Source organism: Mycetomoellerius zeteki, unplaced genomic scaffold, assembly GCF_001594055.1.
Source record: "Mycetomoellerius zeteki isolate Tzet28-1 unplaced genomic scaffold, Tzet1.0 scaffold471, whole genome shotgun sequence".
Classification (NCBI taxonomy): domain Eukaryota; kingdom Metazoa; phylum Arthropoda; class Insecta; order Hymenoptera; family Formicidae; genus Mycetomoellerius; species Mycetomoellerius zeteki.
In genome coordinates this window covers 1,453,059-1,521,793 of record NW_017257470.1, presented here as the reverse complement: position 1 = coordinate 1,521,793, position 68,735 = coordinate 1,453,059, and the positions used below count along the sequence as shown (strand labels likewise).

The window sequence follows — 68,735 nt, the reverse complement described above, 5'->3', positions numbered from 1 at the left end:
TTACTTTTGATATACAAAAACGAAAAAGCTTACGTATTTGGCTGTTGATAGTCAGACACAGATTATTGTATTAAGGTACAATAATCTCTGTCTTTGTGCTACATTACGCAAGCATAGACGTATCTATATATATTTTAGTTATTTAGATATTTGCATTTGACCAACTTGCCCCTATGCTCAAATAGCCCCGCTCTACCCTAATTGATGTTAATTATACGAAATCGATGAAATATATAATAATAAAAATTGTTTATTGATTTAATAAGTTTGGTTAATATTTATCTTTGAAACTATTTTAATTTTTTGGATTTTATTTTGAATATCAAAAAGTCATTAATAATTTTAAATAATTTCTAATTAAAAATTTGATATTGAGAATAATCATTAATTTTTATTTGTATTTAATATACAAATTTATTAAATTTGTATTGCTTGTTTTTGACAGTCACATTTTTAACATTACGGAATTACAAGTATAGTTTAGTGATCAATTATTATATGCAAAGACCTCATCGCTGTCCCTCGTGTTAGATGGATGCCTGTGATTGCATGTTTGTACCGATGGAAAATCAAAATTATTTTCATCGTTGAGAGTTATTCTTCGTCGTTTTTCGTAAAGTCCATTCGCGAAGTCTAGTTTGGTGTTTTTTTGGAGATTCTTATACAGAATCTGAATTAATCCCGGATTTTCTCGTCTGTAATTACTGGAAATACCTAATAATTTGGTCAATGACAATTACTATATATATTTTGAAGTTAAGTTGTGAAATTTATTCAGTGATATATTTTAGCATACAATTTTCATTGCTTTTTTTGTTTTATTAAATGTTCTCTCACTAATAATGATAATGTTAGTAATAGTATTGTCTTAATAACAATAGAAATTTATTACTATGTGATTAATATGTATGTACATATAATATGATTATCTGTTTAAGTCCAAATTATTAAGTAAATAAATTTAAATTTTCTACAAATAGTTTGCTCAATTTTCAATGATTCCTCTAACAAAAATATGATTACGAATGTATGTATTTAATTTTCTAACTGCTATTTTAAAATCACTTTTAGGTATTGGACATCCCGCCATTCCAGGATATGAATCACAATTATTAATTTATATGTATATACTTACATACTTTTCTATGATAAAATACGTGCAGATATTATGAGATTATATTTAATAAATTTTGATTTTTGTCGATGAATTTAATTATAAATGTGTGGCTACAAAAAATTTGAGATAAGTCGAATGGGTACCTTCATATTAGCGGGATAGTAATAAATTAAATTTTTGGAAAATGCAGAAAAATAAGGAACTGTTAAATTTTATATAATAAATTTTTTAATATAATTGTTTTTTAAATCCCATTATTATCGGGTTCGTCTTATCTCGAACAGTTGGTACTCGTGAAACTTTGTACCCACATATAAAAAATTACAATAACGCATGTATTTTATTATTATTAAATATATTCCTTCGTAATCACTATTCCATAAGGAAATCATTCTATCCGTTTATTTTAGAGATGATTTTTAGTGATGTGTGACAGAACATATTTTCTCGCCAATTTTAATATTATATTAAAAATGATAATTGTAATTGACATGCTACCAAAATTATTACTATCTTAAGTAGTCTGAAAGATTCGGGATTCACATCCTCTTGTAACAAGATCACTGGTATTTGATGGATTGCTTAACTTTTCTTTGCAAATGGATCTTGTGAATTTGATGTAGAATCACAATACATTAAGTTCGCTTTCCATTATGAAGATTGTTCTTCTTTGTATCGGATACTCACCAGCGTACCACAAGGCGGAGGAACTTTGATATAATGAAATTATTGAGATAGTTACCTTGAACGCGATGAAAGTGATGTTATAAATATATTAATGACTTTTTATTGCGATATTATTAAGTTTTATATTCGCAAATTAATAATTAATATTAAATACGATCTAATTGTTGTTAATATTTCATTCCGCTTTTCTCAATATTTCATTAAATATTGGGTTAGAAAAATTTATGTTATCGTATATATTTTCAACGTTTTCGTATAATTCCGCATTAATAAATTTTGTTAATTATGCTCCTATAATATAATTTTTATTATATTTCGAACAGCATTTATAATTGTACATTGTATTATAAACAATTATTATTGTACTGAATGTATAAAGGATTTCAATAAAAGATAGTATTAAAAATGTTATGCAATATGATTTTATCGAATTTCGCTAATCATAATGCAATATAATTATTTTATCGTATTTCGTTAATTATAATGTAATATAATTACCGAAAAATACAATAAAATAATTTAACATAAAAATAAAAAATAAAATTTAAATATTCTTACCTGCAAAAACGGACTACTAAATTTATTAGTAGCCCGTTCTTTTACAGGTGAGTATATTTACAAAGAATAGAGGACTGCCGATAAAATCAGCGGGGGTGGTGGAGGGCCTCTAGCCCGTTTTTACTAAATTAAACCTTAAATTGACAATATATGTTTAGAAAAGTTTGAATTTATTAAAGTCTGTAATTACTAGTAATTATAAAGACTTTGATACATACTAGTAATTATGTTTGGTAAAAACAGACTGAAAATTTGCATAAAGAAACATAATTTCGTAATTTTATGAGATATTATAACATAAATATTATAAAACAAAGTTCACTAAATTAACTCGTTTGAATATTCAATTTCGTCTATTAAAATTCAACATGTTTTATTTACATACGTAGGAGATGCGAAAATTTTCGTTCAAGGACCCATTAAATTATTTTTAATTCTTATAGATAGTCAGCGCGAGTCTATCCTCAGGATTTAGTACAGACACGAACTACATCTACTTTCGACGATACGATTTTATCGATAGTGTTTATCAGAAAATGTATGTAGTGTCACGTAGTTCCCAAACTGAAAATGGATGTACTGGCGGTAGTGTAAAGACGATTTAAAGTCACTAGATCTATAAAGTAGCGCAATTGATTTCAGAAAGTTACGTCAAAATGGCCGAAGTGTATGTACATAGTATACGATTCTAAGCATGATGGTTGATGATTCATTTTTTTAAACTGAACATGTCCCTTCGTGCACTTTCATGCACTAAACTTTTATAGCAAATAAATTCGTATTTAACTAAAGAACACATAAATTAAGCTTTCGTACATATTCTTTTGGTCATAAATAAACTAATTACAATTAAAAAACATTGATTTACATATTTGACGGCTTCATTTTCTCAAATAAAATACGTATATACAAATGCATAATTTCGAAATGGCTGTGTTTTGCGTCAAAATGGATGCGAGTTTGCTTTATAGATCTAGTGACTTTAGACGATTTCGACGGTAACAAGAAAAAAGCTGGCCTGGCTTCTCTCAGATTTCTCTCTGTATGATATTATAAATCTACTCTGCTTTGATATAAATCTAAAGTTAAGTTTTATATTATGTATAAAATTTTACATTAATCATTTCACTTTCTATTTATGATATTTTTTTTTTTCAGTATTATATACTATTATAATTACTTATGGTATTTACATATTATTATAATGCACAGTTTTTTATATTTATGTACAAATTAAACAAAAATTTCTCAGAATTTAGTTTTATCAAATATATGTGTATGTACGAACAACATACATTGCATTTGTAAATAATATAATAAACTGTTATATAATTAAATAGTACAATATACTAATACAATTTATATGAAATCGTATTCAATGAATAAATGTTAATAAAGGATATCGCGTTTATATTTAATAAAAGGGGATATTTGGCTATATAATAAATAAACGACAACTCCAGTGGACAGGATTTTCCTGCATATTTATATCAGATCATACATTATTTCCAAGATAATCCTTGGAAGCTGCGCACCGCGCGATCGAGCCGTTTCGCGAGCTCCCATATGTTTTCTGTTGTGTGAAAAAGCGTCAAAAAAACTGAATCTACGCGAAATCAGAATAGAAATTCGAATATTGGCTGGTCTTTCTTACAAGACCTTGATATGTTCAATTGGAACCACCATCTTTATTCTCGGTTTTGAGCAGGGAAAATTAACATTTAACTCCTTGCGCCTCTCTTTTATTTTTCTTAGATATTTTCCTTAATAAAATATCAGATAATCGAAAATTAATCTCTTGTATAAGTATAAAATTATAGTGTGGTCGATACTTATGTCCAACACAATAATTATTAATTAATACTACAAGGAATATACAAAAAAGACGTAATATACGGTTACTTTATATGATAAATCGATCAATTGATTTTATAATCTAATTTACCTTGATAATAATTTTTAACGTTATGTAATTTAAAATAAATTAGGTATATAATGACGCAAGGAATTAATTAATTTAATAATATAATTAATTAACTAATAATCAAATAGCAATTGCAATTTCGGCGATTCACTCATCTTTTTGTCTTATTTGTCACAAAATGTTTCGGAACTATGACTGACATAATCGATTCCGCGAGTCTTCGTACTTCGCAATGGTCTAATAACTAAATTAATTAATACAATATCTTAGTAAGATTCTAATATTAATCGTATATTATTGCTACGCGAATCTTGAAGCACGAGGCTGGAAGAGACTGACGGATCGTTGGATACGACATAATTGACGGTTACAGATTGTTCTATTCATTCGTTTTATAAAGTTGCAGAACTTTAAGCCTTCATGCATCCAATATACAGATATCATTATTGTAGAAAGTTAAGTAAAATTTTTCAATAAAATATTAATAAATAATTGTTAATTTTAAATGTTTTGTGATATTGGAAGAAATGTCTTCCAAGAAGTTTAAATATCATTCTTTATTAAAATACAGGTAATTCTTCATTAATTTTTCAATAAAAAATTTTATTTAATTAGATAAAAATATGTATAGCTAAAAATATAACATTATATTATATTTTAATTAAATTTATATTTTTTATACTGCCTAAAATATAAATGAAAATAATGTTGCATCCGCTTACCTCTCTCTTGAGCGATAACAGATTTTTGTTGCGTGCGCGCATTCGTTACTTTTTATCGTACGTCGCCTAAGAAACTTTGACTACTCTCAAAAATTTAATCCATTTCATTTTAGAATAAGAAAAGTTAATATCGGATAAAAAAATGTAGTCTGGAGACAAGCGTTTGGACGCACAATTTCATAATTTCTTAGGCGGCATACGATAAGAAGTAGCGAATGCATTCGCGCAGAGAAAATCTATTACCGCTCAAGACAGGGGAGAGAGAGAGAGAGAGAGAGAGAGATATGGGTAATATTATTTTTATATTATGATCATTTTAAAGTACAAGGTTCAAGCTTTAATTCAATCCCTATTAAAAGTCTTTAGCGCGTCAGGTTTACCTATAACGTTGTTTAAAAAATGATAAAAAAGCGTGTTTTTTGTTATTTTGACCTCAATTTTTTTGAAAAACCTGACATAATATAAAAGTTTCATTGTCGAATTTGGATTTAGCAATGAAAAATTTATAGGAAAAGATACACCTCATCCATGTTGCACGTTTAATGTCTACCTATATAATTGATATCGATGCATATGGCTTAAAGACGCACGAGGTAAAAGTTCTGTAATTTAGTAATACTTGTAGTAATATATTTAGTAATACTTATTTTGTAAATTATTTTACATGTATTACATTTATGTATGTGACGTATCCTTTTTTCACTTTTTAAGTTGTACAATATTTTTGTCTTAATAGCGCTACATCAAAAGTAACAAAGTTGTTCTATGAAAGTATCTTTAACAAACAACGCCACTTTTAGAGCGTTGTAACAATAAACGATAAACATTTGATTTTACGTATTAAAAGAATTTGAGGCGTTTCTTTTTTATCTTCGATACAGAACTCACACGATGCTTTTTCAATTATCTTAACAAATTCATCATCAATTACTATAATTACTAAGCCTCGAAAAACTCGCGTAATTGTGTGTGTAGAGTTGTTAAGTTCTTAAATTTTAAAATCACTTTGTGATATCATAACAATTTTCTAAAACTCGGCTCCAAAAATTTCGCTATTTTAAGCGAATGGAGAAAAATTTCTATTTAATTAAGGACGTTTCTTCATTAACCTAATGGTAAATATGTGCAGTATACAAATACTTAAAAAAACATGTATCTCGAACGTAGTCGAGCGTAGCTCCGTATCGTATTTGATTTCAAAATCAATTTGTGTGTTTTGAACGTTTTCAATTGTATTTGCGCTCGGATCGATTTTTCACTCTCTACATATTTTTGTAAATAACTCATCAAATTGCGACGACTGATATGAAATTGTAGAGAATACTGTAAAAGAGCGCAAATTCTTATGAAAAGTTTGTTGAGCTGTTGAATCAGTTCGATCAATCGGTAATCGCGCGGGTCACAATAGTTCATGTACAATATGATACGCGAGGAAGTTAGAATTCATACGAGTCGTACGAAGACCCACGTTTGCGGTTTGTTTGGAAGAATTAATACTGTAAAGAAAAGTTACTTTACAATCACGATATTATTTTGTTAAGAAGTTTGCTTGAGAGAATAATCACACTTTGGCGCAAATTAAACATTAATCAATATTCACTGTGTGCAATTGAAATGTTAGAGAAATTGTTATAAAACAATTTATGATGAATCAATATAAAATAAAATAGTATCAAGTATGAATGTATCCATTAATAATTTTAGTTAGCAATATTCATTTCTAGGGAGTTAAAGCTTCTTTGCATTTAATAAAAATTTAAAGTTTCAATTTTGTAATTTACATTATATACCACTACTTTTTAAATTTGATATGCGGTAAGTTAATCAGCAAATTTATTTAATTGAATAAAATAAGATTAAAAACAGCGACTAGATCTTAATTCCTTAAAAAATTAAACGTGTCGTATCATCTTGTAAGCTTAGTAATCAAGCAAAATGCAATATAAACTTTATGCGAAAGCAAGAGGCGGCTAAGTTTGAGGAATATGAGGAAGTTTACCAACTCTTTCTCAAGTGAGATCGTTGCATCGTCACAAAATAACATCGCGGTTACAAAGCAAGCTCTTTACAGTAACGCCATGCCCTCCGACGCATTGGCTACACACACTCATACACACACGTGCGCAATCTCGCATGCATGCGTAATTATTGCATTGCCCTCGCGTCGCTTTTTACAGTTAAGCAGTCACCCCTCACGCGCGCGCGTTCGCACGAAGCACGGAATTATTAAGAACAATGTGGAAAAAATGTTAAGATGTAATAGCTAAACCATTATTTGAGATCAAATTGAGAAAAATTATTTTGTGATAAAAGTGTTAACGACAGCTATTGTTGTGTTTTAATTGAAAGAAAAAATTTGTATTCAGAAAATTATATTAACAAAATTCTCGATGCTTAATCATTATTTTTCTACTAACTGAGCTGTTTCTCAAAATCCAATTATTACACGATAAAATGTAGTACAACAACTCTCTGATGCGTATCTCGTTGTGTTTGAGATTTATAGAAATGATTCTTCAGCAAGGTGGATATCATTATCGTTGACCGTAGAAATCACGATTTCTCGACGTATACGTGTATCTAATGCGCAGTACGTTACGGAGAGTAATTAGGCCGCGTGCAGTCTCGACTTTGGCGTTGGATATTTGATTATCTGATTCAACTGGACCATATGAGATGGCCACGAATAGATACAGGCGCAGCGCTTAATGTACATTAATGATGATTACGCTCGCGTATGCTCTGTACCATCCAAATGTTCGTTCATAAAAAAGAATAAAAGGAATCGTGAGATATTACTCTTAACAAGACGTCTGCAAAAGATTGCAACGTGTGTAGCACGATCTATTTTGCAGAGTATATATAAAAAAAGATAAAATTAAAAGAGAAAGAAGGACATAAAGAGAATTTATCCGTTGTACATAATATATAAAACATAACTTATCAGTATAACATTTGATATATAGTATAATCAAACATATATGTATAATAATAATAATTTTACAAAAGTATATCTCGTAGTAAAATAGAATTTGTTGTTAAATATGTGATCAAAGTATCGACATAATATCGTTCTACCCGTGCTTCGTGGAGGAAAGTTGCATTCGTTGAATGCAGCAGTATTAAAGCTACTCGCCTCTTAGCGAACAGTGCGTCAAAAGTACCTTGCCAGTGAGTAGTAATTGAGCGTAATGGTTCTTACCGGCTGATATCCGTGCGTCTATAATCGACGATCTAGGATCGTCTAGGGGCATTATTTCCGCGCTTATTTACAATCCGATGCAGCGAGTACAAACTACGAGCAAACCTCATCGTTACACCACTTTCGGAACATCCCGTGTCGATCAAGATTGAATGTAGGACTTTCAAAGAATAATGAACGCAATGTCCAAATGAAAATACCGGCACAATTTTGAAATGCATATTTAATTAATAATTAATTAAAATATAGATACGATTAAATGTGCAGAATTAATTGATGTGACATTTCCATAGAATATAATTAGTGAAAATATACAATTAAAATGCAACGAATTAATACGGGCATTAAATTAACGAAATCACAATTCAGAGCAATAAAATATGCAATTTGCATTTCTACCAAATGTTATATTAAACTAATTGAACCGAGTTTCCGTTAAATTCTTTATGCGCGCATTATAATCGCGCATGCATCTTAATTATAGGTTTAAATCTATAATATCAAAATTAATGATTGAAGTACGAGACACTTCACGTATCTATTTGATATAGATAATTCGTATATTTGCGCTGTGACTCAAAAAAAGACCTTTCAACCTTGATTTACGCTTCTTGCGAAATTTTCCTGTTTGGTCCACGTCTTCGAGATAGATCGAATTTATTAAAATCCATACAGCACAGATCTCCAGAGATGATCTAATAACGTCCAAAGGATGTTCTACGTTCTAAGGACGTTTAGAGGACGTCCCTCGGATAAAGTGTGCTGTATAAAGAGAGCTGCTTCGCTTTTCAATCGATCGTCCCCGAAGAGCCAATCTCGCAGCCACTGAAACGATTAACCTCGCCGCTTTCTAACTAATCAACATATATTATATCCTGACTACATGCGCGTATGTATAACGTGACATTAACATCTTCCATTCTTTTGAGCGACATGCCCGCGATTCATAAATTTTATACATTATTGCTTTTCCACGTCACGCACGCACAATCCGCCTCGCGCTTTTTCTCATTTCTGATTTTATTCAACAGTTTTAATTTAATTAAATTGTTACTATTTAATAGGATCTTCTTTCTAGTTCATTAAATAATACTTACTAATTAAAATTAACCAACGTGTCGAGAAAGGACATGTTAGTGTTGCATTAAACCACAATAAATCTGATTCCATTCTCATTTCTTCTTGTACCATAATTTTGTTATATGTATATTGGATATCAGTTTTTATCTGTGCTATGTGTTTTAAGCGGAAAATAAAGTTTATGATTAGCATAAAGGTATGGTTATTAAAAGATAACATAATTTTTAGATAAAAGTTTAAAATACTGCTATTGCAAAGATAAATATAGATAATTAGGCACAGTTTGGTCAACAATTAAGTAAAATTAATTTTAAAAAGTACTTGATTATAATTGTACTTGATTCTAATTTTTTTGTGCAATGAGATCGGGAATAATAAAATTACGATGTATATAATAGCGTGAATTAAATTATAACGCAAAGTAATTACTGCTAAAGAGGAATACGAAAGAACGAAATGGTATTCACACCGGCATTTGCGCGTTTATAATCGCTTTACAATCTGCACAGTAATAGTATAATTTATATTATTATTTAATGTAATATAATTCAGGGAAGAGCGCGGGGAACGATTGGCACGCATAAACGCACTCTTGTATTTTGCACGCAGAATTCACACGCACACAAGGCGATAGTTACACTCGCGCTTAGATCGAATGTCACCTAATTGAATTACCGTATTACAACTTGTCGTCTAATTCGCACTTGTCCATGTACAAACAATATGCAGCCAGAACGAGCTGGCTGTCTGCATTTATCTTGTATTACTTATATTTATATATATATATATATGCTTACATAACGTATATTTATAGAGTATATCGTATGCATAGAAGGGCTCTATTTATTTGCCGTATTGTTCCTGCCGCTACATTATCTAGCAAGTTTTCGTTAGTTAACTCCGACGGCTCCCGGATTCGCCTGAAGCTTTAGCGCAATTATAATCCTCAAGATTCTGTCTAACGGATCTCGTCACTTTATTCGGCTAGCAAGAATCAAAGGGATAAAAAAGTTTTCGAAGTAACCGTTATTTTTACGTATTTATTAATGGCTGTTTGTCTAACCTGTATCTATTTTTCAGGGATTAGCCTTCCCGTTTATATTGATTGTTACTTTTTTAATTATTTTCGATAAATGGAAACAAACGGGCAACTAAAAAATGAATTATTCAGAGTTTAAAGTAATAAAAAGTTATAAATATTTATAAATATAATTTAAAAGTATAATTTAAAAAATAATTAAAGGTTTAATTGATAATATGCTTTTACTTTTTTGTCTCATTTTTGCGACAAGTTGAGCGTATCGTTATAAATAAAAAATAAATAATAAAAGATTTCTCATGGAAGTGTGATTAGTGTAAGTATTTAAATTTCAAGCTATATATATATATATATACATAGACGTAACTATGATGATATTGTATTGAAAAGTAATGAAGAAGGAAAGAATTAAATTATGATTGACATTTTTGCATCAAATTTTGTATTCAGCTATTCTACATTTGTCGTCCATGACAATTAAATGCATTTGGAATTTTATTAGATAAAATGTAATTAAGACACTTCCGTTTGAAACAAATTATTGATGGAACGTTATCGAGATTCGATGCTGGAAAAATAAGATTGTCTTTGATCCTTGAAACACTAAACTAATCATCTTTAAAAGAGATGGTGTAGTAGTGACGAGTCTGTAGCAGCAAGGGATAATTATAGGAATCCCGAGGGTTATTAATCGCCGGTATCGAGATTATGATCGAGCCAGCGGGAGGACTTCTCCGGCTGCTGAATAATTCCAGCTCGTGAATTTCTGAATAATTTGTAAATGTCAAGCGCTCGGTCGCCGTTTACAAGTTTTCCGCTTCGTATCCCCCTCTCGTCGTCCGAGTTGACAAATCGACCGTTTATACAGGGTGCCTCCCACAGTCACGAACTATTGACATTGCGCGCCATAATTACGGAGACGCGATGCGAGGTGCCGCGCCGTTTCGCATTGATATGCGCCACCTTTATCGGCGCCATCGGCTAATAAAATAATCGAGGACACAAATATATAAAAGAAACGATCGAGGAGAGCAAAAGTACATTTACACTGTCAGCAATTAATGTCTAACGAGAAGACATATTGCTTCTTTTTTGTAAATATAAATAAAAAAGGTTATCTCATGTCTAAAAGAATTATCTCATGTCTCTATGTTTGATTAATGATATACTTCCTGCATAATGAGTTGAAAATTCGATTGTCGGATTTATATTGGCTTCTCTAAATCTATATGTGTGATATTAAGGCGATATTATCTAGCAAGTTTTGAGGCCATTTTTTTATTTAGCAAAAATTTGATTGGACGTCTTGCCTCTTTAGGACTTAGATTTTCTAAGGCACCCCGTACACTTCTAAGATAATTGAATATTTACAACTTGAATGTGTGCGATTTGAAAATGAGGAAAATGACAAAGAGAAAGAAAAGAATTCGGGGACCATTTGTCGAGATCGACTCGGGATACTTCGTATACATCGGTGCGATTTGAAACTTGAAAACGAGCGAACCACGATCGACTTTTTCGCTCGACCGCATTTTCAGGCTACCTCTATTACACACCTTTTCTTCTGTTTACATCGCTATTAACAATCTACATTTATCTATACACTCGAGTCTCTCGCGACACATCGTATAGACGCATGTGCTTCAGGTTTAGATTTCAACTTTAACAAACACCTAATGGTCCAGTATGGGAGGAAGTTTGCGTTGCTTGGCCATTAATTATACAGTAGATTAGTGCTTAGCCATTTATACAGACTGCCTCTCGCGTTACGATCGATTTATTATACACGTGTTATACTCTCGTCTCGAACGATCGCGAATCGCGCCCACCGCATTCTGCCCTTCTATCATGATCTGTTATGATCGATTTTATGTTTTTATTTTAATTTTACGGGATGTCTCTTGAGGCCAACTTCGAAAAAGTGCGAAAAGGGCTTTTATATAATGTCTTTACTTTTATTTTTCTTTGATTAATTTGTCAAGATTGCCCCTCTGTCGCATCAAAAGCGCAAATTAATTCGAATTATTAATTTATTTTCCATCCGGATTAACATTGTAATATAATATTAACGATAATATAATTGTGTGAAGAGTTTCAACGTTTAAAAATAAAATACTTCGAGTGTATATACATATGTAATAATTTTATTCAACAATTTGCAACAAAATGTTTCTATCTATTCGTGGACTTTGCGTTAATCATCCGTTTTTCTAAGTAATGATTGCAATCTTGTCTGCCAATCAAGATTGGACATTGAAAATTTATTTTATATGTACAGGGTGTTTCCAAATTAAATCGCAAAACTTCGGGAGCGTGTAGAGGAGTAAAAAACTAAGAAAAAAAGTCCTATAGACATATGCTCGTTTTTGCTCCGTTTCAGAGAAATCGAAAAAAAATGTTTACATTTCTTGCCATATCTAGCACCGACATATTTGATTACATTTTCCACTTTCTGTTATGAATTTGTCAGTCGCTCTTTGAAAGCCTTTAACAGTAGATGAATTTTGTCTTTTGCAATATGCCGCGTACGTATTCTAATAGTGAATATGCTGATTGCATATGTCTATAGGACTTTTTTTCTTAGTTTTTTACTCCTCTACACGCTCCCGAAGTTTTGCCATTTAATTTGGAAACACCCTGTATATATACATTATATATAGAATATATATATAATTTATATATGTATATATTTAATCTCATTACAGAACGCAAAAATCTTGATTTTTCTCATTATTTAACATTTCTCAGGTTTTACATGTCATTAATATTATTCTCTATCAATCACTCGCCCGTAAATCATCTTGTAATCAAACATCATTAGTACCGCGTACAATTGTTAATGATTAACTCGCAATGCAACTCATGTCCAAGTTACGTCGGTTGCATGTCGATCGCGCAATAGTCTCATCGCAAAACACTTTTGACGGCGGAATTATCGTGAAAAATGAAAACACAATTGTCCGATGATTTCTACTTGATTTCGCGCATTTGACAAATGTATTCCGTGTCAATCTCGTTTCCAAAACTCATCAAACCGACCTCAAAGCGGCGTCGATCGTCCAGGGCATCATCGATCATCTGTCATTAATCCTTCAAGTACCGCGTAGCGCAATAGCACTATTTTGTAGGTGTTGTTACAGTATTATTATAGTATAACGCAGGATCTTCAGTCAGGTATACTTGTCGCGTTCGTGGCATACATTAGCATCTACAGTAAATGCTTTCAAATTGTTGAACATGCAATGAATATTTTGTGTGTAAAAGAATATGTAAATTCGCTATTTTCTCCAATATGTATGTATGTGTATGTGTGTTTGAAAAATAAAATCTGAATAATCTCAAAATAGATAGTTTTAATGCAGTTTAAACACATGTCACAATTTTTATTGGTGCCTTAATAACTTTTGTAATTTCTGTAAAAAGTAAATGATAAAATAAAATGTTAAAACAAAAAAAAATATGTATACATAGAAGACATATAATAATGTGCAAAAATAATAGCGCATTCTTTAGAATTTTGTCTGTGAAAAATAATTTTGTTTATTATACAGTATTGATTTAATGTTAATTACGTAACCATTGCATGCTTCCAAGATCCGGAATTATATGATAGTCAAAGAATTAAGACTAAGGTTCGAGGACGCCCTGTCGAGATGTAGTATGTAACAAAAATACCATTAAATATCAATATATATTTAATAATATCTTCAATGGCGCGGTGAGCGATCCGCGATCGGCGGGAATGTGTGGGGATCTCTGTGCGGATCCGCCGATCGATCCCTGCGATCTGTTGATCCGCACGGCGATCGAGGGCTAGGCGGGGTTTCTTCCCTTCGTGGATCTGCGCCCTTCAAGGCCACGAGTTCTCTCTCATCAGGGTGGAACCGCCTATTGTCGGAACCGCCGCTACCACATGAACGCGACATGTGGCGATCCTCCACAAGGAGGACACTCGATACAGATTCTTAGTGATATCTTGATGTCCCTGTCACGAACCAAAGGAGCAAGTTGACCCAAAGAAGCTGATTGCAAACAGAACAACAAGGAGCACCGACGACGACCTGGAAATCGCCGCTTCGTTGCTGTACGGCATCTTCACCTCAACCTCGGCCATTTTGAAGATCGAGAGTAGCGGATGCGTGCGTACCTCGTGATGCTTATTGTTGATCTTGTCGCTGAGATCTTGCATCATCGATGCGCACTCCTCCTGTAAATCGAACATGTTGATTAGCGCATTTTCAAATTCAGTTCAATTCACACATACAATTCACATTTTTGCACAAAGGCAGCTTTTTTATTTCAACGTGAACTTAATGTGATATTAGATTAATTATCAAATCTTTTACATCTATTATAATTGATCAAATAATAATCATACTATAAGAAAACATTCTTGTCTGATTTTTTAATGTTCCAGCGTCATTTTGAGTTGATTCTTGTTTGAATTTACAGATATATTATTTTGAGTTTTTAATAAACAGAATGTGAGCTTGCGCGCGATAGGCAAATATATGAGCAAAATTATTAACAATAAAGTGATTTTTATTCATAAAAATGCAAAACGAATAATAATTGCAAACAAACAAATAATAATCACAGGATATTTCGCACCCCATTCAATCTTTTTCTCTATATTCATTCGCTGAGGATAGCTCGAAGCTGAGCAGAATGTTCACCTTTCATGGTATCAATTTGTACCCATGAATTTTAATTAAACGTTTAATTTGGAGTAACGTGCGAACTGCATTTCGACTCTTATTTACCTTAGATTATTATTAAAAAAAAGTTCTTTTTGTCAACTATTTCGGTTCTTTTACTTTACTAACTGAACATATTCTCACTTGAGAACAAAGAATTTATTATTTAAAATTTGCAAAACAATTTTTCATCTTTATTTCTTAACACAATGACGTACAAAGATGTGTTCGTTGATACTTTTATATATTTTTGTATTTTCTAATTCTCGATATATGTGCGTTTAGCTTTAAATATGATCCTTTAGATGACTTTTTGTTAAATTTTATTGCATAACAATTGTTATCATAGTCGATCCCTATTAGGTTTAATTACGTTCGTCCTATTATTATTTAATTACATTTTGATATATTTTTAATGTTTTAACTTTTTATTTATTTAAGTGAAGAAAACTCCGTGGATATAAACATCTAGCAATTACTATATTTGTTTGCGATTATTACTCGTTTTGAATTTTTATGAATAAGCCATCTTGTCAAACATTTTGAACTTTGCTCGTTCATTTGGCCAATGATCTTACATTTTGTTCATTGTTTTGCATAACGAGCTTGTATCTTTTCTTTTATTTTCGAGTTTTTAATTATTTTTAATCTTGTTTTATATAACTTTATTTCAAAAGCAATAAACAAAAAAATTATGTACTATTAAGCCAAAGAAAAGATTATAAGTAGAAATTATCTTTTCCAATAGCCTTATTATATTTATGATTAACTAAATATTATATTAGTGTACACTAATATTAAAACGTTATAACATCGTGAAAAAAATGAATCGATTAGAACTTATGAAATTTTCATTTAAGAAAACGCATTTATTTTGATCAAAGAATTCGTGAAGCGACGATAGATCGTTTATAACGACCGGAATAAATTCTTCCTCAAAGTATAATCTTCCCGAAAGCAAGCGGATTTTTCGTTTTACTATCAATAGTTGTCCTACCAGAATTCAAGTTTTCTCTCGAATACGACTTAACGACGTCGAATGTAACCCCTCTCCCTTTATCGTGTACCTCTTTCCAGACAGAATCCAGCATCGATTTCCATTTTCAATCCTCTCCCGCTACCCATCCGCTACGCGCAGTCCTTGTTCCTCGTCCCCAAAATTACCTTCGGCTCGTTGAATCTTTAATTTCCGGCGTAGGAGTCCGCGAAGCTGGAAGCGATTTTTGGTGATATCTTTCTGGTGCGCCACGTGGCCCGACCAGATTTCTCAACGCCGGCGTTTCATTCGCTCGTTTCGTGCCGAGCGAGGGTTTTCAATGAGATTAAATTCCGCGTAGAAGCTGGAATCTTGCGCGAATAACTTTGCTGTGACGAGCCGGTGTAGCTTCCAGCGTGGAATGAAACTTTCGACGAATTCGACCATGATATCTTTGGTGCTCGGAAAAACGACACGAGTCGTCTAATTTGAGATATGTCTTCGATGCATTAAAAATCTACATCGTAAAATGAAGTTTTTATTATACTTCGCTATCATAACATAATCTATACTTTTAAGGGCAATTTTGTGACGCAAAGGTACTACAAAATTTTTGCTTCTTTTTTATGAAGAGTTTTTTACTTAGGTTTTTTTATAATTGCGATGATCCGATACTAATATGCATTAAATGATAAATTTGCTTTTTTGACATTTATTACTTCCATTTTTGTCAAGATACGTATTTAACGTAATACTTGATATACCTACAAAATAGTAAAGATATCTAACCGCGAAACAACGTTGTGGTATATCCATGCATTCAATAATTAACTCGCGCCACGTGTGAGAAACTCGGGTTTACAATTAGCACCAGCCAATACGTAAAATGAATTATCGTACTGGGCTTTTGTCAGGCCATGCTTGGATCATTACTGCTTCGCGCAGTTTCATTTAATTAGCCTAAAAACCCGAACAGGCTCATCTAGCATGTTTCGCGTCTTCATTTATTTATGGGTTGTGTCCATTTTACAGTCAAGTATCATTATTGAATTTAGATATCTAAAATAGCAGATGCATCACACAGAATTAAAAAGAATTAAATAAATTCGTATGTAACTCGGATTTAAAAAATCGCACAAGCTGCTTTTATGACTATTTTCTGCAAATCGAGCTATCAGTCACATTAAAAAACAATATCATAATTTAAAATAAATAAGATAAAAAATAAATTTTTTATAAATATAAAAAAAGTATATTTTTCTAAAACAAATTAAAAAATTTACATTTTAAAATGACATTTAGCTTTATTTTTTCAACTCCAAATCGACAAATTTATTGTTTAAAAGTTCGATTGTATATAATTCGTGCATTAAATTAAATAAAGTAACCGAGTATGTGAAAGTCGCCAGTTACTTACTATACTTTTTACCATTATCATTATTTTGCTTTTATCAATTTTGTTACATGGAGAAGTCGACGAGGCTTTTAATTGCCATGTGTGTTTCCATGTACTAGGTTTTCAGAATAATCCGACTTTGAATGGAAATGTGCGGCGTGACTTTTTTTTCCATCGGGATTATCTGACAGATTCGCAACAGTATTGTGTGCTGCGGATATGTAACTCCTACTTTTTTACCCCACGGATTGCTGCTTATCTCCCGTCGTGCTTCAACATCAGCGGACACGCGTTTAATTTTTCCCTGGATAATATTTTATTTAATCCGGCTTCGCCGTGAAATAATACATGTATGGTAGATGGTCTTCCGCGAGAATCTCGTTTACTTCTGCAGTAAAACATCAGTCCCATACACAGTAGAATCGTCAAATAATTCAACAAAAGGCTTTAATGAAGTTAAGTAAAACTAAACTGCTTTTCAGCTTCATCACAAAATTTAAATTTAATAATTTCACAGACTTTATCTGAATTATTTTCCATTAAGTCAATTATTGAAGACGTTTTAGCAAAGGATATTTTTGCGTACACTGAAAAAATGTATTAAATTTTAATAAATATTTTTTCAATAGTACTAATTAAACATTCACTTACATTAAATAAATATTTACTTAATAAAAAAATTATACTTGAATGAAATTAACAGTTCTTGTATCAAATAAATATGTATATGTTTACATTCAGTAAATATTTAGTACTATTCAAACAAATATTTATTAAAAATTGGTTTTCTCAATATAGTAACAATAATAATTATATTCTGATGTTCTTTTTATATATTAAATTATGGCATATTTAGACGTGCTTAATTTCAAATAAGATCTGTCAGATTTGTCTATTAAATATGGAGAACAGTTATATGTACATATATGTTATCCCAATAACGTTTTTAATCATACTGCCTAATAACTCTCGACTGTTTAATTCTTCTTGCAATTGTTAGTTATTGCTCATTAATTCTTTTCAAAGGAGTATTATCAACATAATAATTGTATTGCCCTACTAAAATAATTAATGGCGATCGAAGTAATCAAATCAATCGCGAATTACCCCGATTTCGTGCCGAACATAACATTCTGCTGTTTACGCCGGTTGTTTAACGTTATGCTTTAATTAATATCGTGCCGTGCCACATGACGAAACTCACTGGCAGCTCGATGGTTGTTCTAATTTACGCTCTCTTGTATTATGCGGTACGTGCCTCTTCTACCATATTAATCCAGGGTTAGAAGTACATCCGTGTTACATTGCGTTTCGCCAAAATAATTTCGCTTTACAGGTAGATACGTGCTAATACAATTATTCGGAAATTGGCGAATGCATAAGTGAATATACACATGGAAAGCTAATAAATTATTTGCATAAACATCTAATGATAGAAAAGCTGCAATGAATAATGTTGAGCTTATCCGCAAAAGGTTGTGTAGTGTAAGCGATCCTAAGTAGTTTAGAAATGAAAATTGTTAAGACGGCGCTTAACGATCGTAGGTGGAAGTAATTTCCAGAATAACTATTAAAATTATCTTGCTTAATAATTTGCGTACAACGCCGAGAAAGATGTTAAAGGAAATAGAATTAGTCAATGTAAAATAAGTCTCAGAATATAATAAATTTTAATAAAAATGTGTGTAAACTACTGTGGTGGATCACATTTTCTAATTTAGAAGTAGTTACTCAATTTTTTTTACATAATCATCTGTGTGATATTTTACGCCCTAATTAAAACCTTTATTATTAACAACATATTATACTGATATTGTATATTACTGATTGTTTTCTGATTTATTAGTATTTGAAAACATTATATGGACATGGATTTGATCACAGCTTTTTGATGAAAGTAAGTAGAAACTAAACAAATATATTATATATTATGTAAGAAACTAAACAAATATATTATATTATATAAATGGAATAAGCATGTTAAGAAGCTTATTATGACAGTATTTCTAAAAGAAAAAATTAAGGATTTAATTAATACAACGTTTTTCATTGCGAGTTTTCGATAGAATTTCATATTTAAAAATTTGTAAAAAATAGTTATTAAAAAAAAAAGAAAATATGTAAAACAATATCTGCAAGAAACAATATGTCATAGTTTACATTTTTTTCGCTGCTACGCACTGGGATAAATGTCTCTCATGACTATTCCCGAGTTAACAAGAAATTGTATTTATGTAATTTGCAAAATATCAAAGTTATTGTTATATACTGCGCTCGCAGCGTGAAACATTACACTCCCGGAGGCGAACGCGCTCTCGCGATACTTTCGCACGTGCACGAAATGAACAAACACGGTTAATATTCTTTAGAAAGAACTTTATTCGCGAACGGCATAATCTGTCAACTTGCTGTCACGACCATTCCAGCCGGTCAAAACCGTCATCAAGGATTGATCTTCTTTTTTGCTATCTTCATCGATTTTTCTCACCCTATACAAGAGCATGGAGGCGTAGAGAACAACACTATTTTTAAACAGATGAGTACGATAAGATGCGCTACAAATATTAATAATAATAATTAAACATGTTACAAATATTAATAATAATTAAAAATAAAATTCAGAATTATTCATGTTAGTAGTGCGATCTAAATTGATCAGTCCTTTTTCCAGTAGTATAAACGAAGATTAAGCAGTAATCGTGCTTATCTAAGCAGAAATCAGAAACTTGTTCAATTGGCTTAAAGAAGTGTTACAAGCTAAAATGTGATGACACTAAACCTTGAACATGATCGTGCTATTCTCTTCGAAAGACGATCTCAATTGGCGATCACCGGAAACTAATGGTTCTCTTTACAGCATCGTCACGGGATCGGCCATTTATCCCCGCGTGAATGAAGACAGGTGCAAGACGCAGCGTACCTGCAGGTGCAACTGCATCTGGTGATGAGGCAGGTACCATTATCTTCTCCGTCAGGACGAATCGTTTATTAATGGTCGACTAATTGGATTTCTGGACGGAGGAGTGATTACGTCCGAACGTGACCTCGTGTATGTTGACAGGAAAGGGAGCAAGAGGTATGAGGCATACAGGGTGTCCCAGGTCTCTCTCTTTCTGTATCTTTCCTTATAATTATGAAATTTTTAATTTAAAAGTAACTTTTTTTTAAACGAACAAATCTTTAAATCAAAACAGTTGAAAATTTAATTATAATTTAAAAGATGTAAGAAAAATATTTTATTATGTTTAATCTCACATAGTTTATATTTTGAACAGTATTTTATCTTCTAAAGAAATCCATTGAAAGTTATGTTACACCAAACAATTAATAATTAATGTTCATGCAAATTGTCATTAGAAATAATCGGTATGTTATTGCAACAATATATATACAACTTTTGAGACACTCCGTATGCAGCTATTGGAAGATAGATTCATTCTACAATGGCGATCTCTCCATTGGCCGTTGCATCTCGCTCAATATCTTCCCTTTCAATCGGGTATATATCTGATATCAGAGAACGATTGTCGCTGTCGTCGCTCGAAGACAACTTGTAATTGCAGCTCGCAATGATGAAACAATGGCGCCTCTATAATAGTGCGCACACAGAGTCCGTATGTGAATAACGCGATGATATTGTTATTGGTAAAAGGATGAGAAATGATTATGACCGAATAACTGCGACAGAGTAAATTGTATAAGATGAAGAATCGATTTCTTACAAAATAATCTTTGTTCTTTTAAAAATATTTTCCTTATTTGTTATTCACATAATACATATAAACTCTAATTAATCTTTTAATACTTCTATTCATATTATATTTAAAACTTTTTTATAAATAATGCTCTCTACATAATTATATTATTGAATTCTAATTAATTATAATTTACCTGTATAGAACAATGAGAGAAATTGTGGTTTTTATAAAATTGGTTGTAATAAAATGGTTGTAATAAAATTTCTGTAACAAAAAAGTCTTTTTACATTTACAATATCGTGCGTCGCATAATTATGCGGTGCGGCATTTCGTGTCTCGTAGTTTTTCAACCCTCTTCTCGCCGAGAGAAGAGGAAAATTGTCGTCGCGAGGTAGCCGCCAATAAAATTTCGTCGTTGAAGAATCCGGGCGCACTTTCGCGTGGCCACTTAATCAATAACGACGTTGAGAAGCTCGCTCGACGTTGCTCATTAAGACACGAGGGGAGAGGAGTGTATGAAAGACGAAGAACGGTACGAGTAAAAGCTACCGGGATAAGGCCAAATGAGGGTAGAGTCACCGAGGAGAGCCTAAAGGGTAGAACGCGCAAAAAAAGAACTTAAAAAGAAGGAATAACGACATGCAGCAACGCACACCGGCTTTGTAACACGTAAAGGCTTACGGGAAGCGGTCTCGTCACGCAATGCAAATGAGCATAACATTCGCGAAAAACGATAGCAGGCCCTTCCTTCGGTAGGCAACATCGGGATCCTTTAAGAATATCAAGTTTTCTGTTGGTTGCACACCGGAAAGTTATGAAACAAAAGTAGTTTGTGAAAGAAAACTTTGTGTTCCAATTGTATCATTTAATATTTATAAATATATTTAACAATTATTATTTATTAATTCTCGAACTAATTCTACGCGGCTTATCGCAGCACAGGGATAACCATTGTCTATATAATTTAACATTATCTCTCATTGCGTACATTTACTGTACCATTAATTGTTTTCTGCAATTTTGCGTGACTATAAATCGTATTTTCTAAATATGCATGGAGTTCCGAGAGACCTTTAGCCCGAGAAAATATATTCTGTTCACTTCACTTTAACGTCTAATGCTAGTGTGCGAAAAAACCCGCCGACGCTCTCGCGTTAAGGAGTCCGTCCCCTTTTCTTGCCGAAGGATGCATCGTTAACGGGATCCCCGTTCATATTTCATCCCTGGTGTATCTCATCGAAGCAAGCGGAGCCTTCCGACTATCCAACGATCTCGCCATTTTTCCGTGTCTGTCCTTACTCGAGGGTGCAAATCTCGACTTGAATTCTCCCGGGTGGCCTGCCCTTTCTTCACGCTTCATCTTACTTTCTCTCTTTCTACGAGCGAGCGGTCTTAGATTGTCGGAGTAATCGCTAGATTTGGAGGATCTTAAATCTCGCGCGTCGACGCTAATCGTCATCCGATTTAGAGGTCCTTTTACTCACATAGCAAGAAGCTGAAACAGCTATAAGGTAAGAGGATTTGTAGTGGCTTGTGAGTGGTCAACTTGTCGACAACTTCGTAATTCATCGCACTATTTCTGGCAACTTACAGTAACACAAATAAAGAAAGTTGTCGTTCTCTCGACTTCGAAGCAATGTGCGATCAATATAAGTAATTTTATTACTGAGAGTTACTTCTTTTTTTTTCTTTTTTATACTTCTCAATTCCGAGTATATGCTGAATTTGTGAATTATTAAAAATATTTAGTAAATAAGTACAAGATTACATAAACTGGAAATTGTAAAAAAATTCATGTAGAAATACCATTAGGTACCAAGATTCGCTTTAAACAAATATAATTCTCTTATTTGTTTATTTATGTTATTTATTAATTATTAAATATTTGATCCCTTTTTTTGATAAATTAATAAAGTAGGGATTAATTCTATTAATTTTATATTTTTAATTATTTTAATTCATAAATTTAATATTTTCAAAGGCGGTATAACTTAGGAGAGTTGCAGATACGATTTATGCCACCGGCGCTGCCTAAATTATATCTTTTGCAGTATATGTTGCAAAAAGATTTAGTGTATATTAATTTATTATTGACAAAAAATTAAATATGTAATTATAAGTACCTAAAGCATCAAGTTATATCTTTCGACGTTTATTTCCATAAAAATCAGTATAAAATGTGAAAATAATAAAAAAATAACTTAAATGGTACGCAACTCTCTTTTAAGACTTGCTTGATTAAAAATTGTCAAAAGATGTGGAATAACGCTCAAGAAGAGAATATATGTCACACATAGTTTTTAGTTAGATACGTTTTTGTTTAAAAAAAAAATCGAATGTTGCAAAGTTGTATGTAAGTATACGAGCAAGCGGCATTGCATATGGTGCATCATTTGATTAATTCACCACCGTATTAAGAGCATTAAACAAGCTGTCGTGGTCGCTGTGTCTGCAACATATTAACGTTGATGGTCGAATATTCGGATTACACCACAAAACTCAGGAGGTAACGTTCAATTATGAGCTACATGGCGTATGTTGCGCCACGGAACCGCGTAAATTTTGTATAAACCTGCATAATGAGCGTTATCAGCTTTGCTGTTTGGCTTTCAGTTGAAGAAAGCGTCCACGAATAAGAGGCTTAACCGAGGATCGTGGCCGAACGATCAAGGTCAACGCAAGTTATGCCACTATACTCCAGTGTAACTTATTGCCTCTCTCTTCGTTCACAAATGATCGTGCATTTACTTGATAAATATCTTTGTAAAATGACTAATTGACGAAATGTTAAAAGACAGAGTCAAATAAAAACAAAAAGTAATATTTTAGAAATAAGACGTAATATTATAAGATAAATAAGTAGTATAAAAAGAAATAAAAGATGATAAAGAAAGAAAAATGATATTAAAGGAAGAAAAAGAAATAGAGAGAACTATAATATTTCTATTTGATTTGAAAATTATGTATTATTTATAAAAGTTTTTGTATTTAAAAACTTTCTGTCTTTCTCTCTCTCTCTCTCTCTCTCTCTCTCTCTTTCTCTTCTCTCTCTTTAGGCCTGTTTTTTAGCTGAACTTCTTGCACGGTTCATTTTTTCTCTTTTTCTCTCCAACGTGGGAAGAAAAGGAAAAAAGATGAATCGTGCAAGAAGTTTGGCTGAAAAGAACAGACTTTTTCTTTCAACTCTCAATCTCTATAACATTACATATGTACATATAAAAATATTATTTTTAATATTCTGGTACATGCTCCGCAAACACGCAAACAATGCTTCCGAAGAGAAATAAAAAAATCATGCTGGCAAATTGCTTCGCGTCTTGTTCCAATTTACTACTTGAAAAGGCATAATGAAGCCGCAGCTGAAATCGCGTTAATCCCAAAAAACAATCGGCACGAAAGCGGTCCGCATCGTTGTTGAGCGTGTTACAAGCGATAGATAGATAAGTACGTGTGAACACACTGTGGCGATAGTTTGCACAAACTTTAAAGTAAACGAAACGAGCCGAAAAAATAATCGCTGCAGAAAGAAGGTAATATAACATAGTCTATCTGGTAAATTCTTCTAAAAGGAGAAAAACTGTTGTTATGACTGGGCTTTCTTTATACACATTTAATACGTGTGTGTACACACACACATACATTATATTTACTATTAATACATATATAATATATATGTATACACATTAAATACATGTACAAAATATACGTAATGTCGGAAGATTTTGATTATTGCAATGATAATGAGAAATTAAATATGAAATAAAGTTATGTTTTAAAAGTTTGTATAATATATCTGTATAATATATTCTACGTGTGCGGGAATATATTATAAACAGTATCTCCCTAATATTTTAGCATACATTTTATGATTATTTGTATTTTAAAAAAATTAAAAATCAAAGATATATTTAAAATGTCAGCAATTTATGTTTATTTATATTTGTGGCACTCTTATATAATATTAAGAATGTCAATATACATTTATTATATCATGTACAAGAAAAAATTATATATGACTTTAATACTAATACTTTTAATACTTTAAGTATATACATGTATATAATTAAATGTTTTTCCGAAAGAGTGAAATAATAGGATGTCAAGCATAGGGATCCGAAGATTATGAGAATAGTCCTGCCAGTTACACTCTGTCTGCTTCCCTTTAAATCGGTGAAAATAAGGAGTTTGCGTGTTAAAGGGTCTTTCACGTTGTTCTGCGTGTTCGTTCTTAAACTCTAAAGCGCCCTCGAGGCGTCAGCGTTCCGTTGGACTGTTCTAACAATGCAAGAGAAATTTCATACTCCCATGAAGATCGACTGTTCGGAACGTAAAAGTTATCTGGCACTTAACATTCATAAGTGATATTGAACATAAAGTAAAATAAAGCGATTAGTCTTGTGATTTACTACGCTCCTTTTTTTTTACATCAAATTGCTGATGTAAAGAAAATTTTATTTTCAATGCTTCAGAATAGCTCCAAAATGTAGAAAATATAAATATTTCGCTTGATTAGATATTTCGTTGAAATAACAGCGAACGCTGGTAATATAATAATTTTTCTTCTCTTTCGATCTTTCAAAGCCAAAAGAAGAAACAATAGGAATAAAAATTAAAACAAAATGTATAAGTAAAATTGCAATAATTATAATCAGATGATAGAAAATGCAATAATATATTTATTCATTGTCCATTATGATAGAAATAATTGTAAAATTTAAAAATGTTTTGTGTAATTTGAAAAAATTCTTAAATAGAATAAATCTAAAATAGTTTACTATTATTTTATTCCCAATAGAATAGAATATCGGTACATAAAGGAAAGAAAGAGGGAATGAAGAAGAAAAAGATTGAGTTGAAATGTATATACCCATATTTCCTAACATCTCTCTTTCGTATTGAAGTATATGTTAGTATTCCATCGTATTCAAGTATTAAAGTTTGATTAAAATTGACGAGTTGACTGTCAAAGAGACGACCTTTCTCTTCTCTGATCTTACATATGATCTTAAAATGCCCGAAGCATTGGAGCCATGTTAAAAATGAAAGATCGCTCTTTTCCGACTTACGCTTTGTAGTCGCCCCTGCGGCGCCGCTGTCTTAACATCGAACTTCAGACTGCAAGCTTTTGCGTATATCAAGTTCGTAGCTTCCGTTGAAATGAAATTAAATTGAAAATCCAGGACGCGGAATCTACGGATATGCTTCTAGATGCGGCAAAAGTGAAATCGTTAGTTGCTTGTTAGTTATATTAATTATTCCGCCAACTTTTGCAGCAGTTATAACAATCTGTTGAAAAGAGAAATCTTGAAAATTGTATTGCATGTAATTTTCACTTAAGATTCGAATTAACTCGCGCGTTAAAGAATTGTAAAGCAGTCCGTCGCTGTCTGGTGCTTTATGTGAGTTATATTAAGCCGCGCGAAGAATGGCTTCTCTGAGAGATCATCCGCGCGCGTCAGCTCGAACAGCGAGACTGATAAAAAAGTAGCTTTTCGCTTTGTCTTGCTGTCGTAGAGGGAACTGATAGACGTGGAGGAACCGCGTCGTTCGTCGAAAGCAATCGTCGCAACGCGTGAGCGGAATACTCGCGTGAACACGTAACGCAACTACGTGTCCCGCCGGCCGTGACGACAAGTCGTTTCTCTCCTCGTCAAATTGGCAGCTCGGCAATACGTAAGAAGGTATTATCAGGAGCGCGTCTCTCAGCATCGTCATTCTCTATAGGATGTTGCTACACTAAGACGGATAACGAAATCCAAACGAATGTTCATACGGATGTACAGCGCCATGTATAGGATAGTCATGAAAAGTTTAAATTAAAAGAAATGTAAGGATAAGCAGGAAACAGGAAAAAGAGAGAAGGAATGAGTTAGAATACTAATTTTGTCTTAAAGGGTTTGAGTATTAATTTTGTAATAATCTCAGAGGATTTGTCAATGAAAAGGTTTTAAGACTCTAAAGTCATAAATTCTAGTCATAAAATTATTTAATTTTTGTAATTATAATTAAATTTAAATAGTAATATCTGATTGGAGAAATTAAATGAAGAACTGTTAAAAAAACACAGTTATTAATGTAGTTTTAACATATTAAGTACATAGATATATAGTGATGTTTATGAACTTCACTTATGGCAGTTATGGCGAACGACAATCGTTATGCAGTGCGTTTTATCATGCAGAAATCCAAGAAAGGTGCTCAGTGTCAGGTAGTTTGATGCTCTCATGCATCTTCGATGAAGCTTGCGAGATGCCTCGGGACTTCGCTCTTCCCTCTGTCCCGCCTCCGTAATAAAATTTGAATCGATCTCTTTATGACAGTTGAAACGACGCTGTCGTCTTTAAATTATAAATCGAAATTTCAAATACAGCTTGGGTGCATAATCTATGCGATTAAACATTTATTTAATCGCATAGATTCCGTAAATGATAAACTGCATTTATTTAATCGCATAGATTCCGTAAATGATAAACTGCAGAAAATATACAGTTATACCATTATTGACGATATACAGAATGTCCCATGGGAATGTGTTGAAACTAATCAGCTGTCATTTTCGAAGGTATTTAGTTATTGAAAGAACAAAAATTGCACTGAAAAGAGGAAAATCTGCAATTTTTAATGAGTATAAATAAAATTTAACAAAATGTTTGTGTATCAGTTAATTTTATTCATGAAAAATTATGCTAAAATCAAGTAAGCGCTAAAATTATATGTAAAATCGCAGATAAGATCGAAAAACAGTTTCAGATTTAGTAGCAGCTATCTAAAAAGTAATTAGCAATATTAAAAACGATATATGTCAAAAATATGTTAGAAAAAGTTTTTACGAGCTTTCGTAAAAAAATTGTGTTTTGTACAAATTCAGATGATGCACCCTCCGAAAAAATTATTCCTTGGGATTATGAGCATATTTTTCATCAATAAAATTAATTGATACACAAACATTTTGTTAAATTTTATTTATACTCATTAAAAATTGCAGATTTTCCTCTTTTCAGCGCAATTTTTGTTTTTTCAATAATTGAATACCTTCGAATAGATAGTTAATTAGTTTCAACACATTCCCATAGGACACCCTGTATGTGACACTCTGTATCAAACTAGCAAATATAGATAGATAGAACCTTACTTCATATAAGGTATTAATTTTCTATTTACGCGAGTAACGTAAATAATACAATTTATAATTTTTCGAAAAGTCTGTATTTTTATGTAGAATTAGTTGCATTAATAATTTTAAAAAATTTGTTAATAATTTCGTTCGAATATATTTTCAATTTTATTTCTTATTGTTTAAGAGAACTAGTTTTATATTTATAACTCTATTTTTTGTTATTAATAACACAAATATGTTATCACGCAATTTATTATTAAATATTATATATTCGCAAATGTTATAATAATATTGAGTCTTAAAATGAGTGACATCGCAATTGTAACGTCCTCAAAGCACAAAATGTCAGCAATGTTAAGGTGTTAACATCTAACGATGTTCTCGTTTGAGAGATTGACACATTACGATATCGCAACCTTATCTCAATGAAGGTGACAATATTACGTAAACTAGTAGACTGCCATTTTGGGTTTCATCGACTTGGTCGATCGGCAAGCACCGAAATGTAACGATTTCTCGTCATATCTGTTCCGGAATCTAGAACAAATCCTCCAGAGTCCCTCTAGAGTTTCCTTAAGCATACTGGAATGTAACGATGTTGGGCGATGTCACTACTTAATCGAAAATCGACTTTCAGTTAAAAATAAATTTATGTTTTATAATTTATTAGAAATAAATAAAAAAACGTTACTTTTAATAATAATAACCATGATAATAACTTTTAACTTAATAAATATGCAAGCGAAAATAAATTGTCAAAGATATTGACGTAAAATATTTCTTATTTTATTTATGTACATAAATTTTGCATATCATTATCACAGCTAACATTTTTATTGTTAGGTGTCACCAATTTTTTCTAGAAATTAGAAAAAGATAAACAGTAAGTTAAACTGAAGTTAAAGTTAATCTTACATTGCATTGGTGGAACAGTTTTAGTTCGGTTTTAATCGTTCACACGAATCAGAATTGAAATTTATTATATAAATAGAAAATTCTCAATTTTGTTTTAAAAAATTGTAAAACATGAACAGGGAAATGGGATCAGTCAGCGCAGTAATTAGTACAAATTTCATTAAGTGCACATAATTCTTGAATGTAATTGCAACGTTATGGAAATACATTTAAACGTTTGATTTGGGATCATAGTTTGGCCATTTTTAATAACAGTAAGTAATGAGTGTATTAGTGTATATTAATTCTGATATATAAAATGAATCATGCGACAATCCATAGAAAAATACTCTTTACTTATTGTTACTAAAAAGACAACTAAAAATGTAAGCCAAAATGTTTAAGTATATACTGTAAGTATAATCATTTAGAATTATGTGCACTTAAAGAAATTTGTGTACTGCACCAACTTCCATTAACCCTTTTCACTTTGGTAATTTATAAAAAAACCAGTATTCTCTTATAAAGCTCGTGTTCTTAGAAAAGATTTAAAAAAAAGTGGAGGTATGGACTTCCTATTTTAATCTCATTGTTATCAAAATGTAATAAAATGTCATAAACTCTTGCAATCGGGATCGACAAAACAATGCAGAAATGCTCTGTTTCGTTTTAGAGAACTATCGTTCCCTTATTTCTTTGTCTTAAGACTCTCGTATTGTTCGATCTGTCGCGACTCGAGACATCGGACAGACGCAGGTGTTCCATATAGATAGCAACCATTGGCAAAGGGCCAATAAAGGCACCTATACTTCTTCCCTCTCCCGCATTCCCCTCATATTTCCTAACGCTATCCTACTGCGCTCAACTTAGTATCCGAGTATCGATTCCGAAGCTATCGCGACTTTTCATTGAATTTTCATGCGTCATTTAAAAGGCTTTTCTTTATCAGTCCTTTTTTCTCCCTTTTAAGGGATGATGAAAAAAAAACAAAAAATGTCATAAAAAATCATGTTTATTTTCTTATAATAAAATAAATGGAAGAGTATTTTCTAATTAAAAATATATTTTAAAAGAATATATAATCAATATACTAATATGCCATAGGGAATATTAATCTTTCTTATTGAAAAATTTGAAAATAGTAGAATAGATCGATATGGGGATCACAAATAGTTACTGATTTTAATTTATATTTAAAAAAATATTTATAACTTTAACTGTCCATTTTATTTACTAAAGAAGTAATATATTATATATAGCAAGATGAGGGATGGAATTCTGTTTGAGTTCTTCGCTTGATACAACAGTCACTTCATCGCGATTTATTCTTTAAAGCGCTCAATTTTTCATCGTACACTAGGTACCTATCGTTTTTTGTCGCTGTTTATTAAAGTTTGTTAAAGTGCGAGCATATATTGGAGCAACCTTAAATACGATGAATCGTCCCGTTAGCTCATGTGGAAATAAAACGTGGCAGATTTAATGAGCTTCAATTTTTCTGCAATTTTGTTCTTAACGGCGGTGCAAAGTGTTGAAGCACCTTAACGACGAGAATCCATTCGATGTCGCGACAGTAGTAGAAGCGGCGATGACCATCTACTGGAGGGCAACCGAGGGTGAAAATGCAGAAAGGGCTCTCTGATATGAATTATTAAGAATTGCGGACGTGTAAGTTCGCTATTCCCAGATTTCTTGATTTTCTGTCCTTGTTCCTGGCAGCAGAAAGTTTCTAAATTTTTCTGCATTCTCGGACGATATTGCTCCCTTGCGCGATTAATATACAACATTTATAAAGAATTTCTAGAAAAAAACTTATATAAAGCTTTAAAAATAAATGTCTAATAAAAAGAAAAAACGTTAAAACACAGTGTACAAAAAAATCATAAGTACAATAAACAAAATATACAAAGAAATTATAAGTATAAGAATTGTTTAACCTTTCATTTATTCATTTTATTTTTTATTTATTTTTTAAAGAATTATATATGAATTTTAATTATAGTCTATAATTCTCTATAATAATTTTTATATTTAATTATGTTTTTTATATTTATTAAATATTGTTTCTATTTAAATAAAAATTGCATATTATAAAGGCGTAATACTTTTAATTTCAGAAATTTAAAGATCTATCGCATAAAATTTGGATGTATAAGCAACGATCATATTCATAGATATCGCAGAAGCACCCAGTACATATCCGTTAGCGTAAGATAGTGACATTGAATTATTGTTAACCTGGTAAATGCAGTCCGGCAGCTGTCGTCGCGCTCGTCGCTGAATGCGACAAGGCATTCCGGTAAAATATGCGAATGCATAATTGAAAAACGGCGCGGAGCGTCGAGAAACCACGGCTTTTTCACCGTTTCTCGAACTGCCGTAAGATGAGATTAAACTGCACCCGTCAGGAGTAACTTAGCGCCACACCGAATAAAGATCGTATCATCGATACTCTCTTTCTCAGGAGAATAATTCGTCAACTCCACTTACGATATACAAGAAAGTCCGAGATCTATCTTCACTCTGGCGCCAAGTCACCTTCGCCGATTCAGTTTAATTCTGTTTCACGATGCTAGAGAGTTTCCTATTTTTAAGCCGTATAAGATAAAAGTGATGTTATATAGTTCTTTTAATAAAATTAATTATTTTACCTTCAGACGAATAGAATAGAAATGAATTATTTAAAGATTATATTTTGATAACAAAGCAAAAATATGTTCAAAATGCAAATTAACTATAATAAATAAAATAACAATGCATTTTTAATAATATATTATTAGAAAAAAATTCTTAGATAATTAAAGTAAAATATGAAATATTCGCAGCATTTCAAATGTCTACATCTATACAATTCGTCTCAAAGTTATTTCAAATATCAGTTTGATGAAAATTGAATATTGAATTAAAAATATAATTAAATTGATTTAATTGTTCAACAGAAAAATTATTTGGCGATTTAAATTAAACACGATTTAAATATGCAATTCGACTGTATTTTGTAGATATAACCAAAATTAATTAAAAGAGCGTAATTGGCTGCATAGAATCTAAGAGCACGTGATATCGATATCAAATTAGGTCAAATTATCGAACAATCACGGTCGAATAATCACGGGAAAATTGTACAAAACGGGCAAAAATAATCACATAGACAATGGGTAGCAAAGTTCCAATTAAAGACAATCGATACTTGTTCCTCGATAGGAGATATTCGATTGCATCTGACTGACAAACGACTAGGTGATTCGAATAATGATTTGAGCGAGATATTCCAAGTCATAAAGTTCTGCACGAGCTTCGAATAGCATAAATCCCGCTCGACGGTGGAGAGAGAGAGAGAGAGCATGGGGGTGTGAATGCAAGGAGGGAGGGGGACAGAAAGTGAAAGATGAGAGAAAGTAAGACGAATGCTGCTCGGCAAGAGCGAAACGAGCGATTTCGAGTCGCCGCGGCGCAAAGACGGCACCCTTCCGCTATATTAGCAAAGTTTTATGACGTATGTAGCCGCGACGTGCAGTCATCAGGGGAAAATGCAAGTTTCCGTCCCTTTCGCTCGACGATGCAGTCCGCTGCTGCTACGAGCCCCGTGGGACAAGGCAGACAGAGAAAGAGGATGAGATCACATTGGGGACGAACCGCATGGGCCAACTGCCACTATGGGAAACTTATGCGAATCTGAAAATTTTCAGACACACGTCCCGCGCGGACAAATTTGTAATGATTGAATATTTTCATTTAATTATTCTACTTAATGAAGTGTTCTAAACCTTGAACCAGATATGGAAAGAATGATTTTGTCGAAGTCTAATCATAGTTACTTCGATCCAACAAAATTATTCTCAGATCTATATCTGGCTAAATCTAAAAATTTAGTCAGATATACTAGAATGGCAAAACTTTTTGCAGCATTACTCATCATGTCTGAGCGACCTATATAATTATTTTCATGGTTTAACAAAATTATTTTCAGATCTGTGTCTAGTGAAATTTGACACAGTCTTTATTCTGACAGAATACTTTAGTTGTTAGCAAAATCATTTTTTCTTATGTACCTATTAATCAACGAAAACGCATATTTTGTAAAAACTTAAATTTATACTGTGGTTTATATACAGTTTTGCTAAAATATCTAAAACCTTAGCCAGATACGGATCTGAAAATAATCTTGTTAAACTATCATCAAAATAATTAGATGCTAGAATATTAAAACTTTTTGCAGCATTGCTCATTATTAAATGTACTCTACACATAATTATTTAAATGTACTCTACACATAATTATTTCCATAATACAATTATTTTCAGATCAGCATTCAGCTAAATTTTTAGATACTTCAGCAAAATTGTTCCTTCTGTGTAGAAGTAACAAATATTCCGTTTAATATTAATATTAATACACAGTTTGGATATAAAAGATTAAATTATTCATCATTATTAAAATATATATAGACGAGAATTTCGAAAATATCGCATGAAATTGAGAAAAAGAAAGAAAAAAAGATAGTCTATCACACACATTAATGATAACAATCATCTTGGGTCTACTCCATTCTCTAAACTCTCCTTTTTCTTCGCGATCGTTGCTTAGCGCGATCCTCGGATCTCATCGGGCGAACCTCAATCTATTTATCTATATATCTATCGCATGGGTCGCCTAGTCGACCATTTCGTTCGAATCGAAACACGCTATCTCTCCCGCTGGCAATGGCAGAAACGAATTCTCGTAATCCCGTCAGACGTTCTCCGTCGAGCCGTTATTTAAAGCCGTCCAACGGGCATTCGATGAGCGAAGTTATCAGCCATAAAATAACTTTAGTTATATCCCAGTTCCAAGATACGAATTTCTTTTTTCTTTAGCTGAACGCATTGTCTAATTATTTAAATTTAACCCCATACTTAAATGTGTTAAATGCTAAGTCAATTATAGTAAAAATATATGACGTTATTATATATAACAACAAACGTATATTTACAGATTATTAGTTTGGAATAATGTATTTTCCTATATTAAATCCGATATAGTATCTTCATTGTATAAAGATATGTATGTGTATTTATACGTTATTAGTTTGGTATAATGTTTTGTTCTATATGTCAAATCCGATTAAAATAACGTTTTATTATACAAAGATGGAATATTTACAGATTATTAATTTGGAATAACATATTTCCTTTATATCAAATCCGTAATTAATTTCTATAATACACAATTCTCTCTCTCTCTCTCTCTCTCTCTCTCTCTTTCTCGCTCTGATATATAATATTTAGAATTTGCTATAATTCCGTGTAATACTTATAAGACGACATTGAGAAACTTTCTTAACGAAACTTTCAAATATCAGAATCAATGTGTAATTTTTCGTCGACTTTGTTTTGCATCAATCGATCGTGACGTTTTGCTTCGATCTATATGACGCTAAACGTACGTCGTTTTCTGCTCACGGCACGCATTTTACACAGTCATACAGGTTCCCGAGGCGATTTCCAATCTGTGATCAAGCGCCGGTCCATTTGCAACTTGATGGAGATATTCTGGATTCGAATTGGCGTGTTGTTCCGATCTATCCTTTTTTCGTGCGAATTTTTTGACGTTGAGAATTCGTTATAATAAAAATCCCCTTCCCGCGCCGTTCAATATTCGCAGGATATATGTTCGCCGAACAGAAAATTTCATTATTGTTTTTCGATATAATCATGTTCAGAGTATGTGGGTCAAATATGTCGAAGTAAAAGTATGATATCGAGGCACAAATATTAATACACATAGACAGTGCTTAAATCTAGAGAGTTTTTTTAGTTCATTCCGAAATCACTATTTAAGCATACTTTATTCGATGAACGTCCCGGGAATGTCTTTAGAACATAGGAACATCTTCTGAACGTTTTTAGGACGTCTCTTTGAGATCTGTGTTGTATGCGTTAGTTTCCAGTGTTTTAATGTGGTTCTTATATTATTTGTCAGATTCTTTTGTTACGTTTTTCGACGCACAATTTAAAAACTTATATTCTATTACTAACAGCAAATACATCATTTATTAACCCCCAAGGTACACCTTTGATTATTCTTTTATTCTTTTATTATTTTATTCTATTCTTAATTGTTTGTGTGTGTGTGTGTGTGTGTGATGTGTGTGTTTATCTATAGTACATATACTTTTCTATAAACATTTAAACTTTATAGAACAGCTATTGCAGTATCGATTAAAACATTTAACATAAATACATCATGAATTATTAAATTTATTAATAAAAAAGACAAGTAGATTATTAACTTCCTATTATTAAAAATTCATAAGTAAGCTTTCTGCACATATATATTTTATATTTACTAAATTTTCTTTTTCTAAGCGATTATTTTCTTAAAACTTAATATTTTTTAAATCTATCATCTGATTAATCAATTTATGATACAACGGCTTCAATTGCGTGTTCTATAATTTATGAGTTTACTTTATTAATTTGTAAAAATTTATTCGGTTGGTTATGCCATATTGGATATACTTAAATCATGACATCGTGTATATGTAAGTCAATTATGAATCACAGAGTTTTAATCGCCCTGCGCGCATTATAAGCGAACGCGTTATATGTTCCAGACACGTGTAAGGCTGCATTCTCGCGTGCAATAACCCGGAGATCGATCGGCGATCTGCACCCGGCTGCCGAGAGATCTATCGCGGTGCGAAGGGTGAAATTCGGCAAGGAACGAGCGGATTAATCGCGATAATTCCGCCCGAACGACGCCGAGATTCGCCGAGAAATTAAAACTTTCGCGAGGACCCGTTATCGCCCTTTCGCACCGACTTCCTGTCGGCTGCACGCACGCGCGTGTATCGAATCGCCGTCGTTCACGCAATCAGCTTTCCTTGTTGTTGGAAAGACGCTCAAAAAGACCTTACAAACTCTGAAAGCACAATCCTACACGTAATGCGAACACGATAAAGACTTAAAAGTTGACCTAGTATTCATATGCTTTATAAATTAAAAGAAATAGCAATAAAATTCAAGTCTAGCAGGAAGAGATTACATCACATTGTTAAAACATATTACAAATTTGAACCGGATATTACATTTGTCGTCCTGTACTTTAATGCACGATGTTATAACTTTCAAAGTAATAGCAATCTACAAGGTGTTTTATAACGAGTAGATAGAGCAGGCTAAATTGAATCAAAAAGTTCTGAACCATTTTATGATTTTCATAATAATTAATAAAATAACAATTAATTCTTTAATGTTGTTAAAATTTATTTTAAATGGTGAAATAATATTGTTAACAGATTTTTTAAATAGTAAAAAGTTTATACTAAATATGATAATATGTCTAAGCATTTATACATTTAATAAATTTATAAGGCTGAGGTATCCTGGATACACAAATAACATTAAAATTAACAAATAACATTAAAAGGTTAATGAAATAATAATAAATAATAATTAATAAAGATTCCCGAATGAGAGAGAGAGAGAGAGAGAGTAGAGAGAGAGAGAGAGAGAGGGAGAGAGAGTGCAGTCGTTTGCGTAAAGAAACAAGCTTTACATGTGTTCGCGGTTGCTAGGAGCTCGGCAAGATGTTTTGAAGTAGAGACTCTCTCAGAGACTGTCCATAAAAAAATCACTTTTGATTAGCTTGACATTTTTCGAATGAGCTTTTAAGTGATGGTGACTAACTGCAAGAATGACAGCTATGCAAGTTTTAATATACAATATTGAAGCGAGAGAGGAAGTTCCCACGAAGGGGTTCCCACGAAGGGGTTCCCACTAGCTAAAATATTATCCCACAGATTATATGATTTCATATGATTTCATCTGATTACAAATAATTTTTTTCACTACATATGAAGTAATTTGGTAAAATATACGATTTTATTTAATATTATACGATGATTTCTCATGGTTGCATATGTAGTACGTGGTTTAAGTCAAACCGGGACTTTTATTCTTATGTTCATGAGAATAAAAGTCCTAATTTGATTTGAACCATCCACGTAATTATCGGATTATACATAGAAATTTCATATAAATTTTATAATGATTTCGAGGACTCTGTCTCACGATTACATTAAGTGGTTACCCTCTCGAGTCCCCAATTCGCATTCACTCTTGCACAGTCCTCCACACGTTGGCATAGCAATGGCTTACTCTGTTATGTACATGTATAGACCTCACTACTAGCACCACTGTATATAGAATAAGATAACATATCTTATCTTACTTGCATCTTATCTTTGTTGCCACGTTAGATAATACGCTCTTATGGCTAGTCTCTGATTAGAAGATCTCTATTTAGAGGTGTGTTTTATATGAATAGTATTAACTCCGCAGGAGCGGCAATATGTAAACTGTTATGTTATTTGTAAAGCACACCTCCAAACATCTCGTCGCGATCCTAGCAATCATAAACGTATGTAAGGCTGGTCTGTTTTTTATGCAGATGCATTTATTTGGGGATTTTCATTATGATTATCATCTCATTAAAATTCTTCAAGAATATTATAAAATTGATAGAAAATTGATCGACTTTATATAATAAGCAAATCAAATTTGTTTTAATTTAATAATCTTGACGAAAGTAGTAAACTTACTAGAGAATTCAGAATATATTTTAAATAAATTTAATATTTGTAATGAACTTGTGATGGATTTATGAACGGATGTATGAACTTTTGTATAAAATACTTGAAACAAAATAGTTATTACTTGCGTACAGTATTTTTCTATGTGTAACGTTTGGGAATTAGAATCATACATCTCAGAAAGGCAAGTAATTATTTTAAAAAATACCGTGCATACATAATGTAAGGTTAATTATTGCAAACATTGCAAAATGGTACTTTTCGATTCAGTTTAATCTACTCTATTGCTTCACGCGAATTATGAGACATCCTGTATCATGTTAGATATGATATTATATTAGATTAAAAAATTATGTCATTAATATTGAATGAAAAAAGTATTTGTAGAGTAAGATTATTAAAAAGATAACAAATAAAAGATATAAATATTTCTACTTAAATGTAAGTCTTATACATATATTTTAGATCAATACATATGTAACGTATAAAGTTTAATTTGTACAAAGTTTAAAGCACTGTATTTTTTAAAATACAGTGCTTATAGTGTGTCGTGTTAATTTTAGAATGTGTTAATATAGTTTTTAAAAAAGTAATGACTGAAAGCTCTATTTACTCGAGGCTTTGGAAAAGGTAATAAGTAGAATAATAAAATTCTGTCTTTCTCGAGTGTGTGTTCCTTTGTCTCGCGGTTTCTCAAAATTTTTTGTGGCTTTATCTAGCTCTCGCACCAAGGTATTCAATTTTCTCCATGCAGTGCGAAAAGGTTCATTCGAGATTCGCTTACCTTGACGCGTAGCAGGTGTTGCAGACTTTGAGCCTGGCTGCTATTTAAGGGTGGATTGTCGGTCCCGAGTCGTGCCACTGCAATCACGTTTTCTCGAGTCGCGTTGTACAAGAAGAGTGTGCATACTGTCTGTAAATGGAAAACGGGAGAGTTGATCTGAGGAGGTAGATACGTACAGTGGCGCGTCATTCGTCGCTACAATTATAGAGGCTTTATTAAATTCCGCACAGCCCGATTTAGTTTTTAATCGACGCGCAGTTTGACGAGTCATTACATTTCTTATTGACATTTCTCATTATCGAGATTTCACGCGCCGATCGGAGATGCTGCGCATTAATTGCATTCTGGGAATTTCATGGAACGCTCTCCTTCGCTGCCGAAACGACGCGGGATGTAATAAACCTCGGAATAATCGACTGATTTTAAATTCTTTTCTGGGTCATTGAATTTGTGGCAAATTGTGTCAAGACAATCTCTCGATTTTGGAATTTAAGCGAAATTTCTATGGAGCCGTAAGCCGCATATACGGTGTTAATCAACGAGTGACAATTTCAAAGTGTCATCTAGTCGAGATTATAACGATCAATAGGAACAATGTGACGGCAACGCCTCACCTGATTATTGACTTCCTTTCTCATGAAATTATCGAGAGATGACACCGCGTCCAGCACGGTCACATTGTTGTACTGCTTCAATAAGGTCTCGTCTTTCTCGCTGTATCCCAGGAACATGAAAACCCCGTGCGGTATACTGTATGTGTCTGTGCAAATAACACAATGCTTGTATTATATGGCGAGAAGAGAAATCATTTTCTGTTGGACTATTCGAAAATCATCGTAAAATTAAATCTGCAGTCGAGTTCAGAAGAAAAAGAAAAAGACGTTTATTAAGTACATTTAATGCAAACATAAAAAGTAGTAGTAATAGCTTCATTTGATATTAATATAAGTATTTTCTTTATATTTATTGAATAGTTTATTATATAAACATTCCTAATTTGTCAGAATTTAAAGTTTTTCTGAAATAAAATTATCGAATAAATTATTCCTATAAAACTTTAATTTATTTATTCATTTTTATAATAAAGCAAATAAAATCATAATCGCATTATATCTATAGCTTACAAAAATAGCATTTAAGTCATACTAGTTTGTAAAGAGTTTAATGAAAGTGCTGTCTAAATAATCGACTTTAATTTAATCGCATCATAATTATGAGAGAGATGATTACTCACCGGGCGAAGGCCGCATGCATATAAAGCCGCCGCTATAACAAAGGCAAGGACCTCGATGCGCTTGGTAGGCTGGCGCTTCATGATTGTAGAAAGCGAAATCCGTCTTACAAGGTAACGTTTCGACGCACAAAGTGTTGCAAACGAGTTGCTCACCCTCAGCACAGACACACAGTTCTGAGCATTCGGGCTCGTCTTCACGATAAAGCTGCGTAAGTAGAATACATTGCATCAATACTTAAATCCATATACTTTAAAAATGATTGCCGCAAGTGTAAAAATTGTTAAAGTGTTATTTATTAAGTATATAAATAAGTTTTCGCAATTTTTTTCTGATGAAAACACGTTCGTGGTGTTTATGTTGAATTCATGTACTTTATGTAAACTATTGTATAAACAAAAATTTGTTGACATAAATGTAACGTTGTAATTTTATTGCACAATCGAAATAAATTTTCCTTAAAGTTTCAACATGAATTTTATATCAACACTTCCATATAGATTTTAATATACATGTATATAATCCACGTAGAATTAATAATGAAATATAATACAGATAGAACTAGAAGATAGTAATATATAGAATTAACATGAATAAATTCACATCGATTTTTATTCTATGCAAATCATGTTGAAATTTTGATATTTTGATAATATGTCATTCATGATATGTCACGTCACATGGATATCACTTCAATGAATTTCTGTCCACGTAATTTACGTAAAATATATAGATTCAACGTAAATATCACGAGTCTATCCTCATTGAGAAGGTAAAAAAGAAAGAATGTTTATATGAAAATGTGTTGTACTATTTTTGTGCTTGAATTCAATTATGAAGCTATGCTCACACGTTATAAAACATCTTACAAGCGACGTTCCGACATATACTGTCAGTACTAAAAATTTATCACGAAATCTATCCAATAGTAAAAATTGATTCTGTGACTTTTATTGTATTTTTAAGAGATGTTCCTTGCTATTTGTTTTTATCATTATTAAAAATACATTTGTGATCAATTTTATTGAATATCGTGTTTAATCTGTTTCTTTATTCTGAATTAAAACAGCACTTGTTCAATCTGAGGATGATATTAATAAATTAATTCTGAAAAGGTAAAATAAATGCTTTGCATATAATAAGGCGAAATTCCTTATTAAAACAAAGAATTTGAATGTGTGACTTATTTTTAAAATAATAAAATCTGGGATAACAAAACTTTTTTGTGAAAAAGGAAATACGGGAAAATTTTAAAATAAAGCAAGGAAAAAAGGAAAACTTTGGAGGAGAAGAAGGGAAATATCGTATCATTTTGATGGAAATACTACTTTGAAAACTATAGAAATGAATTGATTCATGGAATTAGTTAAAAATAAAAATATATTATTTGACTCAAGGGATTGGATTACCATTTCTTTTGATATCTGATAGTGTAAGTATCACAAATTATTCTGGTGACGGTTTTATCCACGATAAAAATAGTGAAGCATGCAAATGTGCACCTTCCCAGAGTTCATTTTCATTTAAATTAATAAAAATGTTAATTTTCTAACTGCGAATTATTATATCAAATTCAAAATACAGATTAGTCAACCTTACTAATGGAAAAATAATTATGCATGAAAACTTAAATACGCATTTGTTAGCACTATTTAAAATTGATCCCGGAAACTTATTTATACACCCAATATGTGTGTATAAAGAATATATAAAAGAGGAATAATGTACTGTATACACTCAGTACATGATACTAATTTATCATATAAATACCTACATTTTAAATTATTATAACAAAAAATTACGCTTTATCTGTATATTTTCTTCATGAACAATCTTCATTTAATTCATATTAATCAACAAATTTATCAAAATAGAATCTAATAAAGATATAAAAAAAATAATTAACTTCGCCATAGTTATTTCTCTTGATACAATTAATTAAGGGTCTTTTAGTTATTCTTAGAATTAAGGAAATTTTTCATCAATTAGAAGAGCTAAAGAGATACGTCGCGAAGTCGTGAAGAAGTTGTGCGCGATTTCCCGTTGCTTCCCTCTTCCGTTTCTTTACGGTAAAAATTCGCTACTGTGCACTGTGCAGTAAATATCTGATTTTCGCTGACACCCTCGCCCACGCTTTCCGGTATGACGTTCACGAAAAGGTTTCACAAAACCCACGCCTTTTCTTTTTTGTCTTGCGAGTATCGGCTCTCGAGGGTGATGGCAGTGAGCGCTTTGCGTCGCGACGGCGATCGCGAGAGACTTGGGAGATTGCGAGTGACTCACCCTTTTGCCCTTGCCTTCCCTTATGTATTGCTGACTATGTGTATTCGACCTTTGAACCACGCAGAAGCCTACAAAGAGAATGACGTGAGAAGCTGTCTTTTTCGCCAGTTTATTTCTCCAGTCCTTTAAAAATTTCTTTTTCCAACGTATCTCACCCGGAGGCGATCTATCTAATTTGCTTTTCGATGCGAAAGAGATTAAAAATTCTTTTTTTTTCTAGCTACTGGTAAATAAACGAAGTTTTATTTATAAAAAATGTAATAAACGAAGTTTTATTTACAAAAAAACTAGTTTGCTTAAATTAAAAAATAATAATATATAGGTTACATAGAATGTATAAGACATATAGATATAATAAAAAAGAAACAAAAGAATTTCAAAATTTAAAGTTTTAAAAATTTCTTAAGAAATAATATCTGCTGACAAATTAGCACTATGAAAATATGATAATGTATGTATAAACGAACCTTGGCATTGTAATAAAATTTAGTAGTGAACTTTCAAAGATTTTACGATAAATTCAATTTTCAGTAATAAATATATAATAACCAATCAAGTTCCAGATGAAATTGCTGTTACGATAAAATTTACGAAGAACAAGTTTATATTACATATAAAATGTATTTCAGAGTTTAATTTGTAAAGATCGTCTATTTTTTAGTGTTAGCTATTTCAATATTTCCATACTCTTAAAAATCAAACTGAAAAAGTAATTAATAACTTATCAGCAGAATGCTTGATATAATCCCGAGAGAATCAGAGGATATTACATAGCAAATGTATAACGTACCAATTATATTACGTAGCAAATTAATTATATTACATAGAAAATTAATAATCATTGAATACGTTTGTACTCGATCCACTCACGTGGTGTCGGCGTGGTGGTTGTGGTGGTGCTCGGAGTGGTGCTTATAGTGATCGTTGTGATTTCCCAAGTTTCCGTGGGTTCGGTGGTCGGCCACCTCGTCACTTTCGGTATTTGATTATCTTCCACTTGTTCGACTGCGGTGGTCGCCGTCGTGCTCGCCGGTGACCTCGTCGTTGATGCGACGGCCGCCGTCGTTGTCTTCGCTGTTGTCGTTCGCGAATGATGGTGCTTTCTACGCGCGTGGTAATCCTTCTGCGACTCCACTATAATCAGAATAACCCTCTCAAAACAATGTGAGAATGAAATCGAATAAGGATGCGGTCCGATTCAATGGCTCATTGGTGGCTCACAATACTCTTGGAATCATTCTTTTTGCTATCAAATAAGGACAAAAGCTCATTGTGAATCAGACTACAGTCTAAGAGTTACATTGAAAAGTAATATACAAATAACGGAAATTTTCACTCGGAAAGAGAAACATATATTTAATAGCAACTATAAAAGTGACGAGTTATATGTGTGTATAGAATTAATGTATGTATAGTACATGTAGTTGCAATAATTATAAAATAGATTATTTAACATTGTACATTAATTTTACATATAAAACTTGTCTGATTGTTTATCTCTATCACTTAAAAAAATTTCCCTTTCCTCTTGTTAGTCTTTCTATCAATTGTCTAACAGAGTTTTCTAGCGGATACTTTTGATTCTTAGTTTAATTATTTTCTTTCGTCATTCACGATTGCTAGCAGATAACACAGTTATCTCAATTAACATCTCCATACATATATTTTAGGTTTATGAGCAATGAATGCAAAGCCATTAGTTAACGAATTTTCATTGAGGTCTTTTGGATATTCCATTAGAAATTGGGTCTTCTGTGTACTCAGAACGTCATGATTTTTTTTGGGAAGAATTCTCCTCTTATAGGCATAATTTGACGGAAAGTTTGATGGAAGTTAGATTGTTTGCAGAGATCATTTACGACGAGTAATGCTAGTTCGTAGCAACAAAAGCGATTATTATAACATGGATCAAATACAAAGGCAAAAAGGAACTTTTGGAATTAATGAATGTGAGCGTTTGTTTAAGTCTTAAAAAATGTATTTTTGCGGTACAACTATTTTAAACTGATTTATAAACGTAATCATTTTAATTAAATATTGAAGATGACCCAATAGAATGAAAAATAGGTCGAAATGTCTATTGTAATAAGATAGTTTAAACTGGAAATATTAAGGTATTTATTTTCTATGTTTACATTAAACATGTATTTTAAACAATTGGTTAAATAATTCTTCTTAGACGTCTATTGTAATTTATAAAGATTCTTTTGACTTACACGCTCCTTGATTATTATTATTTATTCAGAAATTTGTCGATTAAATTTACTATTTCATGACTATCTATTGAACTTCTTCGCAGACAATTATTTGATTCTGTTTTATGATTACCCATGCTAGGATGTGCTTTCACTTTCCATCGTAACTTATAACATTTCATGGCACAATAATAAAAATAAAAAAAACTACCGACTTGAATCGGCATCGTCGCCTCGGAGTAACTTGGGCTTAATACTTTCTCCCTCACTGTCGCGCCGCGCACTAGGAAACGGACGTGTGGCCGCAAATAACAACCGCTAAGCAATATAAAGTGCCGAACGGAGAGCCTGTAAAATTGCAGTTGAATGTACACGTGTAGTCATCCGACGCGGAAGTATGAAAGTATCGGGAAAGTCGCCCGGTCCCGTATCGCCGGCGGCGCAGCTGCTGTGAAATATTTCAGCCTCCGAGGGGCTCCGGGGTGATTACACTTTCAAGGGGCACCGCATGCCTCTCCTCTCGCGAGACGCGTACAGCAATAATAAGGAACGTAAGATGCGCGTAATAATATTTTACGAGCTGCAGCGACGACTGCAACTTTTATTTCCACAAAATAGATTATGTTTATCAGTATTTATAAATACGTCACAAAACGACGATCAGTATTTCATTTTAAAGCAAATCATGCATCTCAATAGTATTTGCAATATCTTAAGGATTTAATTACAAATTGTCCAATGTCAAATTATAAATTGGAAATAACTAAATAAGGCATTTACTGCTTACGTTTATTATTAAACATGTATTTTAAACGATTGATTAAACAATTCTCTTTACCTCTAAAGCAACTTAAAAAAGAATGATGCACTCAGGGAAAAGACTAGATTTGCGATATGGCGATCTGTGCAACTACATGGTGATGCCACGCGCAGAATTGTAATTACATCGGTCGAACAAACGACACAGATTAGCTCTTATCGATCTTTCCCGACTTCGTCGAGTTGTAAAGCATGGCAAATGCAATGGACTGCATTCAGTTGGTAGATAAGTCATTTAGATACGAAGAAATTGCATCTCCTACTGCGTTTTAGAAGTGTATCATGCCGAGAACATCGGCGAAATATCATAGAGCTTTGTCTGTTCTAATTATATACCATAATGTTTATATATTCGATGACCTAGTCGAATAGAAATTAGCACAAGAGTAAATTCTCTAGTAATTTTCCAGTTGAATTTTTGTAATTTTTTAATTTGTCATTAATGAACATCTTAGTAAATCGGAAGTTGAATATAATTGTAAAAATTAAAATTATATTAGTTAGGAAATAAGCTCTTGTTAATCAAGTTTTTCTTATTTTAATTGTGTTTTTCCAATTTTCGACAATAGTGATATCAAATCTTAACGTGAATTTAAATTTTATTAAGAACATTGGACTCAAGGAATACTACCCAATCAATATATAATATATGCACGCCGATTTTGATGAAACTTTCATTATTAAAAAATGACCAGATCCTTACGATTAGTTGTATCCACCTTATGCATCTCGGATAACGCTAATGTTGGCGATACACTATAGCTTTCGAGTCTTATAACTCAAAAAGTGCTTAGTGAAAAAATATTTTATTATAGTATATTTAAAAGCTCTCGAGATGAACTACAAGAAACAAAGAGAACTATGTAATGGAAAATGGAAGTTTTTTCCATTTAAAAAAATCTATTTGACCTTGACCTGATCTTGACGATGTTATATAAACCGATATAAAACCAGTAAATACATCTAAACCCTATAACTTTTGTCGAAGACATTTTTTAAAAAAAAATGCACACTTTCCGAGATATTAGACTGTTTCCAGATTTTTGGTAGGTATATATTATATTTAATTGCTCGTTACTCGGCTTCTAAGGCCTATTAGCAGGAACGGCTTTATAAATGTTCACTTGGTAGGCTCCTCTAACATCTATAAATATTGTTTGATCAAAATCGGTGACGAGCAGAGCGTCATAATATCTCTCCTTGTAAGCTCAAGTTTAATTTACTAATCTATATATATAATTTATTGACATTAATATAATAAATCATAGATCACATTTTATTACGTAATATTTTATATTCACTTGCTGTGAATAAAAACAAATAAATATATCCTTCATGCGTAGTAAATAAATGCAAAAAGAATTTATTACAAATGCCGTTTAATGAAAAACGGAATACCGTCACATCGTTCTTCATGCTGATAGAATTGTGTGAGATAAACATTTGCGAAGATCGATTGAACATTGGAACAGTATATTATCAGTCTATATTAATTAACATTCCAATACCAGATAGTGTGCAGCTTGCGATTATTTTTATTTAATCCGGATGATTCAATATCGATTTCGAGATTACTGCGTTTTCAAATAACTTGCTTGAAGTGTACCTGCTATTTCCAAAGTAGGTTAATTGTTTTAAAGAATAATAGTTATTTCTCTTACAACATTCTTTATTTTAGCCTCAAAAAAGTAGACCAATAATGTTGTATTGCTTTATTGTCTTTCATATATTTTTATCGTACTTTCACAAGGTGAAATTTTACAATAACCTTGAACATATTTCTTATAACATACTTATTTTCTGTAAGTAATTTTTTTCTCTCCATACCAGTTGTCTATCAAAGAACAATAAATCGCTAAACTTAACTTTCCTAATCTAAATTGTTGTTACCGAGTCCTCAACGCGAGTAATGAACGTCCCAGAATTTTCCGCTTACCTACGCAAGGATTCACCCAGAGAAGCCGCTGCCAACCCAGACAGCCGTATAGCTGGTTAAGCTCGGTACCCTTACAAGCGCAATTAGTATGAAGTTCAGTACCCAGGATGCCCAGCATCGCTTTTCTGCACTCGGAGGTTCGTCCGGCGCATTTCTTCGTCATGCTGTCGACCGCGCAACTCTGTTCATAATATTCTAGTCTAAGTCTGGAAAAATAAAAATATCAGGATATTAATTACATAGGCGATCAATTAAGTTTGGAGTGGCTCTTATAAAGGAAATAAAATAAAAAATTCTTGAAAGTATTATATAGTTCACTTTGAAAGGTAAATCAAAGTAAACTGCATAACATTTCAAAAATTTTTCATTTTATTTCTTTTATAAGAGCTGTCGAAAAAAATGCTTAAAATTATGACAAAATTGGCATGTCAAACGCTGTAATAATCACTCGTAACTGACGCAAAGATTGCTTATAATTATGTATAATTAATTATATTTAGAAAATTATTATAGATACATATATTAATAGAATAAGATAATACAACTTCGAATATGATATAATTACAAACGAAATAAGATTTTGAATCTAATTTTCGAGGTTTAAATTTGATTTTTTCCTATTTAGTAATATCCTTTAATACCCTTTACACAATCGAGAGTTATTAAACTTTAACCTCGAAATTGGATTTAAACCTTATTTTGTTCCAAATTGTTGTACTTATGCTATTGTAATTTTTTAAATATAATTATACATCAATGCTGAAGGAATTATTATACATATTAATGATAAATATTGTCAAGTTAGTTACACATAATTATTGTTGCATTCGACAGTTTTAAGATAATGTCAAACATATATACTTATCCATTAAAAGAAAATTAATTTACTAAATGCTAAAAAGCAGATAGTATTCATTAATAATATTCATTTCACTAATTTCTAATAACAGCAAACAAAATGGAAAGACTGATGTTCGTATATTAATTAAACATGGACGTTTTATTAAAACATCAATAATCATCTGTAAATATAAATGACGGTCTAACAAATTATTAAACATAAAACGGATTTATTAACAAATTGATTGATTTTCGAGATAAATAATTACTTTAATTAAAAAGGTATCCAAAAGTATCCTTGAGATCAATAATTATAAATGATGCTGTAATAATCATGGAATTGTATACCTGTGTGTCCATTATATAGTGATATTAATACTAATTGTAAGTGATCGAAAGGACTAATATTGTAACAATGACTAATCGCGGGTATTCTCATTGATCACACTGTTAGTGTGGCAACTGATATGGTCAATAAATATATACATATGGCAAAACGTAAGCTTTGTTTCTACAGCGTTTCAATCACAGTATTTAATTTTTCAATTACAACAATTTGCATAATTATTCAAAAAGCATATTTTTACATAAAAAAATTATTGCGAATTTCCTTATTTATGTTCACTTTACGAATGATAAATTTTTTATTGTTTGTCGTTATACATACATATTTTTTTCTCAATTTTTTTAAATATATAGAGAATTGTATTGTACACATAGAATAATATTTAATATTTTAAATAATAAATAGAAACGCATCATTTTTTTTCAAATAAGTTTATTTATCCACATTATATGAGATTTAATATCGTAAGTTTATTTTATTTTCTATAATTAGATTTAGAAACATGCAAATTCAATTTCTATTCTGAGTCGATCCTGATTTCTCAATAAGATCATTGCGTAGATACTATTAAATTACGTTTGTTATTAACTGTATTAGAAATCAAATGTATTTTAATTTATATTTAAAATAAAGGTAATGACGGAGTCGTTAAATTAGTTAAATAAGTGTCTAAATTCAAAAAGCACTGAAGTTCATTAGCGAAGTTTTTAACGCATTTTGCGTTGGATAAATAATAAACAGATAAATGTACAATAGATAGCGTAAAAGTTGTTACAGCATACACACACACAAATATAACAAAAATTTTATTCTTTACATAATTTTTAATAAGTCGTTCAATTACGAGATGTTACTGTTATATCTTATATATTGCAATAAAAGCCAGAAAACTATAATATCAATAAAAAAGATAATAATAGTTTGCAATAATCAATAATCAATTAGTTTAAATATTTAAAAATAAAAAAAGAAACATTATTAATAATTTAACCAATGACTTAATTGATCATGATACTCAGAGCAATGTGTTGATTCTGTTAATTGCGAGTTCCGCGATTTGCTTGCAAACAACTGTTATTATAAAAACAATTATTATAAAAAAGTGCATTCAAGCGATCATTAAAAAAATATTTAAATAAATGCTATAGAGACACTTCGAAGCGCGCAAATGCATCTCGACTCACAAAGCGTCTGCGACACGTAGCAATTGCTCGTTTCCAAGTCGCATATAGATACCTCTAAATAGCAAAATTAAAAATGGATTCGTTCATCCTAGGCGATAAATCAATTAAAGCGTTGAATCGGACCATGCATACGTACGTGCATGCATGCACACGTGTTTTAATTTAATCGATCAGCGACGCGTTTGTACACGTTCCATCGCTTACAATTGCACCTCCTTTTCGTCCATTTTAATCCCCCGTTACCCACGTTGTTTTTTTGAACGTATTTATTAACGAGAAGTGCATTTTACTTCCGCACATAATATTTCAATTTTCGTAATTGAGTTGAAATTTTATCATTAATTAAGAGATGATATAACTATATAATTTGACATATCCAATAATATTCAAGAACGGTGAAAAATATACAATAAAAGTTTGCAACATTCCGATAATTTAAAAATTGATTAATTTTTGCACTAAAATGAAGTAAAAATTAAAAGTCACACATCAATTCTAAATTTACATATATGTGTACTAGTACTCTACAAAAAAATTATATCATTGTATTATAATAATTATTTAATATCATTGTATAGTTCCCTTCAAAAGTAACACAATTTGCAAAAAATAAGTTTTTCAGGAAAGGAAATAAATGTTCTTAACTGTTTCTTAACTTAACAGATAATAATTACAGATAATTACATTATTAGTATATAGTTTATAGTAAAACGGTTGGAAATAATTTTTTAATTTAACCGTAAACTACCATATAATATATATAAAATTACTATATTCATGATTATGGTCTACTAGACTTTTTTTTACTGTAAATTAATATAATTATCTGTAATTATTTTTGCGAAACTTTCTTTTATTTATATTAGAATAGAATATACTCATTTTTAAAAAATTAACTCTCCTGCACTACTTCGAAATGTTTGATCATAGTTTACATTCTGCGCCGTTGAGGGAAACAGCATATATTTTTTATAGTATACGCAATTTTAACTTTATATTCTTCGTATTAATTAATATTTCTATATTACTTTATACATAAGATTCAATTAATAAAATTTTTAAGCAATTTCATGCATGATATTTATCGATCAAGATATTAAATCGGAATGTATCTTCCATGGGAAGATACCATTTTAAAAAATAAATTGTTTTGTACAAAGCGATGTCACTCTACCTTTGTCCTCATATTTTTTTGTAAAATTCTTTGCACCGAGCAAAAACCATGCAATGGAAACGGGGACAAAATTGACACGTAAATAATAATGTCCAATTAGAATGACGCAATCTTATCTCGCTAAGTAAACCAGGGGAGCACCCGATTAAACACCGCAAACACGTCGTCCCTTATTTTTTCTCGCAGTTTTGCCGGAACTTTTTCAATTTTAAAGTTAAATCGCGATTCAACAAGATTTATACGCGCGCTAATGCAATATTTCCTTAGTCAAGAGGATGACCGTCCAGAGTGCAGGACTATGAGGGATGAAATGATATGTTCTTACCTTCCAGATTTGGTGACAATGTATATGAGTATCGCTTTAAATAAATCCGCTTATGCATTGAGAAAACTATTTTATCTCACAGAGGTTTCAGATTCAACAGAATCTTTGTTAAGACAAAATTAGCAGTTATTAAAAACCGTGTTAAAAACTTTTAATTTGCAATTGATTATACAATTACGGTAAAATAATGTTGTTAAAATGATCGTCTTATATCTGTTAATATCAAGGCTTATATCTGTTAATATGAGGCTTTCTAATTATATTACGAATGTTTGTTTTTAGAACATGCACATGTGTACCTGTTTCAGTTAAATTTGCTACTTGTTTCCAGAGATTTTCTTTTCACACGTTTCGCTCAACATTTCTACATTTGCGCATGATCCGTTATGTATGGATAGTTCATGTAGAAACATGCAAATTTTCAAAAATGTGAATATGACGCACTGCCTCACCTACAACTCCTGTTCTCTTTGCAAGTCTCGGCTAGACTGTGACACGTTGGCATTTCGGCGCCATCTATGCGTTGCGCGCAAGTTGGATGCATTTTCTCTTGCGCCACTATGCACTCGTCCTTTTTGTTGTCCGTTTTCCTGCAATGTGAAAAACATAGACGAGTGTATAATAAGATTCAGGAAGTTATTTAGAGAATTCTTTAAAGCACACTTTTATTTATACAGAAGCAAACTCCAACAAAGTTATGACTATTATCCGGAACAAAAAATAATTGGTGTTAAAAAAAAGATATTTTAACATAAAGTTTGCACTATATGTATAAATAATATAAACAGAAATTAAAATTTACTTCAGATTTATTTATCGAATGAGGCGAGCAGCATAACAAAACAAATATTAAAGTTATCATTATAATATTTAAAAAAGTGATTATTTTGTATAACATTAATAATTACCTATATACCAATAATTTGAACGATAGCTTGATTAATTATACAACTTTAGCTTCAGCTGAAAAAGCTAATCAGTTTTTTGTATTGCATTGAAATATATGATATGCAAGAATGACAATAATAACAATTAATTCACGACTTCATTTTTTGATTATTATAATTTTTTTATTAGTGCAATCCAAGTATTATAGCACTTACAATTAGTGTTTTATCGAGAAGTGACAAATTGAAGCGTTAATTATGGCATAATTGACAAAAAATGAATGTGGCGCACATTATTCGTTCTTTTAATCAGATGCGTATTTTTTATTTATTTACCCAGGTTTTTTTCTATTCAGTCGTTCTTATTTCAAAATAGATAAAAAGAGGATTCTGAAAAAGACTGCCACGAGGATTCGTGGGATAAGAATAAGACACGAAACGGAAGCGGAAAGTTTCCGCATTGTGTCGCAACCAAAAGCTACTTAAAAGTTAAAGTAGGCTCGTTAAAAAATACGAGCTTTTCGCGCAAGAGAAGTATTACGGTTGCTTCGAAGATTTCGTCGAAGTTCTCATTGTGAGATCTCCACTCGCCTCTATTTGTCCCGCTTGATATTTTGAAAAAATTTGTGCGTGCAATTTCTGCGAAATAATTTCTCTCAATTGTTATGAGCGTGAAGTATTTTTGCGGAAGAATGTAGTTATCATATTATGAGATTAGAATAATACGAAACATAAGCTAGTCGAATCTTACTATAAGTTTCTTTTGCTTCAAACAAAATCAATAACTAAAATTAAACGTTTCGACTTTTAATGTGTGTGAGCATCCTAAATGATAAAGAATAAATACAAAAATTATTACTGGGTTATCTAACGCAAGACATAAATAAATTTTATCTACTAACTTGGAGCGCATTTGGAGAGGGTAAACACCTAGAAGTCCATATAGGAGATAGAAAATCTAAGATAGGGAAAATGTCCAACAAACTATCATTTAGATTATCGCTTTATTTTAAATATGTGGATGACATTTTGTTGGCTCTTGAAAATAGGTGAAAATATTTGAATGATATTCTAGATGTTTCGAATTCATTACAAGAACTTTTACAATTTGCCAAAAATAACAATCAATTAAGTTTTTAGACGTATTGTTGATAAGAGATATGGATACTATCGTTTTTTATCTCATAAAGCCACATTTTCGGGAAGATACACGCACTCCAGCGAGGCTTGACTAGCCATGTTTCGTATTATTTGAATTTATTATTAACATATAAGATTAGGTTTTATCGATGTGGCGCTGTAACGGATAAAGATGTTAGCATTGTTTAATATTTAAAAAATAATTTAATAATCACGAAAGTCTCGTCATTTCCTTACAATCTCGAGATTAAGATCATTGATTACTTTTGTGCAAAATTGTATATGCGAATATAAATTAACTCTTTCGTCTCGTGTTCCTCATCTCCTAATTTCCTGTGGTATCTACTAATTTTGTTTTAAAAACAGTTTTTCAATCTTTAATTTTATTACAATCGTTAAAAAATTTATTAGCATAATAGAAGACTAAATTCTTGTTTTATTTAAAATTAAAAAAAATATGATAAAAGTTACATTTAACTTGACAATGTTCCTATCTTCTAAAATTATTTTAATTAACTTGTATACATTATGAAAGTTTTTTTTCTATAAAGAATATTAAAGATCACATCTGCAATAAGATATCGATGCATAGAAGAAATGTGGCTTGTCATTACGTCAACTTAGTTTCTCAATAATGCACCAAGAACAATCGGTTGCAATCATACGTCCCCTCCATTCTTTATTCATCTCTGCAATTCTCTGCATTGTGCCCATTATTACTTCCATCCGAGTTCAGCTGAATACATGACGCAGAGATCCATCGGGAACATGATCTGGCATTTCTGTCAGTTAAACGTGTTTGCGTTTTCTTTTTCGTTATATCGGTACGGTTCGGCTGCGCGTAACGCCGGATGCAATGTAACGGGCACTACTCGGCCATATGTATCGCGGGGCACGCATTGTTTTGCGCAGCGATTCGAAGCTCCGGCTTCAATTGCCTGATATGCAGAATTTTGAAAAATTTTTCGCCGGCGTGAACGTGCGCGAGCGTAATTAGAATGCGAGTTAACAACGCGCGTCCTTCGATTAATTCCAAATTAATTTACGATGGCGCCGACAGTTGATTCGTCATTTCGCGCTTGCAGCTGCGCCACTACTGTTACAATAATCCGTTATTAATTCACGTTGCGTCGCGCATTGTGCTGCGCAATAGTCGCTTGCATAGCGTCTACGTTAATATTTTAACGCGACTTTCTCACGACAATGGACAGCTAATTAAACATTCAACGTCGACAGAACGCAACCGAAAAGGGCAATCGTTTCTGTGTAGTTACGTCGATAAAAATCTTTCCGCTGAAAAGAATACTCTTAGCGAGACACGTAACATGCAATAAACTTTCCAAACGATAAAGTATACTTTACGACGATATGCGCCAGCCATAAAAAAGAAAAAAACGAAAATCCCATGTAAGTCTATCTATTAAATAAAGGTGTATGTGTTTATATATATATATATATATACATTTTTAATAGATAGACTTATATGGGATTTTCATTCTTATATATATAAAGAAAGTATAATAAACATAAGGAAAGAAAAGAAATTATAGCTGAACAAGCTATACAATGAACCCATAAATATCAGAAATGTAATAGCAGTAGTTTACAAGATTTTGTACAAGAGCATATGAATTGTTCCTAAAGTAGTAATTTTCTAATTCGAGCTTATAAATTTGACAAATACTTCCACTAGGTTTGGTTTTTGAGGTCTAAGAAAAGACAATTTTTCTAATAAGTATATGTATATATAGTGAAATTTTGTTAAAATTAAAAAGAAAATTAAAATAATTAGAGAAGCCTATAAAAGCCAATACAAGATAGACGTATGTTACAAAATTTATTACATAAAAATGAAGTTTAAACTCTCAGTTAGAGTACTTTTTAGTATACACAGTTATATAATTAAAAATTAACAATTCACTAATGACTTAATAAGATAATGACATATAAATAGAAAGTTAAATTAAAACACGTTTTTTATAAGATGTGTTTAGAAAAAAAATTAGAAGCGTTGAGTTTTTAATTTTTGTTTTTTTGTACGTTTTTATGACTTTAGTCGATTTTACAATTAGAGTCACCAGAATAATCGCCTAACATGTTTTTGTTCCAATATACTCTTGTAATAATATTTTTCAATTATAATCATTATTCTGGTGTTCACTTTGCTTATTACTTGTTCTAAATTATTCAGAAAGAAATGCTACATTAAAAATTAACATGCTATATTTGAAAATTGACTTGCTGTATCTTAAAAATTCGATCTAATGGAATTTTTCTAGCCGTAGATTCGAATTCAGTGCCTCAAAATACGTTAAAAAAATTGTTTCTTTTTCTTGCATTAAAAATTATTTAAAATCTGTAGCGATAATAGAATTAATCCTTTAGTTATAATACACGCCATTACATAATGGCTTCCTTTTAATTTATTCTTTGAAATGAAATGCCTCTCTAATAACTTCCCTAATAGAAATCTTTTGAGATAAAACGCCACTGTAATAGCTCTTTTATGCTTATGCTACTATTATGATTTATGCCTCGATATCTTGTCATTGTTAAATAAGAATATGTTCTCAAACGTTTTGATCTACATTTGTTTCATCGAAAGGACGTTCGCGTTTCTTAATTGAATTCCAAGCTGTACGTACACAGGGATACGAAACCACGTCCAGCTTTAATCATATAACCAAAGGGCTAAAAAGCATTGCTGTCTATTTGATTAACCTGCAAAGGCAGAAGGCAATTTCCACGGAATGCTTGTCATTGGCGGTCTTGTAGAAATGCTGCAACGCCTCCATGCACTCGTTTCTCGCGCACGTCGTCGAGTCGCAGTGGTTCAGAACAGGTTCCAGCAGATTTTTGCATTCCGGATCGTTTCTGAGTAAACAAAAACGTTCCACGTATACTTTATCTCATCTGCAATGATCGATCTCGGTTACTACAACGAAAACTTGCGAACTTACTTGCAGGACGTATAAGCATGATGGCACGTGCTGGATAAGATCAATTTCACCGGCTGTTGTATCTTATCGATGTCTGACGTAGAGGACGGTGGCTCCATCCCCGCCTCTGTGAAACAAGCAACGTGTCAGTGAGTGGAAAGTACTAATCTAATTGTTTATATTGTAATTAGAAACAGCCTGCGATTTAACTTTTGAAAGATAACAGATAATGTTTTTGATAACAAAAAAGAAATATTCTTTTAATTTATACAAAATTCAGCATTTAAAAATTTTTAAAGTGTTAATAATAAATCTAGGTGCAAAATTAAAAATGGCAGATTGAGTATGACATACTACATTATTATTCAGGGATTTTTAAAAGCAACCAGTTATCGTTACCAAGTTAAAAAAGTAACCAGTTACCGTTAATTACTGATAACTTTGTTAATTACTGATTCTTAAAAGTAACTCTTTACCGTTACTTAAAAAGTAACGATTCGTTACTTTATTATTACCTTGTTAATGTTGAAACAAGATCAATCTAAAAAATTTTGCAATTTATTTCTTGTTAAAGTGTTCGTATAAAAGACGATAATTAACAATGACACTACATTGATACGTTAAAACACAACTAAAAAAGGCAATGCTTTTTCAGCCCGAGCTAGAACTTCGTGCATAATAATATTTCAGAATGAATATATATACACATCTAGTTCTAGGAAATTTTGATCTCTTGAAACGCAATCCGACTAAAGTGATATTTTTCACAATAATGGTCTGTCCTTTATTTCTGCACTCTCTGAACTTGTGCAATAAGTTGAAGTGAAATAAACGTATATTTGTTTCACTTCAATTTATTGCACCGCATGCACCAGTTCAGAGAATGCAGGAATAAAGGACAGACCTTAAATCTTTTATCACGTGACATTACTTTCGTTAAATTTAAAGATGATATTCATAAAGTTTGTTCTTATGCTAATACTTACACTGTGATTCGTTTATAGACGTCATAAACAAATCACAGAGCCGTATTAGCACATCTTAGATTAAGATATTATTTGAAGTAAAAATGAATTATGACCGGTTTAAGATTGAAGATTAAGAATACACAAAAATTAATAGGTTAATTATAAATAGGTTCAATTGATAAATTATCATAAATAGGTTTTAAATATTAAAAATAATATAAAACTAAAAGTAATTATAAAACTCGTTACCGTTACAGTTACAAGAAAAGATAATGTCGTTACCAGTCTGTTACAAAAAAGTAACCGTAACGGCGTTACAAGTAACGAGTTTTCAATCCCTGATTTTATCGATTAAAATTTTCGTCGAAGAGGACGTTTTGGAATGTAGTCTATATATACATTTTCTAATGTTTTTCCATTCCAGCAAATTAAAAAGAGAAAAGTCCGCGTGATGAGTTAGAAATAAGCTTGGCATCCAGAAAAAGAATAGAAGATACGATCGCAGGATCTAATTTATTCCCACTTACACACACATGACGACAAATGTGGTCAATGTCCTACTTTATTAATCAAATATGCGTATAAAAATAACAATGTAAAATATTCATTGTAACCAGCGAAACTTTTTCAATTAGCGTCATGTTATGCAATTGTATATCAGACATTTTGCATTCATATTTGATAAATTGTGAAAAGCATCATTTATCATGAATATATATCTACTGTTTTACGCACGATATTGAAGGTTTTTCCAGCACAAATTAAAATGCAAGCTTCTATTTACCATCGATTGATGCATCGAGGGATGCGCGTAGCGCTCTTTCTTTCTCGAAAGTGATCGATATCGGCATAGTTAAACATGGCAGCTTGAGTTCCACCTGTTTTTATCCGTAATGCACTGTTTACACAGTCACAAGGGAGACCCACTTTTCTTCCCGGTGGATACAAATAAATGATAAATCATCAACGTCACACCGAGGGCGTCGACGCACTGTAGAGCGATACTTATCATTTCCTTTATTTCCAACTCCGTAAGAATTATGAACCCATATCAGAATAAACAAGCAATTTTTCTTCATCATTTAAATGCAATGTTATTCCTCAAACTTTAGATTGAATTTGTTCGAGTCTTAAGATATTTTATATCGAGTCTTATTGTATATTTATATCAAGTCTTATTTACATCAATTTTAAGTAGATATGTATTTTCTGTAATAGACATGTATATTCCTGTAAATTCTAAAAAATTAATCGTGATGCAAAATACTCTCTCGAAGAAAACAATAAGCTATCATGGAAATCTTTGTTGAAAATAACTAGCTCTGTAACAGACTCGAATTCGACAAGCGATTGTCCGAGGGATGGATATCTATCTACCCGATGACGAATGATTGCCATCATTAACCAACATCTTCTCTTCGATTGATGGATTTCGTCGACGAGGTTAACGATCGCGGGGGTATTCGTGAATATCGAGAAGGAAGAACGAGACTACCTTTTTGGCATGAAGGGAAAAAAGGGTCTAGGATTCCCCATGAGAAGAGCCGCCCCACCAGATGACTAGCCATAAGTCAACCACCATGAAGAGCGTGGCTTCGACGCACTTTATTAAGACAAACGAGCGGCCGCCTCTCCTGCATCCCTTTAGGGGCCTTTAATCGCACTCCTGAATCGTTTGTGAGTTATCTTGCGTGTTTGTTTCGCTATGAAAAAAGAGAAGTCAATGGTTGTTTAAAGTTTTAATAAAAGCACAGAAATAAAAGCAGGTTATATGTATGTATGAATGTGTGTGTGTGTGTGTGTGTGTGTGTGTGTGTGTGTGTAATATATATATAATATATATATCTTAGTGATCAACCTTCCCAAATTAGGAGAGGATTCCAAATTTTAACTCTTCGTTCCACTTTACAACGCGTCCCAAATTTTTTCCCAAATTAAGGACATGATTAATAAATGTTCCCTTTTAAATGTAAAAATAACAAATGTGAAATAATAAGTAAAAATAAAAAGCGAAAATAATAAGTGTGAAATAAAATTTTTAACTAATATGTGAAGAATTTTATGATTTTTTTTATTTAAAAATTCAGATATTATTAATAAAATACACATTCAGTAGAAAAAAACAATTTTAAAAAATAAAATGTGATTTCGTAACTTGACGTAATTTTTGTTGCGGTTTCATGTGATTTTATACGTTGTGTGTTATTAGTTATTTATAAATGCATGATATTGTTTATGTATATCCTTAACAACTATTTCAAAATTAAAATAAATTAAATAAATAAGACTCAGAATTTAATAGAGAAAATAAAAGCCGTAATGGATCAATACAGATATAAGTGAGCCAAAATAACAATTTATTCATATGTCATATATATCTATCGGTAAACGTTTCGATTACTTTTTTTATCTTTCACTAAACAAAACAAAAAGAAAAAATTGAATTACAGTATTATAAATAGTCTAACGAAAAGCAAACAGGAATAACGTTATAAAAGGAATATAATTTGCAAAGCTAGTGCGTAAGATCATCATCAATAGTATATGTAATGTGATATCGATGTCGGCTTCACTGAACGTAAAGTAGCTGAAATTAAAATTTAACGTCAGTCAAATAATGTGCTAGCACTGCCAGCTAAGTCTCAACCATATTCCAAAGAAGTAATAAAATCAAGATGTGTTAAAATTTGATTTTTGATCGAGTCAAGAGACTGTAACATATCATCAAGAAGGATAAAACGAGAATATCTGACCTGATGCCACTCCTGGCTAGATCAAATCTCCTGGCTAAATCAAAAATTAAATTTTAACACATCCTGATTTTATTACTTCTTTGGAATATAGTTGAGACTTGGCTGGCAGTGCTGGTATATTATTTGGCTGATGTTAAATTTTAATTTCAGCTACTTTCAATGAAGCCAACATCGATATCACATTACATACACTATTGATGACGATCTTACTAGCTTTGCAAATTATATTCCTTTTATAACATTATCCCTGTTTGCTTTTCGTTAGACTATTTATAATACTGTAATTCAATTTTTTCTTTTTGTTTTGTATAGAGAAAGATAAAAAGTAATCGAAATTTACCGATAGATATATATGACATATGAATAAATCGTTATTTTGGCTCACTTATATCTGCATTAGCTCATTACGGCTTTTATTTTCTCTATTAAATTCTGAGTCTTATTTATTTAATTCATTTTAATTTTGAAATAGTTATTTTTAAACAGAAATTTTAATTTTCGATATAACGGTGACTTTTAAACAGTAACTTCCCATTTCCTGCTTACACACGGTCCGTCGAATCGTTTCTTTATATTCGTGCAGTTAAAGTGAAATAAAAATAACTTTGTAACTGTAACTGATCATCTATAATTATATATTCTAATTTGCTATTTAAACAATATTGTCCTCCACAAACTTCAACACAATTATTTAGAATTATAAGAAACATTACATATAACGACAAATTAACAAAGACTCGCGAGAATATTTGGTGTGCAAAGAAGATTCAATAAAAATTCACTGAGAGAAATAAGTTTGTTATAGAAATAAAAAAGGGGATAACAAATGTGATGGTAGGAAAACGGATTGATCAGTTACTATTGCGAATAATTTTTCATTACTCTTTAATGTAATAAATAATACACGATTTACGATATAAATAAAAAAGAATAAAGCAGTTACACAAGACATACGCGAATTTATTTCTTTTTGAACTGCTTTATTTCTTCCTCCACGAGCATTTTCTTTATTACACATATCCTAACACGCCTAAACATTTATGCTTCTTTTAAATTAAAACATTTTAAAACCAATCTTTATTTTTATTAATGGATTCTTATGATATAAGTCTGATATAAACTAATAACAACAAATTTAAATAAAAATTAAACGGTTTTCCTCATTTTTTTAATATTAAAGTTAATAAAAGTTGAAAAGAAGAAGAAAAAGATATTGTTAAACCATCATAAATATCGAAGTCTGCCAGGATTAAAACGATTCTAAATATTATAAAAAAATTAATTGGAACACATTTAAGAATTTTCTATATACAACATCGATATCGCAAATTTTGGATACGATCGACACATTATAATATAATAAAAAGACAAGAACGATTTCAAACAGCAGTAACTGAAACTTATGTCACACTGGCTTCTCGAGATCGATGTCGAGCTCGCCTTCGTATCGTGAAATATATCGGTCAGGTGAAGACCTTTTCGGTGACACAGGTGTGCGGATGCAGAAACTTGCTCAGCAAGTCGTTAGATTCTCAAACCAACGAGATCATTTGCTCATGGAAAATGGAAAACGGCTAAAACACCAAAAGTGAAACACGTACTTATTCTGTGCACAGCACTTAAACTGTATATATCAAATACCCAGCCAGTAATGCAGATTGATCGATTAACGTCGAATCAACGTCGATCAACGTTGAATCAGTATCGATTAGACATTGATTGACCAATTTCTGGCTGGGTAGAGAGCTCTCTTTTCTTCGTTTCCTTTGGAGTAAAAAAATCTCATTAAAAATAAAAAATTTAATTTAAAAATCGTTAAGTAATATGTATATAACAATTGATACAGTTAATACCAAAAACATAAAACAAACTGATTAATCGATAACAATTTGATTTTAATGTGTCAATCATTTTAAACCGAAGAAGAAATGAAAAAAATTCATATGGTATCAACAAATCTGTTTTACTTTCATAAGGATTCATAAAATAAGTTACAAACTCTACCATCAGTCAGACACGTCACGTAGGAACATAGGATGATGAAATGTCCTGGAGCTGTCAGGACATCCCAAACCTTGGCCAAATCCAGGTTGCGGTTTATATCCGGTTTCATGTTCCTGTGATTTCTATTAAATTTCATTTATTACCAACGCAAAAATAACAAGCGTCGTGGATATGTCTTTGCACGTCGTGATTTTTGCCGCCGTACCTCGTAAAGTTGACAGGAATGCAAATCGCCAGTTAACGAAATTGCAAGTTTAACGTCGACGCTCGTGACTTGTCTGTCTGCGTTGCATATTCAATGTGACGTTGAACTGGCGAAATATACCAACCTTACACGATACTGACGATTGAATACGGTTCTTAAAAAGGATCAAGATTCACAGGATAATTCACTTCTTCGTTCGTCGCTAGATTCAAAACCGCTAATTCCTATTCGCAGCGGCTAATTCATTCGCGAGTTTTCGATGTTGAACTGGACGAAATCGGCTGAAATTTATAACACTGTAACAAACTCTGCGAATGAATTCACCGAGCACGAAATTTGCCTCGTGGTTATTCTCCGCGTTTTAACGAATGATTCAACCATGTCGGCTGGAAAGCTCTCATCATATGCGCTCGTTTCCGGATTAAATATTAAAAATACGATGTAAAAATTAAATAAGATACGTTGCCCCTGAAATAAGTCACCTGTGAATATAATTTTAACGGATGGTCCGACGATGGTATCTCGATAAAACTTACGGTTTTTCTCAAAACGATTTTTCGTGTGAGTAATTTCTATACCCGTCATTAGAAATTTTAGTGCGATATTTTATTACAGAAATTAGTGCGATATTTTATTATAGAAATTAAATTAAGATTAAATAAAATTTTATTATATTTTATAATATATATAAAAAATTTCCTAAGGTATTAATTTAATTGACGTAATCGTTAATGTTAGCCAGATATAAGTACAACCAATTATACAAAGAGAGAAGTACTTTAAGAAAAAAATCAAATCAAAATTTCTTTTCCATTCTATTATTTTAAATTGCACAATATAATATTTAGCAAATATATGTGATATTTAGTCTTTTTTTAATGAAATTAAAATGTGGCGAACTAAGCTATTCAGATATGTAAAATAAAAATACAGATAATGTACAATCCATCAAACGTGACAATTGATAAATGAGCGAACGTGCTAATTAATCATTAGCCCGGTACCGTAGAGTGGTCTTCCGATTTTATCCGCTATTTATATATATTTCAAACCGCAATGAATATCCGTAATTGATCGGCCAACCGAGTAATTAGCGCAGCTGTAATTGAGAGAAAATCGCGTTAAAGAAGCGCGCAAAGCGCTGAACGGACAGCGTTTCCCGATCGCAATTGCATTTCCCATATTTGACGTTAATTGGCCGCGCGGGCAATTAGTTACAGTAATAATTGAGGAGAAACAAGATCCACACCGGTGCCAAAAACGCCGACTAATCGCGGTGTTATTCATGATTAGTCATGGCGTGAAGTCAAACAAAAAATCTTCCAACATTCTGATATTATTTTAAGCTATAAGGGTAATTTACATATGTTTCCCTGTGTTTATTGTAGTCTCATCCTATATAATTTAATTAGTTATTAATTGAAACAACTCTCTCATCTATAGGCATGTTCGGATTCCCATCCGGATGCTCCCCGAATCATCCTTGTTTAACATTCAGTAAACAACAAGGATATGTGATATTTAGGTGGCACTCAGGTGGGAATTTGGACATAGCCTATGTTGTTCCCAGCAAATTGTGACATTTCAACAAAAAACAAAGTATCAGTTTTTAATTATAGAATTGACTTTTTGAAACATTAATACTTTCACATTCATCAAATTTTTTGCTTTATTTTATTTTTATAAAAAGTTGATACCCTCGTCAGTCAAGCGATTAACATATTAAAAACAAGAAAATATTGTTAATAGTATTGTTATTTTAATAAATACTTATTTCGTGTATAAATAAAAATAAGATATTTTACAACTTTACAATTTTGAAATAATTTCTTTTTGTATTCTATAGCACTTTTACAAACATGATAGAGAGAGAGAGAGAGAGAGAGAGAGAGAGAGAGAGAGAGAGAGAGAGAGGGATCATCATTTTCATTAATCATTAAAACACAAAAAGTGAATTAGCCATTAGTTTTACTTCTCATTATTATTTTGTAATTAGTTTCCTTCCGACCTCTCTTAAATGCATATGTGATTATGCATACCTATATCAAAACCATGGATTATATCACGATGTTAATTAATTAGCAAGAAACTAACTAAACTAACTAAACTAGTAATCGGTGAAAAAAAAGTTTACAATGAGCGATTTCGTTGGATAGAATTTTAATCACTGCTCGTTTTTCACGGTATTAATTGCCCTATGATAAAATTTCGATAAGTCAATCTAAATACAAACCCATTCATATTTTTGGTATTTTCTCTCTTTTATTTTTTTCACATTTGTCATTCCCTTGAGCACGACGATGTACAAATAAATAAATACAATATAGAAACAAAATCATTATTGGCAGGATTAAATAGACACTATATTCTAATTACAATATACAACGTAACGTGTTAAGGATACTATCAATTTGAAATACTCCGAAAGCTCTAATTTTTTAAACAAGTTTTTATATTTTTTAAATAAGTCATTAGAGCAAGCAAATAATATAAAACAAGTTTTTATACATTTTAAAGCACAGAGAGTTTTAATAATTGTCATTTAAAACGTAAGAAGATGATAAAAAAAGATTGTAATTATTAAAGTTATCACATTGCTAATACAATATTTTACTATATTGAATTTAAAAGAAAATAAATAAAAAATAAATTAAATGGTTTGACGTTAAAAATTTGTAAATAAAAAGAGATCATAAATCGTTTCAAAATATTTTGCCAGTTCTGACAGTTATAAATTCATAATGTTATATACTAGACTTGTGTTTCAGAATTTCATTTTGCTCGATAGATAAAATGTAAAGAAATAGTTATTATACAAAAAGTAAAACAAAACATTTTAAAATCACGACGTAAAAACAAAATTGATTCTTTGATAGGATCTGTGCCTCATCAACGACGAGCGAGAGATCGAGTGAGCATATCTGTTCATCCAGGTGCGTTTGGCGATCGATGTAAAACCGTCGTGTAATATCGAATACGACGAAAACTTGGGTGAATCTTGAGCACGATAGCGGATTAAAGTTCCAAATCCGGCGGCTCGAGAAATAATATGCAGACGCGCAAGAGAGATACGAGGAGAGGCAGGAAATGAGAGCAACCGGAGAGAGAGTTGAAATTAAATTAAACTTTTGCTGTGATAAATCTTATTCGTTGAAGTGATATCTTCGCAAGATATTACGCGAGAGATGCGATCGATCGTCAGCTCTTTCATCTCGTCGACGGAAAATCATGATCGTCAAAAGTCCGAAGATTAATTTCTATTATATTTGCTCGCTCTATCATTTATCTTGACTAATCGCGAATTATTAATTATTGATATCATATATTTTTACTCTTACACACGTTTATATAAATATCTTTTAAAATTTTTTATATTCACAAGTTTTGTAAAAACATTTAAGACATATCTTATATTTATATAATTTTCCCTTTTCAACTATATTGCAGTATAATTAAACATATGTATTTGCTACTAATACTTTTATATTAATTTTTAAAAAAATATTCCATATAATTGTAATTCTATTGGATTATGTAAGTGTGGTTATATATAAACAGATAATAAAATAAACGAAATATTTTCTATTAGAGAAGTAAAAATATAAAAAAATACGGTTTCGCGGATATCGCAATACCAATTGAAACAATTTATTTATTTGGCGTATAATAAACTTGCTTGTAAAAATATATTTGTTGCACGGAAACTAATGAATTTCATTTCACCACGTTGTACACCGAGTCAGTTCACTGAGAAGCATTTTTATTGTAATTGGTTATCACTATTTGATATATTGAAACGGACGTGGTTTTTTTCCCCCCAAAATATGAAAAAATTATTTCGGACATGCGAAGATTTACTAAACCGCAATGTAATTAATATTTGCAGCGAAATATTTCCATGAACATTTTTAGAAATCCATACTGTTTTTAGCCTTTAATATTATAAATTCTGTCTCTATATACATTTCTCCTATCTGCAATATATATATATATATATAAACAGACTTGTGTATTGAAAATGTTTATTGTATTATATTCACCTCTCATATGAATAACAATCAATTTCTAGATTTTCTACTTTTTCATGAAAAAAAATTTACATATATACATAATTTTTTTTATATTTCAAATTAGCTCATTTTTCAGTATTTACATTCTTAACTTCGTATCGCCAAAATTCGGCGGTATACGTTGAAATATAAACCTTATGTAAATTACAAGGAAGATAAGTACCATCAAAAATAAAGTATCTCGAAGGAATTGTGAGAACTCTATTCACCGATGATCTGTTTGATTATGTCGAAACTTGATCCGTTTGATCGTATCAAAAGTTATATCTCATTCTGCCAGTTGAATAGCTCTGTGCCTGTCAATTGTTCTTTGTTTGAAATGTTAGTGGTAGGTATGCGAAGAACCTTGTACCTACAAAAGGAAAGTACCGGAAATCCTTATACAAAATAAGTTGATATAGTTTATATTAAAGATCTTTTCTGATCCGTAAGTCACATAAATTTCCAAATGATTTTAATAGATAATTATATTTAGATCTAATATTAAAAATAATTTGTTACTACGCATTATGAAGTAGAAAAAAGGATCATTTATACAAAACATTTTGCAGTTATTCGTCGAAACATGATGACAATTACTACATTGCGGAGTACGACAAAAGTTGCATGTATAAAAGCAGTCTCATGTATCCCTCTCCCTGATTTTTCCTCGTACGAAACACGACTATCCGTCAACAAGGTGCCGTCATGGGCAGTTTGCGAGAAAACATGAATTTGCACAGCGCATTAAAACAAATGGAATTTTCCATGACGCACCCCAGCGACGTCACGATGTTTTTGACATAACCGCCAGCAGCATCCAACAAGAAAGATCATCTTAAAATTTATGATCACACATCGGCAGTCTTATTTCTTGTGCTGATTGCAATTTGTGCTAGAATGCTAGAAATCAGTAACTGAGAATTCTTCTTTCACGCATAAGTTTGTTTACGGCAATGATAAGCGAAGCGAAGTAATTTCTAATGATCCTTACATCCATAACGAAATAATTTCTAACGCATATTTGATAAATATACAAGATGATCCGTTTCAATCCTATCAATTTTCTCTAAAATTATTAATAATATAAAACAAATGTTATCTTATCATTAATAATTTTGGAGAAAATTGACTGGATTGGTTAAAATGAATCATCCTACCATAATTTACAAATCGTTGTTTTATATTTGATAATTTATGTCTGTCAAATTTAATTTAAAAAAGCGTATAAACACATAATCGACACGTTTTTAATATCATGATATTTATTTTATTAGCAACAAAACTGTTTAACAAATTAATTTTTTTTTAAATAAAGCAGATTAAATCAATAGGATTTAATTAGATTTGTTTACTATGCAAAGAAGACACATTAATTTTTAACATATGTAAAGAATATTTTCATTAAAAAAATAATCTATTTAATTAATAATAAAATTATGACTCTGATGAGAGACTCACGTTCGAAATCATCTGTCTGGTTCCTCTTGTGATGAGTGCGATGATGATGACCAACCGGAATGGGGATTTGCTTCATGTTGAAGAGATCCCGATGTTTGGCATCGATCAGTGGATTTTCCAACTGCGATTCAATCACCTCGAAGCTGGTGGAATTGTCCGGATGAGCGATGACCTTCACTGTAAACGACCGGATGTAACAAGTTGTGCACAAGAAGTGCATTTTCAAGATAAATCCATCCTCAGAAGGAATTAAAAAGAAACTTTTCTTCCGACTATATCACAAATAGCAGACGGAAGTAAGATCGTGCGCAATTCCGAAAATTATTTGGAAATCACTCTTATTTGAAATTGTAGCTGTAGTTGTGAGCTGCAAAATTTAATTCAGAAGTCGTTGTAAGATTGCAAAAAGCGTTTTCTTTAGTTAATCCGCGAAAATATTTGTGCAGAAACGTGACTGCAAATGATGTCGCAGCGCGGGACACGAAGAGTCTGAGAAATTAATACGATGGAACTAAAAGCTTTTTTTCTTAGTTATTGTATAGTCGCATCGAAGTGAACTGGAACGAGATAAAATAATGAATCATGACTTTTAGACCTATCCTGAGTGCATTCAGACACATTGAATAAAGTTAAACAATCCCGTTAAACAAAGAAATAAACAAGAAAGGAGTATATTATTGCCAGTTGTATTTCTGATTGCAATAGAATGTACTTATTTCTTTAATTCGTCAAAGAGAGAAGTTCAGAAGTCAATCAGATTATTAAAAGTTTAAAAGAGAAAAAGTTAATATGACTATTTCAAATTTATAATTGAGTTCTGTTTTTAATACAATTCGTTTTAATAATAATATTTCAACGATATATATACGAGTATATGATAAGCAATATATGTAAATTTTGGAAGTGTGTTGTGTGTGCGTTCAGAAGATACTATAAAAATAAATTTATATTCCCTACATATTCGAGATAAGCATTATGTTAACATAAACTGTACTGAAAATGTTTATATATTCAAATTTTCTCTTATGTTTGAAGAATATGTTTACATTCAGTATAATTAAAAATACGTATAATAGTATGCATAAATCTCTCTATCTGTATATGTATGTATATTTCTCGAGTATACTTATTATTTGTTAAAATATGTTCCTCAGCACGGATTGAGAAAACAAAAATTGAATACACTCAGTTTATATGATTATGTATATAACGTAGACTGTATTTCGTTTATGTAAAGAGATAATATAGATAATATAATATACCTTTACGTCATCCTCCAAGTATTCTCAGAACCTAAATATGCTGTTAGGCAATGTATATATGTATGTGTATATATGTATAATTAAAACATTATCTTTTGTCTTTTAAAAAGAAAACATTATTTTGCCCTAATATTTTCTATCATCTGTCAAAGATATTAAATTTTAAAAATATTTGTTCTTCGATTTTTTAAATTTGGTTTTAAAAATAATTAACTGTTCGGTTATACTTTATAAAAATTTCTATTTGTATACTGTATGAGATAGTCT

General features: G+C 31.5%; 1 protein-coding gene across 1 annotated transcript; it reads right to left on the bottom strand.

Moving 5' to 3' along the window:
- Positions 1 to 14,317: 14,317 nt before the first annotated feature.
- On the bottom strand, positions 14,318 to 55,885 carry LOC108727158 (uncharacterized). The gene is made up of 10 exons (XM_018455141.1): positions 55,788 to 55,885; positions 55,549 to 55,701; positions 51,253 to 51,390; positions 46,932 to 47,137; positions 42,852 to 43,115; positions 41,982 to 42,049; positions 39,701 to 39,905; positions 39,081 to 39,226; positions 38,467 to 38,595; positions 14,318 to 14,536 (listed from the first exon to the last, which is right to left on the bottom strand). Exons 1-10 carry the CDS (start codon positions 55,883 to 55,885, stop codon positions 14,318 to 14,320), a joined length of 1,626 nt encoding a protein of 541 aa, XP_018310643.1.
- Between the last annotated feature and the right edge of the window lie 12,850 nt (positions 55,886 to 68,735).

Excerpts from the sequence above, each read along its gene's own strand:
- LOC108727158 (XM_018455141.1), bottom strand. The coding sequence starts at position 55,885 with ATGGAGCCACCGTCCTCTACGTCAGACATCGATAAGATACAACAGCCG. Across the intron at positions 51,391-55,548 it reads ATTGCCTTCTGCCTTTGCAG|GAAAACGGACAACAAAAAGG; the intron begins GTTAATCAAATA and ends TTCACATTGCAG. Across the intron at positions 39,227-39,700 it reads ATGCATGCGGCCTTCGCCCG|ACACATACAGTATACCGCAC; the intron begins GTGAGTAATCAT and ends TTATTTGCACAG.